Consider the following 72,089-nt stretch of genomic DNA (forward strand, 5'->3'; position numbering starts at 1 on the left):
GGAATGATCCGATAGCGAGTTCCGTAGGCAGCACTGCCCTCACCTTAAAATAAACTTGTGAGGATCTACAATACTTGCTTACAAGTTGTCTTGGCTGCAACGCCATGTGTCGATTGTAATTTTGAAAACAAATAACTTCAGAATGGAAGAGGAAAGATTTTGTTTTATCCACACACCCTAAAATGAAGAGGGAAGCTTTTCATCAACACACAAGTAAGCTTTGTCGAGCCATGAGGCCCACATGTTTCTATAGCGTGAGGCAGCTTATGTGGGCTACAAGTACACCCCCTGGACATGACACTAGTATGTTGCAGGGACTTATTCCCAATACAACCCTTGAGGCTGAGTGCCAAGCATCCACACACACACACACACACACACACACACACACACACACACACACACACACACACACACACACACACACACACACACACACACACACACACACACACACACACACACACACACCCTAAAATGTGACCCTAATAGTGATGTGGGTGTGGTAAAGCATGACATTTGACCCCTGAACACAAGACAGACCATTAGAATAGAGGAATGATGTTTTATTGTTCCTAAATGTTTTGGGTAAAAATGTATGTTTTTGTTCTATTTAGTTTACACTACAGTACATTATGTTCTATTAAACATGATGACATCGCACGTTAGATTCAATTTCAACCTTACCTATAGGCTACATATACCGATATATTCCAAAACTTCTCCCAATTAGCCGTATTCATGGCCCGCCCACTCAGCAAATTTCTCAGCTTCCCCCGGGTGCTGAAGTCAATTTAGAAGGGGAAACTATAACAGAAATAGATGGACTTAAAGCCAACAAATCATTATTTCGAACGGTAAAGTAAATTATAATGCTTTGTGCCTTTTACTATCTTGTGTTCTTGATCATTCTAGCCGTATTTTATACTTTACTATTCGGAAATTGCATTAAATTTGTGATTTCTGTGTTATCTCTATTAGCTTAGCAGGGGTTTACCCCTTCAAAATGTGACTTCAGCACCCGTGGGATGCTGAATGGGCGGGCCGTGAATAGGGCTAATTTAAAAATAATAACAAAGAAAATCAACATTTCTTAAATTTTACTTTTCCCAGCCTCCTTTATTTCCCATCTTCCTCTCCCCTCTCCTACACCACCTTGTGCTCCTCTCCTCCCTGCTATATGTCTCCTCCTTCTCTCCAGGGGCGTCAATTGGGTATGGCTGGGGTATGCAGCTGCCATATCCTGGATCCAGGGGGGAAAATAAAAGTTACTTTTACAATATAAATCCATGAATGTCTCTTTGTCTATCTGTGCTGGTTATTATGTTGTTAAATTACAGTAAAATATTTAAAACTAATGCAAAATTTAACAAAATGTTCACTTTAACAAGGTATTATAATTATATTCTCCACACTTTTATTCTCCCCATCTTGACAAGATGGTATATTCCCAGGTTCCGCAGGTCAGCTGCACAGGTGCAATTCATTATTGTTAATTGTGGCACGTTTACTAACATGCCAAGTTTAGCTGCACTTGAACAACCGTTCCAGGCTGCCATATCCAGCCCAAAAAACTGTAGAAACCTGTGTAAAAAACTTTTTTTTTAGACATTGTGAAAATAGCCGATCTACATGCTGCACAACGCCTCGCAGCGCGAGGTGTTGTGAGCATGTAGATCTGCTATTTTCACAATAGAACTGTGTTTTCCAAAAGGTAATGCCTATTTTCCATGAGGAATCCCATCTTTGCCATACCCTAGCTTTTGCTGAACTGACGCCACTGCTTCTCTCCTAGGCTTCTCTCTCCTCCTCCTTGGCCTGTTGGTTGATGTTCTTGGAGGCCCTGATGGCAGACTTCATGGCGGTCTCTATCCAGGCGTGGGGAAAGGCGGTGTGATCCCCGGCGAAGTGCACCCTGCGCTCGCTGGCAAACATCTCCTTGGCGAATTCGAGGTGCTGGAAGGGATTGAAGAGGGCAAACGCCCCCAGGCTGTAAGGATCTGAGCCCCATTTCTTCACCACCACCCCAGTACACAGGGACCTGAGACCAGAGCAATGTTAGGTTAGCAAGGCAAGGTTATCAACCTTGCCTACTGTTCAGGCAAGGTAGAGAGGTGTGTAATTCTCTCTCTCTCACTTTTCCTCACACACACACACACACGCACGCACACACGCACACACGCATGCGTATGAAATGTAGCTATATTAAAGGAGTAGTTCACCCACAGATTGACTTTTTTTCTATTGATTACTCATGCCATGGAGACTTGAGTTCAATAATATTTTTTTGTTTTTTGTTGCATTCCTAAGACAGTAATTTGATTACAATAAAGTTACCCCCATTGAGCAGTGAAGTCTGATGTCATTTACCCATCCTACCTGGTTCCCGTTTTTTTCCCCCCATTCTGAATTCCCATAGACTTTTTTTCATATGGCGTCATATAAGAACAGTGTTCCAAACACAAACAAATGATCTCCACGGTTTGACTCATATCGATATGAAGAATCAACTGATGATGAGAAAACGCTAATATTATTGTCAACAAATTAGTTAAATTTTCGCTAGAAACAGGCTTTATCAAATATGAGTGACTGACTATCATAAATTATACAGAGCCACCTCCCCGACAATATCGAGGACACCGTTTGTTTATTTTTGGATCGCAGTGCTTATATGAGACGATTTTAAGATGACTCAATGTTATTCTCCATAGAGAAATTACTTCTATGAACCGGGGGATGAGCGAGTGACATCATGACTTCGCTGCTCAATTGATTCCGGATGGGTCAACTACTCAGAGGGTGAACTACTCTTTTAATAAACATCAGTAAAGGTCAGTATTCATTTGATGGATATTATTTCCTCCTACTATTTGTATGAATATAGAAAATATTGATTATATTGGAGGGGGGATCCCTGATCTCCATATATGTCTATAGCTGACCTATGACATTACATTGTTGTGATATCACATCCTCCGTCCTTTTCCCTTGTATGCCCATATGGAGATCCCTGATGTCATCAATATTAAGCCCATACAGTAGCACTATGACATCTACGTCAGACGTAAGTCATATCCATATTTTGGATAAAAAATGTTTTGTTCAACTTAAACAACCAACCACAACTCGAATCACACTTGCAAATGAATTCCGTCCTGTGCAAATTCTGTCCTGCGCAACCTCGCCCTTCAGGTGTCTTACTGGTAATGATAATAAATCACCTGATGCGCTCCCCATGAATCTTCACCAGGTCATTCAGCATGGCCTCCTTCAGGTCCTCGTCACTCATGCCCTGGAGGAGGGTGGAGTCATCAGACCAGGTGTAGGAGGCCAGCAGCACACCTATGTCCTTGTTTGTGAAGTTGTGGCTGCGTGGGAAATTGGCAGGAATTAGTCAACCAACCAAACAGAAACTATTTAGTTAATTGAAATGAAAACATAAAGACAAGGCTTTCCAAATAAACAATAAAAACTAAATAAAATCGAGGAAAATGGCCATTCTTACAGAAAGCTATTATTGTATCCGTAGGAGATGCAAGGGAAAGGAGCGCTTGTTTTTGGTGATAACGACGGAGGAGTGCTGTCTCAAACAGACTAGAGCCACGTGAGACACCTTCAGAGCGAGTTAAAGCGAGCGAGTCGCCGTGTCGAGCGTTGTGAAGCCGACTCAGCGCCGTTAGAAGTTGGCAACCAGGGGGCCAGAATAGTAAACCTCCCCCCGCCCCCCTGACTTTCGGCACCTCTGCGCGTTCCAAGTGAACATAGCGGAGCTCTCCCTACCTCCGGTTCTGCCAGTCACAAGCCGTGGCAAACCACAGATCTCCTACGGACACCATTATCGCTTACAGTAAGGCATTCCGATGTGCATGTTTTAAAGGGTTAGTTCAGATTTTAGGACAGAGGGGTCAAGGTTTAACAAACGTAGTGCTATATGGTAGGAATAGGTCAACAATACAAATACATACAAATGACGCACACCATGCTCCATTATTGTAATAAATAAAACAGATTAACAAACTAAACGATCAAGCCCACTTAAAAATGAATAAAAAATAAACTGATTTTGAAAAAAACTAAACAACGTAAAAAGAATTAGGACATTTCAAAACCTTGGGTAGTAGATGAACCTGGCAGGAAGGTCTGTGACACTCTTCCCTCCCTTAATGCCGTCCTTCTCCCAGAACCTCTCACTGAAGGTGAGGACAACCTGCAATACATCAATAAATACCTTTTCATTATAGATGCAGTGCCATGATTTTTTTCTTCACTAAAACATTATTATGTTTATACTATATATTATACTTTCAAAAAAGAAAAAAAGAAAGAAAGAAAGTGTACAGAAAACTAGACCAGGTCACCTGGTTCTGCCAGACCCGCAATGAAAATCAGAATGCAAGGAAGGGGGGGGGGGGGGGGGGTAGTATGGCACTGAACTAACACATGAACACACAGGATTGTATAGGCTGAGCAGCTGGAAATGTTTCTGAGCTTGTAGATGGGCTGAGGAATTTATAGTGTCAGCAGCTCGTCAGCCAACTCAACTCAGCTGGTCCTGTACAGGTGACGGCACTCAAGGCAATCAGCCGAGCAAGGGAAGGGAGGGGCAGATGAGCAGTCAGAGGCAAACACAGGCACACTGAGGAAAAGAGGGACCGACCGACAGACAGACCGACAGACCGACAAAGCCTTTTGTAGGCCGACCCCCTGGGTCTGGCAAAGATTACTATTTTTTGTTTTTATGTGGCCACACCCACCAGTTCATTAGGTATGCCTGGTTGTCAGGTGGGTGGTAATCTCTCGAGACAGCCTCAGAGTCGCTACGCTTCTGAGTCTGTCACTGACAACGATCACAGAAGGGATTTTGGGCGGAACCCAAAATTTGGAGACAGGCAGCGCTTTTGACCAATCAAACATAGTAGGCGGGATCTAATGTGTGCGTCTGTATGCATTCCCCCTCGCGGATGGAAACAAACTCTTTTAAGTTGTACACATAATCATTGTGTTGCTAAATAAATCCGAATGGATCTACAAGCTCACAATGTGTCGCATTGCGATGTGTTGTGAGCTTGTAGTTTGCTATTTTCAAACATTTTCTACTTTTACTTTTAGTACTCTAAGTACATTTTGATGCCAATACTTGTGTACTTTTACTCAAGTAAAATTACGGAATTTTACTTGGAACAGAGTATTTCTACATACTTTTACTTAAGTAAAATATTTGAGTACTTTTTACACCACTGATTACGAGTGTACAGTTGTACACTCTTATGAGAAGTAAAGCATAACTTTATTAAGTACATGACCAAAAACATGTACACTATCACTCGATTTATTTTAAAGAATCCGCTCGAGTAATATAAGGCAACTGCAAACTTGCTGCAGGCATCTTTTGTTATGTTAAAAAGACGACCTGAATACATGACGGCTGTATGCTAACGCGCTAGCTTACTGCAGTTCGCCAAACAGTTGTACACTATCATAACATCCCATATTGATTTAAAACATTAATCCACTGTATTGCAAGTTGCAACACACCATTACATCCGAGGCTATAAAAACGTTTGCTTATTGTGGGTAAATCCGTCGTTGTTGGTCTTGGTCGCTGGTCAGCAGCAGATGATCCAACTTCATTCAGCGCAGCATATGGGGTAAAAACAATGGGGTCCTTGCTCCTTCTCTCTGGGAAAGCAGGATAACAGGCTTTTTCCAAATCCAGGCGGCAAAACATGCCAAAACATCTCGCCGTCGTCGCCGATCTATTAACATTTAAATACTTCAAAGTAACGCTATAGCCTACCAGAGCTAATCAGCTGTAACACTAGCATCCATGGCATGTTGCGTTGTTGTCTGTTGTGTTCCGTGAGTAGAGTAGCAGTTCCGCGATAGTAGTTTCTTGAGGGAACAGAACCAGGCTTACAGCCGGAAATAGTATGCAAATTTGTTCTCTGGAGCTCCGGGGGTCCTTGGAGGTTGTAGTTTGGCAGGTAAGGAGTGTGTGTGCAAAATTTGGCATGGATGGGGGCAACGGTTGTGGAGATATGAGCAGGGCAAAAGTGTGACGGACTCACTCACTGACTCACTCACTGACGGACAGCCGGTGGAGGTTTTGGTAGTAAATGCGACCTACGGTCGCAATAATACCAGTAAGACTCCCTAATCGGGAGATAAGCGACCGTTGGTCGCTTATCTCCACAATCTGTCGGTAGATAATGCCGGTCTTATATAAGGGTCAATGTGTACGGTGTGATGTCATACTGATGTCAGCAGTGTGATGTCATACTGATGTCAGCAGCTATGTCTCTATATATGGAGTTATATGTTGTTCGTGTCCAAATATGGGGCTTGTGAGGTCAGACTTAGTGAGATTCGTCGGTTATCTCCATATATGGAGGGATGTAGGGTAAAAAACATGGTTGCTATGGTAAACAGTTGGTTGCTAAGGTAAAAAAAACATGGTTGCTATGGTAAACAGTTGGTTGCTAGGGTAAAAAAAATGGTTGCTATGGTAAACAGTTGGTTGCTAGGGTAAAAAAACATGGTTGCTATGGTAAACAGTTGGTTGCTAGGGTAAACAGTTGGTTGCTAGGGTAAAACCATGGTTGCTAAGGTGGTTGCTAACGTACACTAACAGACCAGCAACAACAGACTGTTGCCACAGCATCGTACACAAAGGTTTGTGTACACATGTGGTGTGATGTCATACTGATGCGGAGATATGAGCAGGGCAAAGGTGACGTGTGACCGACCGACCGACCGACGGACGGCCGGTGGAGGTTTTGATACTAAACTGCGACCTACGGTCGCAATTAACATCAAAACAAAGGCCATATTAAGGGAGAAAGGATCGCTTTAGGAGGATCTATGAAGCCTGAGGTAACACATTTTCGGGTTTTGTCCCCCGTCATCAAACGATAAAGTCGACTTCAACTAAAGTTTTTGAGTCATTCCACGAAACCGGTACGATTTGGACATTTTTTTCTGGAAAATGTTATCGAAATTAATTACTTTTCTGAATAGCCCACACCATTAAGGACATATTTAACATGCAGAAAAACATATTTTCCCATCTCAGGCATTACATTAATATTTTTATATGGAATAATCCATTCAACAGGATTGACATTGATAACGGGGTTGAGTAGAACGGGATTGAGATTTTTTACTCAAGATGGCAATTACTCTACCTGTGGTGATTAAGAGTAGCCCACATGGCATGCATGACATTAGGAAATCAGATACATTGTTGAAATAACAAAGATAGATTTCACAAATGATTTTTTTCTATCTTTAATTCATGTAACAGAGTTGAGTTGTTAAGCTTTACGACCACACTATTAAAGTATAAATGACTATAAATAGGTGTAAAAAGTTGGGAAATGTCCTCTTTCTGCAGCATCTTGCTCAGAAGACTTGTAGAATGCCATTGCATGTTGTTGATGTCACTAAAGGAGCAGTTCATACTTTTTATAGAGAGGCGAATGACTTTGTAACGGGGTTGAGTGTGATTTGGGGACAGAGCTATATAATGTGATTTTAATGACAAATCATCTATCTATTAAAATACTAAACATGACCAGCAATAGAGTACATTGCTGGTTTTATGTGAATAGCATAATTTATGGATTATTTTACATTTTTTAGTCATATCTCAAGTCCATTTTCCTTAGCAGCCATCTGGGACATGAGAAAATGGACAAAATAGGTGGTGTCTACTGTCTACTAAAAAAAGGGAAGACAATTTCTGGAATTAGGATCAAATGTATGTAAGTTTTACACAATATTAAAGGGAACATTTCAATCAATGATAAAAAAGCTTTTAAAAATCTATTTTGGTGACCAAATAGATAAAATACAGCTAAAATGATTAGAGGGACCTCAAATCGTACCGGTTTCGTGGAATGACTAAACTGAGTCGAGTTGACTAGCAAAAATCACAAGTCGTCAATGCTCAGCGTGCGTGCGTGTGTGAGCACCTTGGTAGAGCTTGTGTAGTGCACCATCCTCAGAGCGTAGCTCTTCTTCAGGGACAGAGGAGGATGGAACTCAATTAGTTGTGTAGCCTTGGCCGTGGCTGTCACCAACACATAGTCTGCTTTCAACTCAGTCAATCTGCTTGCACCTGCATGATGGATGGATGGATGGATGGATGGATGGATAGATGGATAGATAGATAGATAGATAGATAGATAGATAGATAGATAACATTTCTGACAAAAGACAGTGACCAAAGTCAACCAATCACCAGCTGTGTTTACCTAGCCTGGTTTCAGACTCTGCGCTGGTGCTTGAGTCTGACATTGTCCCATTGACAAGAGCTTTCAAAGGGGAGGGGATTTAAAATTTGAAATTTCCAATCACAAGAGATCTGGTGGGAGGGGTTGTGTTTGACTTGTGTACACAAAACATTCCCCCCAACCCCTCCCCTCTACGACAGGCACCAAACAGGTAATGTCATTGATTAGAGAGAATCACTAACGACTGCAGTTCAGAACCCTTTTGAAGTTCAAAGGGAGCAATTAAGAACACTGGTGAGCCACCCCTCCCTCCACTGTTTCTGTTGATTTTCAAAAGTTAGACCCACCCCTCCTCCGTCTTGCATTGATTTAATTGGTCGGTTCCAGGTCGGTTTGCCAAAAACCGATAGAAAGAGGCGCGTCATATGACAAAACCAGACCAAGAGAAGCAGTCCACTCAGAGAGTGGGCGGGTCTATTGGCTGGAGCCAGGCAAGTGTTTACCTGTTTTCTGGTAGGACACAGTCACGCGGCTCACGCCCTTGCTTGATTGGGTGATTTTCTTGACCTTGGAGTTGAGGCGGATGGTGGCGTTCAGGACTCTGACGAAGGCGTTGGAGATGTGGTCCATCCCTCCTGTCGCCTCATAGTACCTGAAACACACAAAGGTCAAAGGTCAGAACAAAAGACAAGAGTAGAAGGTAGAATCAGGGGCATAGTTCCGCCGATTTAAAGCACTTCTTCGTGTGCTGTATTTCGGGAGGCTCAACACCACATTCTCCCATGTATCCCTGCGGTTCCATGTGACCGTTGGCAGCCAATAGCATTCTTATGATTCCTGGGGTACCATTCAATCAATGATGGCGACACCCATACAAGGGACAAAAAAACGTCATTTTCGCAGCATAGAAACCAATGGCTTCGCTTCGTCCACATTTTTTTTTACAGTCTATGGGTAGAATAGATCAGTGATTCATTTGAATTGATTTGACTCTCATTTTGGATCTCTTTTAGTCCATTGGCTAATCTTCTAAGAGATAGGAGATAAGATAAACCAGTAAGACTCCCTAATCGGGAGTCCACAAATAGGGCAAAAATGTGTTTTTCCAAAATCTTCCTGATCCATGTTGATGACATGAGTGTAGACATACTGTGTAGTGATTTTCGTGATTTTAGGGCAAAATCTGTAGGAGCAGTGTCCAAAAATGTGTTTTTAAAAATCAGCCTGAAGGTGGCGCTATATGGGAGAGATTCATGTTGATGGGATGAGTGTAGACATACTGTGTAGCGATTTGCGTGATTTTAGGGCAAAAACTGTAGGAGCAGTGTCCAAAAATGTGTTTTAAAAATCGGCCTGAAGGTGGCGCTAGAAGAGGGCCATGTGAGAAATGAGGGGTGGGGTGTCCGCGTTGCCTTGGCGGACAAATAGGTACCGGCCCCGGCTCTCCCGGACGCTCCTAGCCCGAGTTACGGCATTTTATGTGAGCTGCAGTGGAGGGGGTCCTCCACTGGGGGCGTCACCACTTTTGCATCCGTTCTGGAGCACCAGGAGTGGGTGGTCCCCGGGAATTCCCCGTGAGCAGCCCCGTTGGGGTGGTCATTTGGTCATTTTTGCACATTTGGTCATTTTTTACACTTGGGGGTCCCCCAGGGACCTGGGGGTCCCTGGAGCTCCGGGGGTCCTTGGAGGTTGTAGTTTGGCAGGTAAGGAGTGTGTGTGCAAAATGTGGCATGGATGGGAGCAACGGTTGTGGAGATATGAGCAGGGCAAAAGTGTGACGTGTGACGTGTGACTCACGGACGGACATTTTTTTAAACCTGGGGGTCCCCCAGGTCCTGGAGCTCCGGGGGTCCTTGGAGGTTGTAGTTTGGCAGGTAAGGAGTGTGTGTGCAACATTTGGCATGGATGGGGGCAACGGTTGTGGAGATATGAGCAGGGCAAAAGTGTGACGTGTGAGGTGTCACTGACGGACGGACGGACGGACAGCCGGTGGAGGTTTTGGTAGTAAATGCGACCTACGGTCGCAATAATACAAATCAGTATATTAAGCATGTATAATCATAAAAATACAACTTACTTAGTGAAGTCGTTAATGTCATTCTTCAAATACAGTGTCTCTGTCAGAGCTGTGGGAAAAGATACATGATACATAATGGGTCTCAGTCTCACTCATTACTTGCGTCATCAGCATGCAAGCAGGCCGGGTGATGATAGTTGTCTGGGTAGGTGGATATGTGGGTAGGTATATGTACTGTATGTGGCCATATCTTGCTCGCAGCATAGCTTGAAAACGCCTATGACGTTCATATTTGGTACATAATAGGTCTACATATGTGTATGGTATTTCACCACCAGAGTGCAGAAAACACAAAGCTCTACTATATTTTGACTTGTCATTGCAGAAAAGTCACAGGTGGAAGTAATAACATTAATGAGGGTTGAATTGCATTTAGGTGAGAATTTGGGTCCCCATCTGGAATCAATGGGGGTACATTTATTGTAGTACATTTGTGTCTTAGGAATGTGACAAAAAACTAAATATATTATTGAACTCAAGTCTCGGCGTGAGTAATCAACAGAAAAAAATCACACCAGTGTGAACTGAGCGGTGGTGTCCATTAATTTCAAGGTGTCTGTGTGTGTTTATATATATATATATATATATATATATATATATATATATATATATATATATATATATATATTGGCCACACATCGGTATCGGCCGATGTTTGCCATTATCGGTCAATATCGGTATCGGCAAATAAAGCTGACATTAACCGATGGCAGTAGCTGATATTTATCAATTGTTGATAAGCATACATTTTGCGCTGGCTATGTATACATATATATATATATATATATATATATATATATATATATATATATATATATATATATATAGTCCATCTGTCTGTCAATCTTTGTTGGGCATACCCTCGTAGAAGATGGAGCTGATACCAAGCAGATCTCCAATCATCTTGATGGCTCCAGTACTGAGATTTCCCTGTTCCAAGTACCCCTGTCATAGACAAACAGCTAAGTATGGAACACAGGGTTCTTCTTTTCCATTTCTTGAAAAGAAACAGTTTTAAGAAAATAAAATGATGTAACAACAGGACTCACCAGTGCAGCTGGGCCGACAGAGCCAGTGTAACATGCTACATATTCTACACAGAATACATGACAGACTGGGATCATTTCTCACTTACAGTATAATTTTGAACAAATGTGTAAATCGTATGTAATGTTAATGTCTGGTTGCATATACTGTAGGCCTATATGGCGGTCAAGAGGTGCACACTAGAGGTCTTCACGGGTCCAATTTTAACTACCCGAACCCAAAAGGACCCGGGGAAAATGGAGCCAGACCCATTTGGCCCCGTCTATAACTTGGAATATCAGAACCGTTACCCGTCTCGCCCCGAAACGTGACGGACCCGGTCCGACGGCCCCATACTATTAATAGGCAAATTAGATCTGATACCCGCGCAGAACGAGAGGTCCGAGACCCGAACCTGTGGCCCCGAAATGACGGAATACCAACGTTATTATTAAGAGTTGTATGAGACTTCTTTCTTACCTAAACGTCGCCATGGTTGCAGCTGCTGCTGTCAGCGGCGCTGCGTCTCTCGAAAAAAACATGATCTTTTCCCAGACCAGTTGGAGACCAAGTCAATCAATGCGGACAGTTTGTAAATACAAATACATCCATGTTGTCTTTATTCCTTCTTCTTTGGCTAGCCAATGATGCTAAGGCTATCATTTTCTGTCGCATGTTGTTGATAATAGTCTGCTTTGAAGTTTCCAGTATGCTTTGCAGAGCATGACAAAACGCGATGACAACTCCATTGTGAACCACAAACCAACTAAACACGTTACGTTAATATCAAATCTAATAATAATATAACTGCCCCAGACACGGCAGACAGTGTCCTCCTCCTGAGTTCTAAACAACTTTATTTCACTATCTAGGCTTAAGATTACATGCTGTATCATTTAGGGCCATCTTGTGGCGAAATCGTTGTAGTGCACCTGTACGCATATTTTTTCAATCTCGGCTGACTCGGTTCCCCTCGGGTATCAGGAACCGGCGATTTCACGATCAAATACCCAGGACCCGGGACATACAGCGGCGGCTCCGACCCGGCCCCGAGGCGGTTCGGACCCCGGGTAATTTCGGATCTCGGGCAGGTTCGAAGACCTCTAGTGCACACACATCCAAAGATTTTGACAGGTGCTGGATCCCAAAAAATAGGCCTAAAAATAAAAAAAAAGTTTTGGCTTCCCCGGAGTATATCTGACAAAGACCAGAGTCCAAAACTTATTTTTTTTACTGCTCTATTAATTCATTATTTTGGCAGCATTCAGATGGTGTGCGGGCCATCTCTTTTTCTTCACTGCACAGTGCATGTTCTTGTGTTTGACGTACATGGGCCAGACATGTCCGTCAAAGAGACCGGGCGGGTCTGGCACCGCGTAGTTTCGTGAGCACCTCCTCTTTTTTGCATTCTTAGTATGGAATGGAAATGAAATAACGTTGGTTCAGCACGTCGATCAAAGGTCCATAGGTTTAAAGCAGGAAACCTTCCACAATCAGGATGTGATCTGATCTCCTCCTCCTCCGCTGATTCGCTCTAATGGCTCATTCACACTGGGAGTGTGTTGCGTGTGTGTTGTCCCATTCATTTCCAATGGAGAATTGCATGCAGCCCGTCTAGCGATACGGAAAAAATGCCCAATTTCACGCTGAGCACACACATCAGACCGACTGAGACATTTGAATGAAGTCCGTCTCGACCAACATTATTCAAATATTGTGCATGCGTGAGCTCTGAAGCCAATGAAAGCAGCGCTGCTCTGCGTGTAGGTGTGTCAACAACAGCCGAGACGGACTGGAGGGCCACAGATTTGCTTTCCTATGCGTTTAGACGGCGTGCATTTTTTTCTCAGTGTGAATGCAGGTTCTCACTCACATGGGACTGTCGCGTGTCGCTGATTGGCCCTCACGTCTGCAATGTGTATGTGTGTGTGTGTGTGTGCATGTGTACGTGTGTGTGTGTGTGTGTGTGTGTACGTGTGTGTGTGTGTGTGTGTGTGTGTGTGTGTGTGTGTGTGTGTGTGTGTGTGTGTGTGTGTGTGTGTGTGTGTGTGTGTGAGAGAGAGAGAGAGAGAGAGAGAGATTTGCGTGGGTGGTATAAAATTAATTAAAAGAACAATGTTAGCTATGTGTTTACCTTGACAGAATATGGATCATACTTCTTGAACATGGCCTCACAACCGTGTTTCTTCACATCCTCATCAATCTGACAAAAGAACATTTTAAAATGATCAACATTTCCTCACTGGAAACACATATTTAGAAGTCAATCTTATCCTGGGTGACTTACAAAGCACTAGAAAGTAACTAGTAATAACTAGTAAAGATCTACAGGCATAAGGTCAAAAGTCAGACCGTAAAAGATGTTTGATGTATCTTATCTTTATCTTATATTGTATTTGTACACAATTGTGTTTAACTCAATTCTTCTCTCCTGGGAAGTGGGTGGGCGGGTGGGTGGGTAGATGTTGTGCTGTTTTGTTTAGTAGGTTGTATTGCTCGTATTGTATTGTTTTGTCTGTGTCCATGTATGTCCTGTAATTAAAAAAAAATGACAAAATTCAATAAAAAGTATGTAAAACAAAAAGATGTCCGGAATGACGAGATGTATATGTGTATCGAGCAGGGACGTGCTGGCCATTGGGAAAAGCGGGACAACTCCCGAATGGCCGGTCCATTCCTGGCCTGTCCAGGCCGGCCATTAAAAAAAATGGCTCTCTTAAATATAACTCAATCTTTGAGTAGCAGCAGCGTTATAGAGAGGGATCTCTCTCTATAGCGCTGAGTAGCAGTGGCCCACAGACAGCCATCACATTGGCCCCACTGGCTTGTCTAATATCTGAATACCAGCCCACTGCTCTCTAGCTTCCTTGACTACTCCTAGATGGTCTACATACTACATCATTAGACTCTTTATACCAGAAAAATGATGAGACCTAAAATCACAGTAACCGCTCATCTGTTGGTATTTGGGGCCTCGCAGCACGCCCGGAAGGCAAAAAAAATCGGGTGCGCACGCAATGAGGGCCTCTCCAACTCCTTTTCCCAGGCTGAATCAGGGGCCCAGCTCGTCCCTGGTATCGAGTTTTCATGACTGTAGGTAAAGTTCAAAGATTTTATCGCTATAGCACCACCCTTTGGCCAATGGTTTTGGGTTCTGTGTCTTGGCAACTTGACATAGTCCACTACCATTTGCAGATCGAGTTCCATAAAAGCTGACTACAAGGTATAGATAATGTGGCAATTATTCGTAAAACGGTGTGAGATTAATAATAAAACATACACTTTCAAGAAGGACCCGCACTACATGATAGGCTGCTAATAATAACTAGAAATACTGTTCCTACGAAACAGTGTGGGCTGTTTCGCATGGAACACCTTGTATGGGCACAAAGATCTATACCCTTTGGCTGCTCCTCATGGCTAAGGGCCCTGCTTCGGTCATTTTTTTGAGGAGAATAACCTTGGTCTATAAAGTTTTGGTATAACATACTGATATAACATACTGGTCTGCAGCCCACATGTTATTTATATCAGGTCGCACTTGTTGGTGGTGATGTCACCAAGAACGCTGCTCCTCATTGGCCAAGGGCCAGCCTTTGTACTGTCGGTCATTTATTTTAGGAGAATAAACTTGACCTATAAAGATTTGGTATAACATACTGGTCTCGCCTCTCAGCGAGCCCACAATAACCTTCTTGATGGCGTCCTTGAAGAGCTCAGAGGCAGACTTCTTCATCTCGTTTGTGTTCAGGTTGTATTTCAGGATGTCTGGCTTGGCCTCCACAGTGGAGGTCTTAGCAGTCACGTTGTTCACCAGGTAGAACGTGTTATTGTCCACCATGAAGAACTCATTTAGCGGAACACCCAACTTTTTCATGTAGAAGAGCAGAATCCTGAATGGCACACACACACACACACACACACACACAAACACACACACACACACACACACACACACACACACACACACACACACACACACACACACACACACACAGAGAGAGAGAGAGAGAGAGAGAGAGAATGAATTATAAATTATATGGGGGCGGATGGATGGATGGATGGATGGTGGATGGATGGATGGATGGATGGATGGATTGTGGATGGATGGATGGATGGATGGATGGTGGATGGATGGATGGATGGATGGATGGGTGGATGGATGGTGGATGGATGGATGGATGGATGGATTGTGGATGGATGGATGGATGGATGGATGGATTGGTGGATGGATGGTGGATGGATGGATGGATGGATGGATGGATTGTGGATGGATGGATGGATTGGTGGATGGATGGATGGATGGATGGATTGTGGATGGATGGATGGATGGTGGATGGATGGATGGATGGATGGATGGATGGATGGATGGATGGATTGATGGATGGTGGATGGATGGATGGATGGATGGTGGATGGTGGATGACAGACAGACAGAAATGTCTCACTTGTGGAGGTCGGGGATCCTCATGGCTCCCAGTTCCACATACCATCCTCCTGATTCATTCCTGTGCGTGAAGATCCTTCCTCCAATACGATCGCTGGCCTCCACGATGGTTACCTGTTACCGGTAAACCATCAAACACCATTACTATATGTTTACCTTTGTAACATCATCACTATGGTTACCATCCGTGATTAAGCAGTATTAAAGCTATACTGTGTAAGTTGCTAAACTAGTGGTCAGTCGCGGTATTGCTTTTTTCGGCCGTTTTTCGCCCGGAGTCGCCGCGGACCACCGCGTCGGTGGTCCGCAAACCACCGCGACCGATACGAATCCGTGGAGGGGGCGTGGAGGCGTAGAACGTAATTTTCTGAGCAGGATTTGGAGAGTGAGAGGTTAAGAATCCTTCACCATGTAAACACCGGTTGCTGAGGGAGGCTTCTTCCTGAAGAAGCGCAGCACACGCTGTGATTGGCCGGTAGTGTATCACGTGTGTATGATCCGCGATGTGATTGGCCAACGTATACACAACGTATACAGATGATGCAGATGACGTAATTTTTTCACTTATAAAGAGAAGGCTTTAGAAGCTGAAAATAACGGAATGGGTGTTCTTAAACTTTAGCGATTTAACAGTTAGGACAATTTTAAGATTTGTTTTATAAAAAAAGTTACAGAGTATAACTTTAAGCATTAAGCCATAAAATGGTGAAACTCAATGTTGCATTTATACAGCGCCTTTATCCAAAGTCATTTACAATCTGCATTACATTCACCCATTCACACGGTCACAGTAGAGGAAACCATGCAAGGCACTGTTGCATGAACATGGGCCGGTTACAGAAAGTTAATTCATAATGTTTTCTGTTCATAAGCAAATGGATACTTTGTGGTGGCCCATGAGAAGCTGTTCCACTGTGTCATGTGAGCTTTATTGTCCAACAAAATCTATTTACAACATAAGACATGAATGGCCCTATTTTGAAGTTCTTAAAGGGACCATGAATTTCACTTTTTTTTTTTTTTGGTCTTCCCAGTGTCTCTTCTAGCCCAAATGATATATGACCCAATCCATTAAAGGAAGGGTAACAGAATGGGCTCTACTTTGTCTCCAATTAATTGTGATATAATTGTGAAAATATTTGCCAATGCAACTATACCCTGAAAGGGTTAATATTCAGAGCTGTAGGGAGAAGGCGGTCTCAACTCCCGAGGCACCGCCCAGCCGCCTCGGAAAGTGACGAGCAGAAACAGCGTGTCACTTGAGGAATGTTGGTCACGTGACCCAATGGAAGTCGGTGGAGAATTGGACGTGGGAATTACGATATATCCTAATAATACAGTAAATACATAACTTTGTCAGCGACGATGACCAACGATATGTATGCTATCACACGTTGTGTCATGTTTTGTAATTGTCCTGACTGATTTCGCTGTATTCATGCTGAAGCACAGCTCGCACGAGTCAAAGACTTTCTACAGTCGCGAGGGGCGGGTCTTGACTTCGCTCCAGGCTTTGTGGACAGCGGCTGCTGTTCGCTGTTCATGCCGCGATGAGAGGTTCATGTGTGGGATGAACAAGTCATTGTGACTCGGTGATTTTTATGGAGCTTTTCTTTCCCGGGCCGTTTCTGGGACAAATCATCATGACAAAATAAGATAAATAGGGGACAGCCGGACAGGGCGACTATTTGTGAGGATAAGTTAATAATAATTAGAAGATAGAGTTAAAATAAAACATTAAACCAAGCACTTTGACCGAGGCTTGCGCTCGCATCTAGGCTCGCATCTACGCTGGTGACTCGTGTGTAAAGTAACTAAGTAGCCAACATTTACTCAAGTACTAAACCAAGCACTTTGACCGAGGCTTGTCATCATTGTGAGTGGATGAGAGCCGCTCGCCCGCTTGCATCTACGTGCAGCCTGCTAGTGAGTCGAGTGTAAAGTAACTAAGTAGCCTACATTTACTCAAGTATTGATGTACTTTGAGGCGGAGATAGCCGCGACCAGCTCTTCTTCTAATCGGCTCGCCTGCAGTCGGTATCTAAGTAGGCTACATTTACTCAGATACTGTACTTAAGTAGGGCCCTACAATTTTGAGGTATTTTTACTTTACTGGAGTGTTTTACATTTTCAGTACTTTTATTTCTACTCCACTTCATCTCAAAATAAATCATTGTAGGCTACTTTTACTCCACTGCAGTTATTTAAAAAAAGTTATTAAAAATACTTTGTTTAATTATTATTACAAACCATTCATTAATCACTATATATACATCGGCCATTTGAAATTAGCCGATCTACAAGCTCACAGTGCGTGACGGACATTTTCTTGTAACGGTTTATTTCTACATTGTAGTATCGATACTTTTACTTGTTGATACTTTTACTTGAGTACAAAATATGAGTACTTCTTCCACCGCTGCGCTGTCAGTCCGTGCAGCCGTGCTGACAAGGAAACGGCAGGGGGGGGGGGGGGGGGGGGGGAGAAATGGGCGTGTCCAGCTTGCATTTCACCGAGACAAGAGGGCAAGAGAGATTCTCTTGTTTTCGTCATTTTCACGCGACAACTTTATTTCCGAAGTTATTTCCCAAAATGGCCACAGTTGGTCTTATTAATTTATAAACCTCAAATGTAACTATGTATTCTCAAACTAATATGACTCAAATATATGTAAAAAATACTTAAGGGGACCTTTAGAGACGTGTCAACAGTTTTACAAGGCAAATTTCATGGTGCCTACACTTTAACTCTAAGCATTGCCTTTCATTTCAGTGATTTTCTGAATGTGCGTGCCTGAATGGTACTCTTGAAATCGGCCCCTTGCTTATGTCACAAAGGGGCTCATTTCCTATTGGGCCCCCTCGAGAAGGGGGCGGTACTTTTTGGGAGGCTATATTCTATTGAGACTATATATATATGAGGTGGAACAATGAGGTAAAGTGGTACTAAAATTGGCTTGAATTGGATTGACTCTACATGGTTCTCATTGTTGGTACCATGCTAATCATCTCTGTATCGTTCACATTTTTGCCCAAAGACAGTGCCAAAAAAGGGCATTTTGGTACTGCATCTAATACGGCTTGGAATAAGAGACAGACAGAACATGACATTTAAATATCCGAGTGGTTGTTTAGGCTAAAACCTGTATAAAACCATATTATGGACCAATATTTATATCAAATGTATACTTTGAAAAGCATGGTGGGGCCCCATTTAGATCTTATCCAAATTTCACGCAACTTGCAACACATGATCTCTAGTCTTGTGATCAAGATACATATCTTTGCTTTTTCAAATTCCATCCTAATTGGCTAAGATTGCCTACCAAAGTTGGCGGGATTGGTCCGTTTTGAACAAAATGCCTCAAATCATGAACGCAGTGTGGAATTTTGTGAGGTTTTGCACACACATTCCCACTAGGTCAAAGAACAAATGCCACCCTTTTCACATTGGTCTGTTATAGCACCACCAGTAGGTCAACTTTTGCAAAACAAAGCCTCAAATCATGTATGCAGCGTCCCATTTGCCATGAAAGGCCGAAGAAAAGATGGCACCCTTTTCACTTTAGCCTATTATAGAGCCACCAGGAGGCCACAATAACCTACCTGGTGTATACCTGCATCAGGTAGGTGCCTGATTCCAGTCGTGTGGATTAGATTTCAATTGGGACAATTTAAATCTGGAATAATTGCAAAAAATATATACAGTGTAGGCCTATCATAAAATACAATAATTCATGAAGGGTATTTGGTTGCATAAATAAGGGGGGTACCCGGTATTAATTAAACCACTTTAAACCTATTTTACACTATATTAGAAAATAGCTGATCTACAAGCTATGAGCTTGATCTATTTTTTTTTTTTTTTTTTTTTTTTTTTTTCAAAAAGTGTAACAATCTGGAATAATCTTGGTCTATGTGGGTCCCTGGCTGGCACAAACTATTTTGAGAAGGGGTTCTGTGACAAATTAGGCCTACATATAAATTCGGGGGCACCCTCCAGAGCCACTGACACCCCAGCATTTGAAGTATTTAAGCAGTATCAGTTTAGTGATGACTACTGTACCGTGTGTCCAGCATTTTCCAGCAGATAAGCAGCAGTCAGGCCAGATATTCCTGCCCCCACTATGGCTATGTGTTTGGGCTGCTTTGCATGCGGAAGCCCCTTCTCAGCGATGTCCAGCAACTCCTGGTAGTCCTTATCTTTCAGACAATCGGTCAGGTGGGTCACTGAAAAGTTGGGAACAATTTACAATTTAGACATTAATGTACTTATTGCAATATTTCTGTGAGCTGCCGTGCTGCCGTGTGCTTCCTAAATTATATATATATATATATATATATAAAATACACTTAAACCAGCTTTTATTCTGGAATTTTCACGTCACGTGCACAAAACTTTTTTTACATGAACTTTGGACCAATATTTAAAGATCTGTCAGATCTGATTTCTTTTTTAAATTGAAACATGTTTTTTTTAATAATTCAATGAATATTGCAGTTTTATGCAAATTATTCTTCTGTCTCTAAATCATACATGCAAAGTAACATGTTCATGGCATTTGGCAAAGATGTAGAGGGTTAGTCCAAATATCACTAAAACCAATCTTACCCTAATTGGCCAAAGGGGGGCGCTATATCATTTTGAGCAGTTTGTGAAATGCTTAAACACATTTTTATTCTGGGATTTTTTAGCAATTTGCATGAAACATTCTACACACAATCTAAGGAGATGGCGGCGTCGTGAGTACACGCTGAGACTGGAGAGCAAACTTTTCTAAAAATCAAAAAAGAGGAGCTATCAAACAGGAAAAGAAAAAAGCAAGCAAATATGACTCTGAAGAAGAACACCGAAGACATTGAGGAGATTAAGAAATCTCTCAATTTTATGTCAAGGGAATTGGCTACAGTGGTCAAGCAGCAAGTGATACTGATGGATCTAATAAAACGCTTCTGAAGACTGCAGTCCAGGAAAAGGACAAGAAGATTGGAGAACTGGAACAAAGAATAAATGATATTGAACAACACACAAGGATGGAGGACGTGATTGTCACCGGAATGAACGTCAAGCCGTGATCCTATGCAAAAGCTGCCGCCTAAGGGAGAAGCGTGGACGCAGAACCCGAAGAACAACAATCACTTGAATCACAGGTGATAGAGTTCTTCAAGGGTAAAAAAAAAAAATCCACCTTGATGCAAAGAACATCGCAGCCTGCCATACCCTCCCTCGGAAGGACCGGAACAACAAACATGCAATGATAGTTCGCTTTGGGAACAGAAGGCACAAGACGGAGCTACTGTCACAGTGGAAGAAATTAAATGGATCCGAAGTGTACATGAACGAACACCTGACCAGGAAAAATGCTGAGATCGCCAGAGAGGCCTGCAACCTGAGGAAGAAAGGCAAAATAAAGTCAACCTGGACGAGAAATTGCAAAATTTAGATACGTCAAAACGGAGCCACGCCAGAAGAAGCTAAAGTCCTGACGGTAAGAGAGCTGTGCGACCTAGATCCGTTCAGATAATGCTTTGGCCAAATGAACACGCTGATGCCGTGATCGTGTCTCTGTCCTCTGAAATGGAACACTTATATTTCTTTACTTTTTATTCTGTTTTTCCTCGTTGGTTTTTTTGTGCATGTTAGTTTTCAAGCCTCAACTCTGCCTGATGACAGACTGCCTCTTTTCCTACTACATATGACTATATTATTTTCATCAATATCTATTTTTGCATGGGAACTGCATGGATTTGCTTGGAATCGGCAGGGATATCTTTATTTTTTACATTTAACTTTGTTCCTGCATGTACATGTCCAAGGCCCTTTTTTTCTTTTGCTACTCCTGCATGGATGCCCTTTGGATTCTCTACTTCAGTTTTGTCCTCTGAAGGATAGTGCATGTCTCAATCTGTCCTTATTTTTTCTTCAGGACTCCTGGATGGGCTATAATCTTCTTTTTTTTTTTTTTTTTGGAAATCATTTATTTCCTGCTATGTGGAAAGATAGTGCTCTGTAGTATTGGATTTAATAACATTTCTATTTCTTTGGACTTATTGACACTTGGACAGCTGAGCTGTGCTTTTTTTTTTTTTTTTTCTACATCTCCAAAGGAATATTAAGCAGTATAAGGACCGCTCATGTGTTTATGTGCAAGTATATCTGGGCTATTTATGTAAAGTGATCCTTATGGAGTGCAAAGATCTTTTCATGAACTCATGACAGATCTTGAGGATAACCTCATATTCCCATTCAGAGATATCGATGACGTAGAATTTTTTGATGATGGTAGAGAAGATACAGTAAAAAATGGACAATATGAAAAATACAATTTTACACATTTTGAACTAACTGAACACAAATTCTATGAAATTGGCCATAATATTGACAACTTTTACAATAATCTAAATAACACGTGAGTATTACACTGAGGAACAGTACAAGCATGTTAAAATGGAAGGTACCTTTTCAATTATACATTTTAATAGTAGGAGTTTAAACAAAAGTTATTGGTAAAATAAAGAAAGTACTCGCTAAGTACAAGAAGTTCAACGTCATCGCAGTCTCAGAGACTTGGCTAAATGAGGGAAATTATCAAAATGTGGAGTTAGTGGGGTATGAATTGTTCACATCACATAGGACCAGCACAACGAGGGGAGGAGTTGCCCTCTATGTGGACAGTGATCTTAGATGCAGCATGGTGCAGAGCATGACAACTAATCTAAATGGTACCTTTTAGGGCTGACCCAAAAAAATCGAATATTCGAAGCTTCGTTCGAAGGCACGGGATTCGAACTTGAAAAATAAATTCGAATAATCGGCCGCAGCCGTTTTGTCCTTTGGGGGGGCCGCGTGCCTTAGCTTGCGCCTCGCTCCACTCCAACGTGATAGCGTCACCTCCTTCTCGCACACGTGTTAACATTAATAACAAGCCGTCAACAACAACAAGAGCAAGCATGAAGCCCAATTAGCCCATCAGAATGGTCACCGATGAAAAGAAAAGACAGCGCGCTGGTCACAGATAAAGCCCCAGACACCAGTGTCTGAGTAACATCACCCAATGCAACTAAGCGATGCAGTCACACATTTCTGTGCCCCACCAATGTCGGTGTAACATCCATACATGCGGTCGGTTGCTGACTCTACACGCTGACAGAGACACAAGCTTGTTCTTCATCAGGAAACAAACAGCGAAAATTGGATTTTACAAAACGGACCCCGTCACCATCGATCCTGTTTTAAAGAGGAAAAAAGAGCTTAAAACCAACTTGCTAGGGTTACGTTGTGGTGTTAATGATGACAGGTTTATATCGGATCTGCATGCTCAAAACTATCGTGCCCGCCTAGTTGTATAAAATCTACTATTACATGTGCGTGTACACATTGGGACTTGGGAGTTCATCTGTTATATAGGGCTCGTGAGTCGCGCTGCTGCTGTTGGCTGTGTTACATTACAGACATGATGTGATTATGTCAATACTGCAAAAACACTCTTTAATATTGAACACATTTGTATCATAGCCTATTCTTCTTCCTTGTTGTAGGCTATTGTTGTTTTTAATGTAATGAAAATAGGGAGCTTTATTGTGAGGAAAAAAACAGGTGTGTTTTCCCTTTTAAAATTGGGTAAAATCGCGCATTTTTAAACACATTTCCTTAACGGTTACCAGTTTTTGCCATTTTTCACAATTTACTCAAACTAGGAGCTAAAACTAAAAACAACACATACATCATAACACGACATAGAACACCAGAAGCTATCACTGCTCTCAAGGAGGACATAGAAAGACAGACCTGGAATGAGGTCTACAATACAGATGACCCAAATAAGTCCTATGACTCCTTCTTGTCAACAATAACTGAACTCTATAATAAACATTGTCCATTAAAAAAAAACAAAAAAAAACAAAGCACGAATATTCACAGAAATGAGAAACCTTGGATAACCAAAGGAATAGAAAATGCTTGTAAAAAAGAAAAATATACTGTATAGATTATTTAAAAAACATAGAACAAAGGAAGCAGAAAATAGATACAAGATATACCAGTAAGACTCCCTAATCGGGAGATAAGCGACCGTTGGTCGCTTATCTCCACAAATAGGCCAAAAGTTTGTTTTACCAATTATCAAGACATACGGGCAGTTGACAGTTTGCCATGGTTACTCATTGAAGTTGAATCTCCATATATGAAGATAACCTACGCATCACACTAAGTCTGACCTCACCAGCCCATATTTGGGCATGAGCAACTTATGTATCCATATATGGAGATATGAGTATAAAGGGGCAATTCTTGCCAGGAAAGAAGCATTTCTTCGACTCAGACCTTATCGCCAGGGTTGGCTTATAGCAGCTGTCGGTAGATAATGCCGGTCTTATATAAGGGTCATTTGTGTACGGTGTGATGTCATACTGATGTCAGCAGTGTGATGTCATACTGATGCGGAGATATGAGCACACAGTCCTCAGCCGATGATGTGGCGTGATGTCATACAAACAGACCAGCAACAACAGACTGTTGCCACAGCAACGTACATAAAGGTTTGTGTACACATCACACTGCTGACATCAGATGTCATACTGATGTCAGCAGTGTGATGTCATACTGATGCGGAGATATGAGCAGGGCAAAGGTGTGACGTGTGACGTGACGGACGTGACGGACGTGACGGACGGCCGGTGGAGGTTTTGATACTAAACTGCGACCTTAAGGTCACAATAAAAATAAATTAGTTAATATAATAAGAGTAAATAAAAATAACTATTACCAAAAATTACTAGAACAGCATAGAGGTAACATCCGTTTGTCGTACAAACTTCTGGGTGGAGTCATTTGACTTAGTGTAATAAGTGTAATAGTGTAATAGTATAATAAGTGTAATAGTGTAATAGTGTAATAGCGCAATAAGTGTAATAGTGTAATAGCGTAATAAGTGTAATAAGTGTAATAACGTAATAAGTGTAATAAGTGTAATAGTGTAAAAGTGTAATAAGTGTAATAGAGTAATAGTGTAATAGCGCAATAAGTGTAATAGTGTAATAGTGTAATAAGTGTAATAGTGTAATAGTGTAATAAGTGTAATAGTGTAATAGCGTAATAAGTGTAATAGTGTAATAAGTATAATAGTGTAATAGTGTAATAAGTGTAATAGTGTAATAGTGTAATAGCGCAATAAGTGTAATAGTGTAATAGTGTAATAAGTGTAATAGTGTAATAGTGTAATAAGTGTAATTGTGTAATAGCGCAATAAGTGTAATAGTGTAATAGCGTAATAAGTGTAATAGTGTAATAGCGTAATAAGTGTAATAGCGCAATAAGTGTAATAGTGTAATAGCGTAATAAGTGTAATAGTGTAATAGCGTAATAAGTGTAATAGTGTAATAAGTGTAATAGTGTAATAGTGTAATAGCGCAATAAGTGTAATAGTGTAATAAGTGTAATAGTGTAATAGTGTAATAAGTTGAATAGTGTAATAGCGTAATAAGTGTAATATAGCGCAATAAGTGTAATAGTGTAATAGTGTAATAAGTGTAATAGTGTAATAGTGTAATAAGTGTAATAGTGTAATAAGTGTAATAGTGTAATAGCACAATAGTGTAATAGTATAATGAGTGTAATAGTGTAATAAGTGTAATAGTGTAAATAGTGTAATAGTGTAATAGTGTAATAAGTGCAATAGTATAATAGTGTAATAAGTGTAATAGTGTAATAGTACAATAAGTGTAACAGTGTAATAAGTATAATAGTGTAATAGTGTAATAAGTGTAATAGTGTAATAGCGTAATACGTTTAATAGTGTCAAAGTGTAATAAGTGTAATAGCGTAATAGTGCAATAAGTGTAATAGTGTAATAGTGTAATAAGTGTAATGGTGTAATAGTTTAATAGCGCAAAAATTGTAATAGTGAAATAAGTGTAATAGGGCAAAAAGTGTAATAGTGTAACCGTTGCCCCTTGTGACGTGGGTAGAGCTGCGAGGGCCCGGTCATCGCTGCTTGCAGCTTTATTAGGGCCCGAGCACACACAGTGTGTGAGGACCCTATTGTATTTGCAAAGATTATTCTTCTTCTTCTTCCGCCGAATGAATCGCGTTTTGAGGTGCCAAACGTACTCCAAAAGTTGCGCAACTTTGCAAGCACATCACAAGTGGCGAAAAATTACATATTTAAAACAAAGTAAATGGGGGCGTGGCCTAATGGCGCAACAGAACCCCCTACAAAATTTCAACGCAACAGCCCCACTATACGGTTTCACTCACACGTACGAAAATCGGTACACAACTATATCATGTCCGGACTCACAAAAAAGTCTCTTGGCGCCATTTCCGAAACCAAACAGGAAGTCAGCCATTTTGACTAATTAGTGGCGTTTTGGCGCATTTTTGGCCGTTTTCACCGGTCGCACTTTAACGAACTCCTCCTAGGGGGTTAATCGGATCAACTTCAAATTCGCCCGGCATACTCAAGACACCTTAGCGATGAAAAGTGATCAAAATCGTGAGTTTTCGTAAAACGGCGTGCCCGTGGCGAAGCCTCAAACTTCCTTGGCCAAACAGGAAGTGCCCCCTCTTCTGATTGGTCGATACTTGATTGTTCCTTATTAGGGCCCGAGCACACACAGTGTGTGAGGACCCTATTGTATTTGCAAAGATTATTAGGGCCCGAGCACACACTGTGTGTGAGGACCCTATTGTATTTGCAAAGATTATTCTTCTTCTTCCACCGAATGAATCGCGTTTTTTTGCGCCAAACGTATACTCCAAAAGTTGCACAACTTTGCACACACATAACAAGTGTCGAAAAATTACGTATTTAAAAAAAATTAAAAGGGGGCGTGGCCTAATGGTGCAACATCGCCCCCTACGCGCCCTTCAACGGTGCAGCCCCACTATACGGTTTCACTTACACGTACAAAAATCGGTAAACACCTGTATCATGTTCGGACTCACATAAAAGTCTCTTGGTGCCACATCCGAAACCAAACAGGAAGTCAGCCATTTTGACTAATTTGTGGCATTTTGGCGCATTTTTAGCCGTTTTCACGTGTCGCACTTTAACGAACTCCTTCTAGGGGGTTAATTGGGTCCACGTCAAATTCGCTCTGCATACTCAAGACCCCTTAACGATAAAAAGTTATCAAAATCGTGAGTTTTCGTAAAACGGCGTGCCCGTGGTGAAGCGTCAAACTTCCTTCACCAAACAGGAAGTGTCCCCTCTTCTGGTTGGTCGATGATAGAATGTTCCTTTTTTTGGCTAGAACTCATAAACCGTTTGTCGCACAAACTTGTGGGTGGTGTCATTTTACTTGATTCAAAGTCCTTGTTCTTAATTGGTTTAAGTTAGCCCAACCCCCTCTTCTGATTGGTCGATTATTGATAGTTCCTATTTGCTATCTTTTCAATGGTTTGTAATAAGTGCTATAGTGTAACTTTGTCTAGGTGTAATAACTGTAATAGTTTAATAGCGCAATAAGTGTAATAGTGTAATAAGTGTAATAGTGTAATAATGTAATAGTGCAATAAGTGTAATAGTGTAATAAGTGTAATAGTGTAATAGTGTAATAGTGTAATAAGTGTAATAGCGCAATAAGTGTAATAGTGTAATAAGTGTAATAGTGTAATAGTGTAATAAGTGTAATAATGTAATAGTGTAATAAGTGTAATAATGTAATAAGTGTAATAGTGTAATAGTGTAATAGCTTAATAAGTGTAATAGTGTAATAGCGCAATAAGTGTAATAGTGTAATAGTGTAATAAGTGTAATAGTGTAATAAGTGTAATAGTGTAATAGTGTAACAGCGCAATAAGTGTAATAGTGTAATAGCGCAATAAGTGTAATAGTGTGATAGCGCAATAAGTGTAATAGTGTAATAGCGTAATAAGTGTAATAGTGTAATAGCATAATAAGTGTAATAGTGTAATAAGTGTAATAGTGTAATAGTGTAATAAGTGTAATAGTGTAATAGTGTAATAAGTGTAATAGTGTAATAAGTGTAACAGCGCAATAAGTGTAATAGTGTAATAGCGCAATAAGTGTAATAGTGTGATAGCGCAATAAGTGTAATAGTGTAATAGCGTAATAAGTGTAATAGTGTAATAAGTGTAATAGTGTAATAGTGTAATAAGTGTAATAGTGTAATAACGTAATAAGTGTAATAGTATAATAAGTGTAATAGTAACCTAAACAGACTGGTGAAGAAAGCAGGCTCTGTAGTTGGGTCCTCTCTGCAGGGGGTGGAGGAAGTAACCAAGGTGCGAACAGCGAGGAAGCTGGATTCCATCTTGGAGAACTCCTCCCATCCCCTCTATCTAGAGATCACCAGTCACTGGAGTAAGAGAGGAAACGACCGATTTGTCTACCCAGGACGGAGATGCGAGAGATTAGGAAAATCTTTTGTACCGGCTGCCCTTAAGCTGTACAACGAGACACATAACGGACGATTGAAAAGGACTTCCTTCCTAACTTAGACTGACAGAACTATTGCTGTATTGACTTTGACCACTAAGGACCTTCCAGGGAGAGTGCTCAAGTGCGTCTTGCGGTGACATGCTTCCTAGTTTCTTCTTCTCTGAGCTGTTTTGTTGTTGTTGTTTTGTTTTTTGTTTTTTTTCTCGCACTGATTTTTTGACATTGGTTTTGTGCATAACGAGGCTTAGAAAAGTGAGTTCATTGGCCCCTCTCCTCTTCTGCCCTACCCTCTGCCCCCTGCCTCGTATAAAATGTATTTAAAGTACAAAAGTAAAAAGTACTCATTATGCAAAAAGTTTTCAATTGTATCAAATGTACACAACTCCTTTGAAAGTAACAGATACATTGTGAGCTTGTAGATTGTCTATTTTCAAAGTGATTAAGGGCTGAAGTGATTAATGCATGATTTGTAATTATCAAAATCTACAAAGTAACTAAAGTTTCAAAATTATTGTCGTGGACAAAAAAGTACTACACTACAATACTCAAGTACAAATACCTCAAAACTTTATTCAAGTACATGGTGGGAGGGCCGGGACTTTGAGGGGGCGGAGCAGAGGCGATGAGAAAGAGGCGATGAAAGTCCCTGTACAACGCAAGTAGTAAGCCTGCAGGAAGGTGCCTGACTAGGAATATTATCTTTGCTACTCAAAAGGCCACAGAACACAGAGAGAAAAAAACCTGCCATGGCTCTCTGGAGTGGGGTTTTCAGTTTTAACATTTTAATACACGTTTTAAGGACCAGGACAAAGACTTTTATGATTGCTAAAAACAGCATGTCATAATTCCTTTGAGATGACAATTTTCAACCAAGTTTGGCCACCATGAATACAAAAGTGGATAGTAACACATAGGTATTGAATTACACATATAATACGGCATGGCACCGAAGGAGCCTGCAGTCTCTAAAAGGGTCGGTCTGTCTGTTCCCCCGTGTCGACTTGTGTCCCTACGAAATCAGACCAGTCACATGAAACTAACACACCTCAACTGAGGCATCTATGCCAATAACGGCATACACTGGAGCCCTGAGTTAACAGTGCTACGCTAATGACAGATAAGCAATATTAAGCACACACAGCTCTTAGCATCTTAGCTCATCATTGGTAATGTTTAGGCCTGGTGCCATGCAAAACAAGAAAATAAGCCTTGTAAAGTGAGGTTTCCTGTGGGCAGCATAACTTGAGAAGCCCCTATTCAAAACCAGCCATGCAGTACAGAATCAGCACGAGAGTTAAGAAATAAGTGAAGCAGGAGAAACGGATGGTGTTCGGGCCACCACAAAATACACTCACACGGTTAAACAGGTGGTGGAGTTGGTGTTGTTGTAGTCAATGCATGTGTAAATCATAAAGATTACACATTTATCTTGAGTCTCCTCAAACCAGAGCATATCACTGATGGAATATGAAATATGATTAAGGTGTAGTTTCACCCACCTGAGACACTGATAATGACACAGCGAAGATCCGACTGATATGTACTCAAGAACCCGATTGGAAAAGATCTGTGGGGGCAGATAGAAAATGGTGAGGTGGCACATCAGTTTGTATAGTATCTCGCTCTCTCTCGCTCTCTCGCTCTCTCACTCTCTCTCTCTCTCTCTCTCTCTCTCTCTCTCTCTCTCTCTCTCTCTCTCTCACTCTCTCACTCTCGCTCTCTATATATTATTATTATTGTAGAATTATTACCCTTATTATTATATTACAGCTGGTATATGATTACAAAAATGAATCTAATTAACTACAGACTTTCTATTTAATTAATTGCAATTAATCACATTTGAATCACATATCAATATTTGATCTTAGAACTGTTTTAATGTATTTTGGTATTTATCATAAAAAAAAGAAATCCTGTTGATTTTGTCATTTTATTAGGACTGGATCTGCGGCTCTGGATCTCTCCTGTAGGCTGTTTCATCGTCGTTTGTGATCAGGCCTATGACTGTGGTGTTGTCCACAAATTTGATCACTTGGTTCGAGCTGAACAGAGCCACAAAGTGGTCTTAACCTTTAAGATGGTTTGGTTTGAACAGGCTTTATGAAAGTAATGACGCTCGTCATCTAGAGATGTACTGCTATGCTTTTATGTACAGTGTGTCTAATGATTCTGGGATAATATATAACAAAAATATGCATTTTAATGAAACATTATAAAAGTAATATACTGTAACGACATGCAGTAATACACTACTCTAACACAATGAACTGGACAGACAGACAGACAGACAGACAGACAGACAGACAGACAGACAGACAGACGGATGCTAACCGGTAACGGGCCTGAGCAACAAAGCAGACAGGGTAATGTCCATCCTCTGATGGCGTCCATCTCAGGATGAACTGTCCCGGTCCAAATTGTGTTACCGATAGTTTAATCAGGGTCATGTTGTGAGGTCCACTGTAGAACAGATCAGACTCAGCGACCCTACAACACCAAAAAGAAGAGAACAGCAAAGGTTTTAAAATATATTTCCAGAGCTTCAGAAATATTGAGGACACCATAGGACAGTGTTTCTCAAATGGGGGTACGTGTACCCCTAGGGGTACGCGGAGGTACTGCAGGGGTTACTCAGAAATTGCCCCCCAAAAAGAGATAAATAGAAGTATAAATCATGCTAATATTGTTCATAGTTAAATAATTGACTACAATTGAATTAGGATGGGGGAAAACATGTACTGTTATGTTTAATTATGACAAATGGAGAAACTTGATAGGAGCCTGAGTTGCTAACCCAAATTACATGGTACACAGGCAACTGGGATGTGTTTTAAAGTTGTTTGAATGTATTGAGGTTATTGACATGAAAACCGTTTTAAATTCTTTCACTCCATTCCTTATTTGTGATTTTATATTCTTGAAATAGCATCATATACCACTATTTATTTATATTTTAATTAAAGTTTTATAAGCAAAATGTTGTTGTCTGGTAAAGGGGGTACTTGGATTCAGAAATCAGGGAGAGGGGGTACTCAAGCCAAAAAAGATTGAGAAACACTGCCATAGGACAGCAAAACAACAACTACATTACTTCATGCGGTACATCAGATGTGCAGAAACCTTTTAGAAGTGGTACGCAGAAGGACAAAACACATTTGAATGAATGAACGTTAACAGACACCACTTACTTTCTATATTACGGAAGGCTGGTTGCCACACATATTGCTACAACAACCGATCCAGGGTTAGGGTCACAAGTTAATTACTAAATTAGGTAAATTTTTGGGAAGGCAAGCTATTCCTGTTGGACTGCAAACTATGCTACAGTAGAAAGAACTCTGGTAGATATGGCTGTCATTATTTAAACTTGCATGTTGTCAGTGGAATGTTGCTGACATGCCCACATCAGGAACACCATGCACACCCACAAAACCAGTCACAGCACTTGGTCATCTCAAACCTGATGTTATTGCCTCTGTGGAATTGAAAACACTACTGTGTATAGTATAGTATAGGCTGAGTGCTCCAGTTCACTCAAACTAGAAGGCCTCAGTCTTGTTGTCTTTTACTCACATGGATACTGTTGTCTCTGTGTTGATGGTGATTTCCAGTGTGTGACCAACACTGGTGTAGAGCTGTGCTCTGTTAGGCGGGGTGGTAGGCAGGAACCTGGGTATATACACTCCCTCTGTACAGCTGGCTGCCTGACTCACTGAACACAAAGAGGAAATATAACCATTGACAGTGCATTAACTGTTTTTTGCAAGCAGGACACGTGCGCACACACACACATACACATTCACAAGCAGCCACAGTTGCGCGCACACACATGCACGCGCGCGCGCACACACACGCACACGCACACGCAAGCTTAAGTTGTCACTTTTTTGCCATCGTCTAATTTGAAATTAAATGTCTGGTTGCCAGGAACCCTACGAACTCTAATTCGGGGTAAATGCTTTTCAGAAGTGACGTATCTTTGTAGTTGAACCTTTCCAACGAAAGGTTTGGTGGTCGGAGACAGTATGGACAGGCATTTAAGTTAAGGCATATTAAGAGCTGGTACTTAAGACAATCAAAATAGATATCTGACTGTACTCAGTTATCCATCAATCAATCAATCAATCAATCAATCAATCAATCAATCAATCAAGCCTGCAAGGTACATGAACTGAGGATTTTGCTGTGTACCTTCGACAACAAATTGTAGAGGTATAATGCTGAGATGGTCCCTGGTACTGAAAATGCGCTGATTTCCTACAGGGTTCTCGACGGTGATATTGTGGTTGGGAAAGTCAGACATAGTCAACTGGACCACGAAGGTACCACCAAGGCTCGAGCTGGTGGATGCAAATGACAAAGTGCAATTCTGAAAGAAGAGAGAAAGAACACAGGACATGAAGAGAAAAAGAAATAAACAATGAGTGACATTTCTAAGAACACATGGCTATGGAAAAACAGTAACATAAATGCAATATTAATTAAAACTGTGTTAATAAATGAAATATGTATAGCAGCAGTATGATGTGATCTATATTCTTATTTACAATTAAACGCATTGAACTCACGGTTGATATGGTGAGAAAATAAGGAAGATTAGCATCAGACGCAGCCCTGCATTCAACCCGGTCTCCATCTGGGTCAAATGCTAACAGGTTGAAGTTTCTCACACAGTTAGAAGGAACTCTGAGAGACAAAGAGAGAAGGAAGAAAAAGAAAAAGATTCAATGAGACAATGAGATTATATCATTTGTTTATTTTCCACCTCTTTATTAATAGAAGTATGTAGTAAATGTATTATATACTATCAATACTATCAATGCATAGGTTATATTATTGTGTGAATGTTAGTACAGAGAACAGAAGAGAAGTGTATTATGTTACCGTAGTGAAGGTATGATGGTGGTCTGAGGAGAACTGTTGGGTTTTCCAGTGTCAGATCTGGTCCCGAGGATCACAGACGCTAGAGCATTAGCGTCCACAATGTTGATATTGTTATGTGTCCAGTTACCAGCACCCTGTAACCTGTGGGAGATGAGATTAATATGATTATTGCTATTATTATTGTTTTGTACAAAGTGCCTATATACTAACACAGTTTATTAGAAGCATTTAAGAAAGAAACATAGAAACATTAAATGTATAACATGAACATTTAATTAAGCAAATGAAATGAATCGATTATTAAATGATTCATATCTTAAGCATTGTGATTACCGACAAAAGGCATTATTCAATTTTAAAAAGCTTGACCAATAATGTTAAGTTCCAGCCCTACATATGATTACAGCTAAGCAGTCAACAAATACATATCATTTGCTAGTTGAAACATCAATGGACAACATTGAAACTGTGATTTATAACCACTTGACTGACCAATCCTCTACTTTAGCTGAGTCGTGGAAAGCAGGAGAATGAAAGTGTAAAACATGAATATTGTATTTAAAGTCTAATTGTTTTTGTTGTGTAATAGTGAATCCCTCTTCACTCACGTCATAGTAAAGTGAGCGTTGAGTGGAACCAGTCGAGTCATGATTCCTTCTTGCTGACACCACTCTGTGGTTTTCTGCACCGTGTACACCTCCTGTTGGATCTGACGGCCACACCATCTCCCCAAACACACCCATTTGGCTGGATCTGTGCATGATGTGAAGGCTGTCTTATAGCTCAGAACCACCTGTAATTATGAGATAATGACACATACATGATTATATGACTTTGATCCTATCTCTGTTTACAATAGGTGGATACAGACTTATTTTTAAATTAACAATGTGTGTCAAATGTAGCCATGAGTAATGATGATGATGATCATGATTATGACCTTGATCATGATAATGATCTTGATTATTATACAAATAGCTAAGAGCAGCGATACAGGGGCCAAGGACTGTAATGTAATATACCAGTAAGACACCTAAGGGAGAAGAACGCACATGGACGGAATTCATTTGCCAGTGCAATTCGAGTTGAGGTTGTTTGTTTAAGTTGGGCAAAATGTGGATACAATATTTAACAGGGCATAATCTGGGAGTGCTATAACAGGTCAGCTATAGACATTGAGGCGTTACTGACTCCCACCCACCCACTGACTGACCAACCCACCCACCCACTCTCTGACGGACAAAATGTGCCAGCTTTCATAGTTAACTGTGACTTACGGTCGCAACAAAACACAATATGCAATACAATAAGCCAAACAAGTACTGAGATCGGCTGGGTATGTACTGTATGTCGGTGTCCTCCCTTGTTTAAGCCCCGTAGCCCAATCAGGGACCAGCATTTCCGGCAATGTAGTCATTAACAGCCAATGAACGACCAGCATTACTGGTGATGCCAGTGGTGATGTCACTGGCATCGCCAGTGGTGCTGCCAGTGGTGAACGCACCTCATGGCATGCTGTGCTGGCCATAGATAGCCTACTTGTGCACAAGACGCAAGTTGGCACCTCGACAGAGTGCAGTTCTATAGTTATTGACTCCGCCAGACCGAAAGGCATGGCCTCATTCACATACAGAAAAGCCAAGCTAATGGTTGGCTTGGTGGTGGTTCAATGTAATCTCTATTAGTGACCGACCGATAGAATTTTTTTGTGAACCAATACGATACGATACAAGAGAGGGGGCCCATCACCAATACCGTATATATATATATATATATATATATATATATATATATATATATATATATGTTGACCTGTACCTACCTTCATTAATTCCTCATCCCAGATTGTGACCTTTGGGTAAAAGCTCAGGACAGTTCCATAAAAGTTGTTCTGTGGGGCGCCTGCATGTTGTATAATAAATACAAATAAAAACAACACATCAACACAGTACAACAGTGTATTCCATTTGAACTAATCCTTCTTCAAACTTGCATTTGACCACTGAATTATGTTTAACCATGACAGTAATGTAATGTAATTCTTCATATTCTGCAGCATTAAGCATGCATACTAGTGGTTGTCGATCCGGTCGTTGTCTGTTCGGTGGTTGTCTGTTCGGTGGTTGTCGGTTCGGTGGTTGTCTGTTCGGTGGTTGTCGGTTCGGTGGTTGTCGGTTCGGTGGTTGTCTGTTCGGTGGTTGTCGGTTCGGTGGTTGTCTGTTCGGTGGTTGTCTGTTCGGTGGTTGTCGCTCCTGTGGTTGTCAGATTAGTGGTTGTCAGTTCAGTGGTTGTCAGGGAGATCTGGCCAAGTTACATGTTTGTATAGGAAGGGGGCATGTCTGATAAAATGAATATCAAATATCCAAATACTGAATCAAGCAACTTAGAATCTGTCCAGGGTGTTCACAAAAGCCTGATTAGACTATAAAATGACCAAAAGTGTTTTTTAAAGTGAAATTTCCGTTTAACGTCATTTAATGCGATTAGATAGGACTTTTCCCGCATAACTTCCGGGTATGATGATGATGATGTCACACACATACCCTCTATAGCAGTGAGCGTGGTTTACTGGTGCCAACAACACATATTTATAACAAGTATCTAGAAACAAGCCATCCAGGATGTCAGTGAGTCATGACCATAAAACGTTATTAATATATATATATATATATATATATATATATATATATATATATATATATATGACCCCTGGTGGTCCCCAGACCACTGGCGAATGGATTTAAACTGGAGTGGGGATTCCTATCCATGCATGCATTGTGGCCATCACCGGCCAATGTTTCATTTTTGCTTGATATCTTATGTACTCACTGCTGGTAGAGAACATGAACGTAGACTTCCCAAGTAATTTGGGGATTTTTTTTTTTATTGAAAAAAGGTTCGGAATTGACCAAGATGTGGGTCATGATGTTCCAGTGCTCTCGGCATGGATGTGTGTGCTCCGTACGTGCACGTGTTATCTCGTTTAATAGGGAGACAATTACAGTCACAGCTGGTACAGATAACGAAAACAGACTTCCCAAGGATTATGTCAAATTAAAAATTGGACCACAATTGACTGAGAAGTGGCCAAGTCAATCTGCTGTGTCCTTATACAACCAAATGGACCCGTGTTGGCTCTCAAAACCTCGTCTGACCACCTCTTGCAGTATGCCTTAAGTTTTTTTTTCTTTTTCTTTTTTTTTAACGTTCCTGAATGGGGACTTGTGTCCCTTCTAAATCAGACCAGTCACATGAAGGAGCGTGCAAGGAGATGGGCGTAACCAACAAGGACAGGAGGATATCTGACTGACAAATTGCACGCACAGTTGGCAGAAAATGGTCATGCATTTTGACTTTGTCCACACACTAACATTTTCGTTTAGTCTCGTCTAGTCAACGACGAGACTAAACGAAAATGTTAGTGTGCCACCTAGGCGGGGGGGAGGAAGAAAGATTGAGGGGAAAGAAAAAGAGAGAGAAAAGGAGAGAAAGAGAGAGGAAAAAGAGGAAAAGAGAGAGTGAAAAGAAACATACAGCTATTTACAGCTATTCTAATGTCTGTAAGATTTAGTCACTTTTGGTATTTTGGATGTGCGACAACATGTAGATGCAATGGGGATGTCAAAAACAAAAGCCTTTCATTCATTCAAATAAAAACTTGCCATTAATCTATTCAAGTGAAGACGTATTTGCCAACTACATCTTATTTGACAAATACATCGATACAGGACATATTACGCCATATTAACTTGTTTTGCTGTTTGCTGCTGTGAATGCAGGAGGAGAGCGATAACAAGCACTTAATAACAATCTATAAATCAATTGATCTGACAGAAACTGCAATGCTAGCCTACAGCAGGTTTAGCTATGTTTTAAAACTGTACAAATGGCTATCGTCTACTGTTTTAAAAGAAACCAGAATTACCAGTGGTGTTTAATGTGTGCTGGTTGGCTATTTTTTCCTTTCTGAATAACAATGGCTTGGTTTGCTAATAGGCCTATCGGTGTAATCACTGCTCATTAGTGCAGATAGCCTACCCATAATTTTACATATTTAGGTCAAAACACCTATTGTTTAAACCATGAATGTAATGGAACAGTTAGCCAGTCATTTAACACCGTCCTGAATAGCAACCCACATGCATATAGCTATCCATTTAGTATGTTATAAATGCTTATATGTCCGCTAAAATGCCATACAGGTGAATTTAATAAGCATTTAATTGACTGTGTTGTCCCTTATTATATTATATTTGAACACAAATAAAAGTTATGCACTCTTTAATCATTACCACCACCATTATGATGATGATCGCTATTAATTGCACAGTATCTCTGACATAGCCTGCTTCCCCCTCCCCTTTTACTGTAAATAGCCTACCATTTATTTGTATTTAGTACTTTTATTTAGTTTTCCGACTGTCTTATGACGATATTGTTAGCATAGTAGGCCTATTGTTTTTTTTTTGTATTATTGTTTTGTCTGTCATTTAATGTTGTATGGGTATGCGTTGTAAAAACAAGCCCAAAATCTTTCTTGTGGTGTTTATCCTTTTAGTTGACCATCTATCACTGTACAGTACAGTACCGTGAATATGTAGAGAACGTAATTTCCCCTGCTGAGCCTGAGGACAACACGCAGCATGCACCTACAGTACGTGGACTTTCTCTTTCTCTCTCTCTCGCTCTATCTCCCCCTCCCTCCCGCTCTCGTTTGTATCACGCTAACCGGTGCGCGGATAGTTGCGGTGTCACTCACTATTTAACCTAAATAACAACTATTTATTGCGACCGTCAGGTCGCATTTACTACCAAAACCTCCACCGGCTGTCTGTCAGTCTGTACCGTCATGTCACACTTTTCCCCAACTCATATCTCCGCCACCGTTGCCCCAAGACATGCCAAACTTTGCACACACACTCCTTGCCTGCCAATCCACAACCTCCACCTCTCACGTCATACGGGCAGCCATAGTTACACCTGGAATGTTGAATCTCCATATATGGAGATACGATGACATCACAGAGTCCACAGCTGATGATGTGGCGTGATGTCATACAATACACAAACAAGCCCTATATAAAGGGGCAATTCTCACCAGGGAAGAGAGCATTCCTCGACTCAGACCTTATCGCCAGGATCAACTAAGCTTATAGCTCATCATCACATCCAACCATCTTAACTCATTTAGTGCCCGAACCGAATAATTTCGGTTCTTTTTTCCATTCCCATACTAATTTTTTAATCTATTTCGCTTACCCTGAGCTGCTAGTAGCGACGTGGGTGGTCCTGGCTCGTCCACCGCTTCACAACGAGCCATTCTACTTGTCCCGATGATTTATTCCATTGAAAATGGTTTAGAAAAAAGTTTAGAGCCCCCCCAAAAAAACGCTGTTTCAGCAAGACGTATTAAGGATTACAAGAACCGTCATTTTTCGGTTCCTTTAGTAAAATGAATTAAATAATCGGAGGCCTCAACGAAGCCCCGGTCGAATTTTCCATCCAAGCACAAGGCCGCGATTCTGTTTACATGGCCCGTAATGGGAAAAAAAGGCCGCGCCACGCCACCCACTCCAATAGAAAAACACATCTTTACAGCGGATTTTCTCCGGATTGTGTTCCGAGGCCAGCAGAAAAGTTTTTTGACGGCTGAATAACTTTAGATCGGTCTTCTAAAAAATTACAGAGCCGATTGCTAACTGAAAGCTAACTTCCTCCGGCTCGCTAGCATAGCACTCATTCCAGTGTAAAGCCAAGCCAGCTCAGGCTGGGGACCCGGATGTGATAGTGAATGTCTACGGGAGAATGGCTGGCACTCTAGCGGCACCTTGCGGCGCCCGGCAGTAATTGAGTTAAGATACTCAGCTAGTGGGGAATGCTCTCTTCCCTGGTGAGAATTGCCCCATTATATAGGCTTGTTTGTGTATTGTATGACATCACGCCACATCATCAGCTGTGGACTCTGTGATGTCATCGTATCTCCATATATGGCCATCTCCGTATATGGAGATATAAGTCGTCCATGCCCAAGTATGGGCTGGTGAGGTCAGACTTTGTGTGATGCGTAGGTTATCTCCATATATGGAGATTCAACATTCCAGGTGTAACTATGGCTGCCCGTATGACGTGAGAGGTGGAGGTTGTGATATTTGTCCCGATTAGGGAGTCTTACTGGTTATAATATAGTCCCTATAGTATGAGATCCAGTGGTTGTCGGTTCGGTGGTTTGTTTATCCTGTTGTTGTCGGTTCACACACACACACAGACACACACACACACACACACACACACACACACACACGCACACGCACATGCACACGCACACGCACACGCACAAACAAACGCACACACACATACACACACACACACACACACACACACACACACACACACACACACACACACACACACACACACACACACACACACACAAGATAAGATATTGGACTTTCACACAGGGGACCTGGTTTTGAATCCCGGGCGTTACACTTGCACCATGCTGAACCAATTAAGACCACTCTCTCTCTCTTTCTCTGACAAAATGTAACCATAAATAATGATGATGTTGTTAAAACCTTCCTTCTATTTGTCATGTCGCATTTTTTTTTTTACCTCAATTACACACACAAAAAAAACGAAAAAAAAACTGAGCTTTCAACATTCATATCAATGGTTTCTCTGTGGTCTGGGGTTTTGTGCAACGAGGCTTAGAAAAGTGAGTTCATTGGTCCCTCTCCTCTTCTGCCCTAACCTCTGCCCCCTGCCTCGTATAAAATGTACTTAAAGTACAAAAGTAGTCATTATGCAAAAAGTTTGTACACAACTCCTTTGAAAGTAACAGATATACATTGTGAGCTTGTAGATTGTCTATTTTCAAAGTGATTAAGGGCTGAAGTGATTAATGCATGATTTGTAATAATCAAAATCTACAAAGTAACTAAAGTTTCAAAATGATTGTCGTGGACAAAAAAGTACTACACTACAATACTCAAGTAGAGTACAAATACCTCAAAACTTTATTCAAGTACATGGTGGGAGGGCCGGGACTTTGAGGGGGCGGGGCAGAGGCGATGAGAAAGAGGCGATGAAAGTCCCTGTACAACGCAAGTAGTAAGCCTGCAGGAAGGTGCCTGACTAGGAATATTATCTTTGCTACTCAAAAGGCCACAGAACACAGAGAGAAAAAAACCTGCCATGGCTCTCTGGAGTGGGGTTTTCAGTTTTAACATTTTAATACACGTTTTAAGGACCAGGACAAAGACTTTTATGATTGGTAAAAACAGCATGTCATAATTCCTTTGAGATGACAATTTTCAACCAAGTTTGGCCACCATGAATACAAAAGTGGATAGTAACACATGTCCCTACGAAATCAGACCAGTCACATGAAACTAACACACCTCAACTGAGGCATCTACTCCAATAACGGCATACACTGGAGCCCTGAGTTAACAGTGCTACGCTAATGACAGATCAGCAATATTAAGCACACACAGCTCTTAGCATCTTAGCTCATCATTGGTAATGTTTAGGCCTGGTGCCATGCAAAACAAGAAAATAAGCCTTGTAAGGAGAGGTTTTCTGTGGGCAGCATAACTTGAAGCCCTTATTCAAAACCAGCCATGCTGTACAGAATCAGCACAAGATTTAAGAAATAAGTGAAGCAGGAGAAACAGATGATGTTCGGGCCACCACAAAATAGACTCACACCGTTAAACAGGTGGTGGAGGTGGTGTTGTAGGCACTGCATGTGGAAATCATGAAGATGACACATTTATCTTGAGTCTCCTCAAACCAGAGCATACCAGTAAGACTCCCTAATCGGGAGATAAGCGACCGTCAGGTCGCAGCATGATTTTAGGGCAAAATGTGTAAGAGCAGTGTCCAAAAATGTGTTTGAAAAAATCGATCTGATGGTGGCGCTATATGGGACAGATCCATGTTGATGACATGAGTGTAGACATACTGTGTACCGATTTGCGTGATTTTAGGGCAAAATCTATAGGAGCAGTGTCCAAAAATGTGTTTGAAAAAATGGGCCTGATGGTGGCGCTATATGGGACAGATTCATGTTGACGGCTCTCTTGGCGCCGCCGAGGCGGACGCGTGGGTACCGGCCCCGGCTCTCCCGGTCGCTCCTAGCCCGAGTTACAGCATTTTATGTGCGCTGCAGTGGCAGGGGTCCCTGGGGGTCCCTGGAGCTCTGGGGGTCCCTGGAGGGGTGGAGGTTGTGGATTGGCAGGCAAAGAGTGTGTGTGCAAAGTTTGGCTTGGATTGGGGCAACGGTGTCGGAGATATGAGTTGGGGAAAAGTGTGACGTGACGGACAGACGGACAGACTGACTGACAGACGGACTGACAGAGAGCCGGTGGAGGTTTTGGTAGTAACTGCGACCTGACGGTCGCAATCACTGATGGAATGTGAAATATGGTGCAGGTGTAGTTTCACCTACCTGAGACACTGATAATGACACAGCGAAGATCCGACTGATATGTACTCAAGAACCCGATTGGAAAAATTCTGTGGGGGCAGATAGAAAATGGTGAGGTGGCACATCAGTTTGTATAGTATCACACTCTCTCTCTCTCTCTCTCTCTCTCTCTCTCTCTCTCTCTCTCTCTGTATATATATATATATATATATATATATATATATATATATATATATATATATATATTTATCATAAAAAGAGAAATCCTGTTGATTTTGTCATTTTATTAGGACTGGATCTGCGGCTCTGGATCTCTCCTGTAGGCTGTTTCATCGTCGTTTGTGATCAGGCCTATGACTGTGGTGTCGTCCGCAAACTTGATCACTTGGTTCGAGCAGAACAGAGCCACAAAGTGGTCTTAACCTTTAAGATGGTTTGGTTTGAACAGGCTTTATGAAAATAATGACGCTCGTCATCTAGAGATGTACTGCTATGCTTTTATGCACAGTGTGTCTAATGATTCTGGGATAATATATAACAAAAATATGCATTTTAATGAAACATTATAAAAGTAATATACTGTAAAGATATGCAGTAATACACTACTCTAACACAATGAACTGGACAGACAGACAGACAGACAGACAGACAGACAGACAGACAGACAGACAGACAGACAGACAGACAGACAGACAGACAGACGGATGCTAACCGGTAACGGGCCTGAGCAACAAAGCAGACAGGGTAATGTCCATCCTCTGATGGCGTCCATCTCAGGATGAACTGTCCCGGTCCAAATTGTGCTACCGGTACTTTAATCAGGGTCATGGTGTGAGGTCCACTGTAGAACAGATCAGACTCAGCGACCCTACAACACCAAAAAGAAGAGAACAGCAAAGGTTTTAAAATATATTTCCAGAGCTTCAGAAATATTGAGGACACCATAGGACAGCAAAACAACGACTACATTACTTCATGCGGTACATCAGATGTGCAGAAACCTTTTAGAAGTGGTACGCAGAAGGACAAAACACATTTGAATGAATGAACGTTAACAGACACCACTTACTTTCTATATTACGGAAGGCTGGTTGCCACACATATTGCTACAACAACCGATCCAGGGTTAGGGTCACAAGTTAATTACTAAATTAGGTACATTTTTGGGAAGGCAAGCTATTCCTGTTGGACTGCAAACTATGCTACAGTAGAAAGAACTCGGGTAGATATGGCTGTCATTATTTAAACTTGCATGTTGTCAGTGGAATGTTGCTGACATGCCCACATCAGGAACACCATGCACACCCACAAAACCAGCACTTGGTCATCTCAAACCTGATGTTATTGCCTCTGTGGAATTGAAAACACTACTGTGTGTAGTATAGTATAGGCTGAGTACTCCAGTTCACTCAAACTAGAAGGCCTCAGTCTTGTTGTCTTTTACTCACATGGATGCTGTCTCTGTGTTGATGAGGATTTCCAGTGGGTAACCACCACTGGTGTTGAGCTGTGCTCTGTTAGCCGGGGTGGTAGGCAGGAACCTGGGTATATACACTCCCTCTGTACAGCTGGCTGCCTGACTCACTGAACACAAAGAGGAAATATAACCATTGACAGTGCATTAACTGTTTTTTGCAAGCAGGACACGTGCGCACACACACACATACACATTCACAAGCAGCCACAGTTGCGCGCACACACATGCACGCGCGCGCGCACACACACGCACACGCACACGCAAGCTTAAGTTGTCACTTTTTTGCCATCGTCTAATTTGAAATTAAATGTCTGGTTGCCAGGAACCCTACAAACTCTAATTCGGGGTAAATGCTTTTCAGAAGTGACGTATCTTTGTAGTTGAACCTTTCCAACGAAAGGTTTGGTGGTCGGAGACAGTATGGACAGGCATTTAAGTTAAGGCATATTAAGAGCTGGTACTTAAGACAATCAAAATAGATATCTGACTGTACTCAGTTATCCATCAATCAATCAATCAATCAATCAATCAATCAATCAATCAATCAATCAAGCCTGCAAGGTACATGAACTGAGGATTTTGCTGTGTACCTTCGACAACAAATTGTAGAGGTATAATGCTGAGATGGTCCCTGGTACTGAAAATGCGCTGATTTCCTACAGGGTTCTCGACGGTGATATTGTGGTTGGGAAAGTCAGACATAGTCAACTGGACCACGAAGGTACCACCAAGGCTCGAGCTGGTGGATGCAAATGACAAAGTGCAATTCTGAAAGAAGAGAGAAAGAACACAGGACATGAAGAGAAAAAGAAATAAACAATGAGTGACATTTCTAAGAACACATGGCTATGGAAAAACAGTAACATAAATGCAATATTAATTAAAACTGTGTTAATAAATGAAATATGTATAGCAGCAGTATGATGTGATCTATATTCTTATTTACAATTAAACGCATTGAACTCACGGTTGATATGGTGAGAAAATAAGGAAGATTAGCATCAGACGCAGCCCTGCATTCAACCCGGTCTCCATCTGGGTCAAATGCTAACAGGTTGAAGTTTCTCACACAGTTAGAAGGAACTCTGAGAGACAAAGAGAGAAGGAAGAAAAAGAAAAAGATTCAATGAGACAATGAGATTATATCATTTGTTTATTTTCCACCTCTTTATTAATAGAAGTATGTAGTAAATGTATTATATACTATCAATACTATCAATGCATAGGTTATATTATTGTGTGAATGTTAGTACAGAGAACAGAAGAGAAGTGTATTATGTTACCGTAGTGAAGGTATGATGGTGGTCTGAGGAGAACTGTTGGGTTTTCCAGTGTCAGATCTGGTCCCGAGGATCACAGACGCTAGAGCATTAGCGTCCACAATGTTGATATTGTTATGTGTCCAGTTACCAGCACCCTGTAACCTGTGGGAGATGAGATTAATATGATTATTGCTATTATTATTGTTTTGTACAAAGTGCCTATATACTAACACAGTTTATTAGAAGCATTTAAGAAAGAAACATAGAAACATTAAATGTATAACATGAACATTTAATTAAGCAAATGAAATGAATCGATTATTAAATGATTGATATCTTAAGCATTGTGATTACCGACAAAAGGCATTATTCAATTTTAAAAAGCTTGACCAATAATGTTAAGTTCCAGCCCTACATATGATTACAGCTAAGCAGTCAACAAATACATATCATTTGCTAGTTGAAACATCAATGGACAACATTGAAACTGTGATTTATAACCACTTGACTGACCAATCCTCTACTTTAGCTGAGTCGTGGAAAGCAGGAGAATGAAAGTGTAAAACATGAATATTGTATTTAAAGTCTAATTGTTTTTGTTGTGTAATAGTGAATCCCTCTTCACTCACATCATAGTAAAGTGAGCGTTGAGTGGAACCAGTCGAGTCATGATTCCTTCTTGCTGACACCACTCTGTGGTTTTCTGCACCGTGTACACCTCCTGTTGGATCTGACGGCCACACCATCTCCCCAAACACACCCATTTGGCTGGATCTGTGCATGATGTGAAGGCTGTCTTATAGCTCAGAACCACCTGTAATTATGAGATAATGACACATACATGATTATATGACTTTGATCCTATCTCTGTTTACAATAGGTGGATACAGACTTATTTTTAAATTAACAATGTGTGTCAAATGTAGCCATGAGTAATGATGATGATGATCATGATTATGACCTTGATCATGATAATGATCTTGATTATTATACAAATAGCTAAGAGCAGCGATACAGGGGCCAAGGACTGTAATGTAATATACCAGTAAGACACCTAAGGGAGAAGAACGCACATGGACGGAATTCATTTGCCAGTGCAATTCGAGTTGAGGTTGTTTGTTTAAGTTGGGCAAAATGTGGATACAATATTTAACAGGGCATAATCTGGGAGTGCTATAACAGGTCAGCTATAGACATTGAGGCGTTACTGACTCCCACCCACCCACTGACTGACCAACCCACCCACCCACTCTCTGACGGACAAAATGTGCCAGCTTTCATAGTTAACTGTGACTTACGGTCGCAACAAAACACAATATGCAATACAATAAGCCAAACAAGTACTGAGATCGGCTGGGTATACACTGTATGTCGGTGTCCTCCCTTGTTTAAGCCCCGTAGCCCAATCAGGGACCAGCATTTCCGGCAATGTAGTCATTAACAGCCAATGAACGACCAGCATTACTGGTGATGCCAGTGGTGATGTCACTGGCATCGCCAGTGGTGCTGCCAGTGGTGAACGCACCTCATGGCATGCTGTGCTGGCCATAGATAGCCTACTTGTATATATATATATATATATATATATATATATATATATATATATATATATGTTGACCTGTACCTACCTTCATTAATTCCTCATCCCAGATTGTGACCTTTGGGTAAAAGCTCAGGACAGTTCCATAAAAGTTGTTCTGTGGGGCGCCTGCATGTTGTATAATAAATACAAATAAAAACAACACATCAACACAGTACAACAGTGTATTCCATTTGAACTAATCCTTCTTCAAACTTGCATTTGACCACTGAATTATGTTTAACCATGACAGTAATGTAATGTAATTCTTCATATTCTGCAGCATTAAGCATGCATACTAGTGGTTGTCGATCCGGTCGTTGTCTGTTCGGTGGTTGTCTGTTCGGTGGTTGTCGGTTCGGTGGTTGTCTGTTCGGTGGTTGTCGGTTCGGTGGTTGTCGGTTCGGTGGTTGTCTGTTCGGTGGTTGTCGGTTCGGTGGTTGTCTGTTCGGTGGTTGTCGGTTCGGTGGTTGTCGCTCCTGTGGTTGTCAGATTAGTGGTTGTCAGTTCAGTGGTTGTCAGGGAGATCTGGCCAAGTTACATGTTTGTATAGGAAGGGGGCATGTCTGATAAAATGAATATCAAATATCCAAATACTGAATCAAGCAACTTAGAATCTGTCCAGGGTGTTCACAAAAGCCTGATTAGACTATAAAATGACCAAAAGTGTTTTTTAAAGTGAAATTTCCGTTTAACGTCATTTAATGCGATTAGATAGGACTTTTCCCGCATAACTTCCGGGTATGATGATGATGATGTCACACACATACCCTCTATAGCAGTGAGCGTGGTTTACTGGTGCCAACAACACATATTTATAACAAGTATCTAGAAACAAGCCATCCAGGATGTCAGTGAGTCATGACCATAAAACGTTATTAATATATATATATATATATATATATATATATATATATATATATATGACCCCTGGTGGTCCCCAGACCACTGGCGAATGGATTTAAACTGGAGTGGGGATTCCTATCCATGCATGCATTGTGGCCATCACCGGCCAATGTTTCATTTTTGCTTGATATCTTATGTACTCACTGCTGGTAGAGAACATGAACGTAGACTTCCCAAGTAATTTGGGGATTTTTTTTTTTTATTGAAAAAAGGTTCGGAATTGACCAAGATGTGGGTCATGATGTTCCAGTGCTCTCGGCATGGATGTGTGTGCTCCGTACGTGCACGTGTTATCTCGTTTAATAGGGAGACAATTACAGTCACAGCTGGTACAGATAACGAAAACAGACTTCCCAAGGATTATGTCAAATTAAAAATTGGACCACAATTGACTGAGAAGTGGCCAAGTCAATCTGCTGTGTCCTTATACAACCAAATGGACCCGTGTTGGCTCTCAAAACCTCGTCTGACCACCTCTTGCAGTATGCCTTAAGTTTTTTTTTTCTTTTTCTTTTTTTTTAACGTTCCTGAATGGGGACTTGTGTCCCTTCTAAATCAGACCAGTCACATGAAGGAGCGTGCAAGGAGATGGGCGTAACCAACAAGGACAGGAGGATATCTGACTGACAAATTGCACGCACAGTTGGCAGAAAATGGTCATGCATTTTGACTTTGTCCACACACTAACATTTTCGTTTAGTCTCGTCTAGTCAACGACGAGACTAAACGAAAATGTTAGTGTGCCACCTAGGCGGGGGGGAGGAAGAAAGATTGAGGGGAAAGAAAAAGAGAGAGAAAAGGAGAGAAAGAGAGAGGAAAAAGAGGAAAAGAGAGAGTGAAAAGAAACATACAGCTATTTACAGCTATTCTAATGTCTGTAAGATTTAGTCACTTTTGGTATTTTGGATGTGCGACAACATGTAGATGCAATGGGGATGTCAAAAACAAAAGCCTTTCATTCATTCAAATAAAAACTTGCCATTAATCTATTCAAGTGAAGACGTATTTGCCAACTACATCTTATTTGACAAATACATCGATACAGGACATATTACGCCATATTAACTTGTTTTGCTGTTTGCTGCTGTGAATGCAGGAGGAGAGCGATAACAAGCACTTAATAACAATCTATAAATCAATTGATCTGACAGAAACTGCAATGCTAGCCTACAGCAGGTTTAGCTATGTTTTAAAACTGTACAAATGGCTATCGTCTACTGTTTTAAAAGAAACCAGAATTACCAGTGGTGTTTAATGTGTGCTGGTTGGCTATTTTTTCCTTTCTGAATAACAATGGCTTGGTTTGCTAATAGGCCTATCGGTGTAATCACTGCTCATTAGTGCAGATAGCCTACCCATAATTTTACATATTTAGGTCAAAACACCTATTGTTTAAACCATGAATGTAATGGAACAGTTAGCCAGTCATTTAACACCGTCCTGAATAGCAACCCACATGCATATAGCTATCCATTTAGTATGTTATAAATGCTTATATGTCCGCTAAAATGCCATACAGGTGAATTTAATAAGCATTTAATTGACTGTGTTGTCCCTTATTATATTATATTTGAACACAAATAAAAGTTATGCACTCTTTAATCATTACCACCACCATTATGATGATGATCGCTATTAATTGCACAGTATCTCTGACATAGCCTGCTTCCCCCTCCCCTTTTACTGTAAATAGCCTACCATTTATTTGTATTTAGTACTTTTATTTAGTTTTCCGACTGTCTTATGACGATATTGTTAGCATAGTAGGCCTATTGTTTTTTTTTTGTATTATTGTTTTGTCTGTCATTTAATGTTGTATGGGTATGCGTTGTAAAAACAAGCCCAAAATCTTTCTTGTGGTGTTTATCCTTTTAGTTGACCATCTATCACTGTACAGTACAGTACCGTGAATATGTAGAGAACGTAATTTCCCCTGCTGAGCCTGAGGACAACACGCAGCATGCACCTACAGTACGTGGACTTTCTCTTTCTCTCTCTCTCGCTCTATCTCCCCCTCCCTCCCGCTCTCGTTTGTATCACGCTAACCGGTGCGCGGATAGTTGCGGTGTCACTCACTATTTAACCTAAATAACAACTATTTATTGCGACCGTCAGGTCGCATTTACTACCAAAACCTCCACCGGCTGTCTGTCAGTCTGTACCGTCATGTCACACTTTTCCCCAACTCATATCTCCGCCACCGTTGCCCCAAGACATGCCAAACTTTGCACACACACTCCTTGCCTGCCAATCCACAACCTCCACCTCTCACGTCATACGGGCAGCCATAGTTACACCTGGAATGTTGAATCTCCATATATGGAGATACGATGACATCACAGAGTCCACAGCTGATGATGTGGCGTGATGTCATACAATACACAAACAAGCCCTATATAAAGGGGCAATTCTCACCAGGGAAGAGAGCATTCCTCGACTCAGACCTTATCGCCAGGATCAACTAAGCTTATAGCTCATCATCACATCCAACCATCTTAACTCATTTAGTGCCCGAACCGAATAATTTCGGTTCTTTTTTCCATTCCCATACTAATTTTTTAATCTATTTCGCTTACCCTGAGCTGCTAGTAGCGACGTGGGTGGTCCTGGCTCGTCCACCGCTTCACAACGAGCCATTCTACTTGTCCCGATGATTTATTCCATTGAAAATGGTTTAGAAAAAAGTTTAGAGCCCCCCCAAAAAAACGCTGTTTCAGCAAGACGTATTAAGGATTACAAGAACCGTCATTTTTCGGTTCCTTTAGTAAAATGAATTAAATAATCGGAGGCCTCAACGAAGCCCCGGTCGAATTTTCCATCCAAGCACAAGGCCGCGATTCTGTTTACATGGCCCGTAATGGGAAAAAAAGGCCGCGCCACGCCGCCCACTCCAATAGAAAAACACATCTTTACAGCGGATTTTCTCCGGATTGTGTTCCGAGGCCAGCAGAAAAGTTTTTTGACGGCTGAATAACTTTAGATCGGTCTTCTAAAAAATTACAGAGCCGATTGCTAACTGAAAGCTAACTTCCTCCGGCTCGCTAGCATAGCACTCATTCCAGTGTAAAGCCAAGCCAGCTCAGGCTGGGGACCCGGATGTGATAGTGAATGTCTACGGGAGAATGGCTGGCACTCTAGCGGCACCTTGCGGCGCCCGGCAGTAATTGAGTTAAGATACTCAGCTAGTGGGGAATGCTCTCTTCCCTGGTGAGAATTGCCCCATTATATAGGCTTGTTTGTGTATTGTATGACATCACGCCACATCATCAGCTGTGGACTCTGTGATGTCATCGTATCTCCATATATGGCCATCTCCGTATATGGAGATATAAGTCGTCCATGCCCAAGTATGGGCTGGTGAGGTCAGACTTTGTGTGATGCGTAGGTTATCTCCATATATGGAGATTCAACATTCCAGGTGTAACTATGGCTGCCCGTATGACGTGAGAGGTGGAGGTTGTGATATTTGTGGAGATAAGCGATTTGTGGACACACACATACACACACACACACACACACACACACACACACACACACACACACACACACACACACACACACACACACACACACACACACACACACACAAGATAAGATATTGGACTTTCACACAGGGGACCTGGTTTTGAATCCCGGGCGTTACACTTGCACCATGCTGAACCAATTAAGACCACTCTCTCTCTCTTTCTCTGACAAAATGTAACCATAAATAATGATGATGTTGTTAAAACCTTCCTTCTATTTGTCATGTCGCATTTTTTTTTTTACCTCAATTACACACACAAAAAAAAAGAAAAAAAAACTGAGCTTTCAACATTCATATCAATGGTTTCTCTGTGGTCTGGGGTTTTGTGCAACGAGGCTTAGAAAAGTGAGTTCATTGGTCCCTCTCCTCTTCTGCCCTAACCTCTGCCCCCTGCCTCGTATAAAATGTACTTAAAGTACAAAAGTAGTCATTATGCAAAAAGTTTGTACACAACTCCTTTGAAAGTAACAGATATACATTGTGAGCTTGTAGATTGTCTATTTTCAAAGTGATTAAGGGCTGAAGTGATTAATGCATGATTTGTAATAATCAAAATCTACAAAGTAACTAAAGTTTCAAAATGATTGTCGTGCACAAAAAAGTACTACACTACAATACTCAAGTAGAGTACAAATACCTCAAAACTTTATTCAAGTACATGGTGGGAGGGCCGGGACTTTGAGGGGGCGGGGCAGAGGCGATGAGAAAGAGGCGATGAAAGTCCCTGTACAACGCAAGTAGTAAGCCTGCAGGAAGGTGCCTGACTAGGAATATTATCTTTGCTACTCAAAAGGCCACAGAACACAGAGAGAAAAAAACCTGCCATGGCTCTCTGGAGTGGGGTTTTCAGTTTTAACATTTTAATACACGTTTTAAGGACCAGGACAAAGACTTTTATGATTGGTAAAAACAGCATGTCATAATTCCTTTGAGATGACAATTTTCAACCAAGTTTGGCCACCATGAATACAAAAGTGGATAGTAACACATGTCCCTACGAAATCAGACCAGTCACATGAAACTAACACACCTCAACTGAGGCATCTACTCCAATAACGGCATACACTGGAGCCCTGAGTTAACAGTGCTACGCTAATGACAGATCAGCAATATTAAGCACACACAGCTCTTAGCATCTTAGCTCATCATTGGTAATGTTTAGGCCTGGTGCCATGCAAAACAAGAAAATAAGCCTTGTAAGGAGAGGTTTTCTGTGGGCAGCATAACTTGAAGCCCTTATTCAAAACCAGCCATGCTGTACAGAATCAGCACAAGATTTAAGAAATAAGTGAAGCAGGAGAAACAGATGATGTTCGGGCCACCACAAAATAGACTCACACCGTTAAACAGGTGGTGGAGGTGGTGTTGTAGGCACTGCATGTGGAAATCATGAAGATGACACATTTATCTTGAGTCTCCTCAAACCAGAGCATACCAGTAAGACTCCCTAATCGGGAGATAAGCGACCGTCAGGTCGCAGCATGATTTTAGGGCAAAATGTGTAAGAGCAGTGTCCAAAAATGTGTTTGAAAAAATCGATCTGATGGTGGCGCTATATGGGACAGATCCATGTTGATGACATGAGTGTAGACATACTGTGTACCGATTTGCGTGATTTTAGGGCAAAATCTATAGGAGCAGTGTCCAAAAATGTGTTTGAAAAAATGGGCCTGATGGTGGCGCTATATGGGACAGATTCATGTTGACGGCTCTCTTGGCGCCGCCGAGGCGGACGCGTGGGTACCGGCCCCGGCTCTCCCGGTCGCTCCTAGCCCGAGTTACAGCATTTTATGTGCGCTGCAGTGGCAGGGGTCCCTGGGGGTCCCTGGAGCTCTGGGGGTCCCTGGAGGGTGGGGGTTGTGGATTGGCAGGCAAAGAGTGTGTGTGCAAAGTTTGGCTTGGATTGGGGCAACGGTGTCGGAGATATGAGTTGGGGAAAAGTGTGACGTGACGGACAGACTGACTGACAGACGGACTGACAGACAGCCGGTGGAGGTTTTGGTAGTAACTGCGACCTGACGGTCGCAATCACTGATGGAATGTGAAATATGGTGCAGGTGTAGTTTCACCTACCTGAGACACTGATAATGACACAGCGAAGATCCGACTGATATGTACTCAAGAACCCGATTGGAAAAATTCTGTGGGGGCAGATAGAAAATGGTGAGGTGGCACATCAGTCTGTATAGTATATCACTCTCTCTCTCTCTCTCTCTCTCTCTCTCTCTCTCTCTCTCTCTCTCTCTCTCTCTGTATATATATATATATATATATTTATCATAAAAAAAGAAATCCTGTTGATTTTGTCATTTTATTAGGACTGGATCTGCGGCTCTGGATCTCTCCTGTAGGCTGTTTCATCGTCGTTTGTGATCAGGCCTATGACTGTGGTGTCGTCCGCAAACTTGATCACTTGGTTCGAGCAGAACAGAGCCACAAAGTGGTCTTAACCTTTAAGATGGTTTGGTTTGAACAGGCTTTATGAAAATAATGACGCTCGTCATCTAGAGATGTACTGCTATGCTTTTATGCACAGTGTGTCTAATGATTCTGGGATAATATATAACAAAAATATGCATTTTAATGAAACATTATAAAAGTAATATACTGTAAAGATATGCAGTAATACACTACTCTAACACAATGAACTGGACAGACAGACAGACAGACAGACAGACAGACAGACAGACAGACAGACGGATGCTAACCGGTAACGGGCCTGAGCAACAAAGCAGACAGGGTAATGTCCATCCTCTGATGGCGTCCATCTCAGGATGAACTGTCCCGGTCCAAATTGTGCTACCGGTAGTTTAATCAGGGTCATGGTGTGAGGTCCACTGTAGAACAGATCAGACTCAGCGACCCTACAACACCAAAAAGAAGAGAACAGCAAAGGTTTTAAAATATATTTCCAGAGCTTCAGAAATATTGAGGACACCATAGGACAGCAAAACAACGACTACATTACTTCATGCGGTACATCAGATGTGCAGAAACCTTTTAGAAGTGGTACGCAGAAGGACAAAACACATTTGAATGAATGAACGTTAACAGACACCACTTACTTTCTATATTACGGAAGGCTGGTTGCCACACATATTGCTACAACAACCGATCCAGGGTTAGGGTCACAAGTTAATTACTAAATTAGGTACATTTTTGGGAAGGCAAGCTATTCCTGTTGGACTGCAAACTATGCTACAGTAGAAAGAACTCTGGTAGATATGGCTGTCATTATTTAAACTTGCATGTTGTCAGTGGAATGTTGCTGACATGCCCACATCAGGAACACCATGCACACCCACAAAACCAGCACTTGGTCATCTCAAACCTGATGTTATTGCCTCTGTGGAATTGAAAACACTACTGTGTGTAGTATAGTATAGGCTGAGTACTCCAGTTCACTCAAACTAGAAGGCCTCAGTCTTGTTGTCTTTTACTCACATGGATGCTGTCTCTGTGTTGATGAGGATTTCCAGTGGGTAACCACCACTGGTGTTGAGCTGTGCTCTGTTAGCCGGGGTGGTAGGCAGGAACCTGGGTATATACACTCCCTCTGTACAGCTGGCTGCTGGTCCACTCACTGAACACAAAGAGGAAATATAACCATTGACAGTGCATTAACTGGTTGAGTTTGTTGCAAGCAGGATATGTGCACGCACACACACATACAGTACACATTCACATGCATCCACAGTCGCGCACACACACACACACACACGCACGCACGCACGCACGCACGCACGCACACGCACACACACGCACACACACGCGCACACACACACACACACGAGCAAGCTTAAGTTGTCACTTTTTTGCCATCGTCTAATTTGAAATTAAATGTTTGGTTGCCAGGAACCCTAGGAACATTAATTCGGGGTGGTAACATGTCATTAGGTCGAACACCCTTTACATCGACCACCAAACTCTAACCCCAACCCTAAACCTAACCTCAGTAAAACTATGCCTAACTCTAACCCCAACCCTAAACCTAACCTCAGTAACCGTGACGCGGGTGATTATCTAACCTGCCGACACTGTTCGACCCAACGGGGGTTCGACCTATGGGGCAGTCCCCATTCGGGTAAATGCTTTTCAGAAGTGACGTATCTTTGTAGTTGAACCTTTCCAACGAAAGGTTTGGTGGTCGGAGACAGTATGGACAGGCATTTAAGTTAAGGCATATTAAGAGCTGGTACTTAAGACAATCAAAATAGATATCTGACTGTACTCAGTTATCCATCAATCAATCAATCAATCAATCAATCAATCAATCAATCAATCAATCAAGCCTGCAAGGTACATGAACTGAGGATTTTGCTGTGTACCTTCGACAACAAATTGTAGAGGTATAATGCTGAGATGGTCCCTGGTACTGAAAATGCGCTGATTTCCTACAGGGTTCTCGACGGTGATATTGTGGTTGGGAAAGTCAGACATAGTCAACTGGACCACGAAGGTACCACCAAGGCTCGAGCTGGTGGATGCAAATGACAAAGTGCAATTCTGAAAGAAGAGAGAAAGAACACAGGACATGAAGAGAAAAATAAATAAACAATGAGTGACATTTCTAAGAACACATGGATATGGAAAAACAGTAACATAAATGCAATATTAATTAAAACTGTGTTAATAAATGAAATATGTATAGCAGCAGTATGATGTGATCTATATTCTTATTTACAATTAAACGCATTGAACTCACGGTTGATATGGTGAGAAAATAAGGAAGATTAGCATCAGACGCAGCCCTGCATTCAACCCGGTCTCCATCTGGGTCAAATGCTAACAGGTTGAAGTTTCTCACACAGTTAGAAGGAACTCTGAGAGACAAAGAGAGAAGGAAGAAAAAGAAAAAGATTCAATGAGACAATGAGATTATATCATTTGTTTATTTTCCACCTCTTTATTAATAGAAGTATGTAGTAAATGTATTATATACTATCAATACTATCAATGCATAGGTTATATTATTGTGTGAATGTTAGTACAGAGAACAGAAGAGAAGTGTATTATGTTACCGTAGTGAAGGTATGATGGTGGTCTGAGGAGAACTGTTGGGTTTTCCAGTGTCAGATCTGGTCCCGAGGATCACAGACGCTAGAGCATTAGCGTCCACAATGTTGATATTGTTATGTGTCCAGTTACCAGCACCCTGTAACCTGTGGGAGATGAGATTAATATGATTATTGCTATTATTATTGTTTTGTACAAAGTGCCTATATACTAACACAGTTTATTAGAAGCATTTAAGAAAGAAACATAGAAACATTAAATGTATAACATGAACATTTAATTAAGCAAATGAAATGAATCGATTATTAAATGATTGATATCTTAAGCATTGTGATTACCGACAAAAGGCATTATTCAATTTTAAAAAGCTTGACCAATAATGTTAAGTTCCAGCCCTACATATGATTACAGCTAAGCAGTCAACAAATACATATCATTTGCTAGTTGAAACATCAATGGACAACATTGAAACTGTGATTTATAACCACTTGACTGACCAATCCTCTACTTTAGCTGAGTCGTGGAAAGCAGGAGAATGAAAGTGTAAAACATGAATATTGTATTTAAAGTCTAATTGTTTTTGTTGTGTAATAGTGAATCCCTCTTCACTCACGTCATAGTAAAGTGAGCGTTGAGTGGAACCAGTCGAGTCATGATTCCTTCTTGCTGACACCACTCTGTGGTTTTCTGCACCGTGTACACCTCCTGTTGGATCTGACGGCCACACCATCTCCCCAAACACACCCATTTGGCTGGATCTGTGCATGATGTGAAGGCTGTCTTATAGCTCAGAACCACCTGTAATTATGAGATAATGACACATACATGATTATATGACTTTGATCCTATCTCTGTTTACAATAGGTGGATACAGACTTATTTTTAAATTAACAATGTGTGTCAAATGTAGCCATGAGTAATGATGATGATGATCATGATTATGACCTTGATCATGATAATGATCTTGATTATTATACAAATAGCTAAGAGCAGCGATACAGGGGCCAAGCACTGTAATGTAATATACCAGTAAGACACCTAAGGGAGAAGAACGCACATGGACGGAATTCATTTGCCAGTGCAATTCGAGTTGAGGTTGTTTGTTTAAGTTGGGCAAAATGTGGATACAATATTTAACAGGGCATAATCTGGGAGTGCTATAACAGGTCAGCTATAGACATTGAGGCGTTACTGACTCCCACCCACCCACTGACTGACCAACCCACCCACCCACTCTCTGACGGACAAAATGTGCCAGCTTTCATAGTTAACTGTGACTTACGGTCGCAACAAAACACAATATGCAATACAATAAGCCAAACAAGTACTGAGATCGGCTGGGTATGTACTGTATGTCGGTGTCCTCCCTTGTTTAAGCCCCGTAGCCCAATCAGGGACCAGCATTTCCGGCAATGTAGTCATTAACAGCCAATGAACGACCAGCATTACTGGTGATGCCAGTGGTGATGTCACTGGCATCGCCAGTGGTGCTGCCAGTGGTGAACGCACCTCATGACATGCTGTGCTGGCCATAGATAGCCTACTTGTGCACAAGACGCAAGTTGGCACCTCGACAGAGTGCAGTTCTAGTTATTGACTCCGCCAGACCGAAAGGCATGGCCTCATTCACATACAGAAAAGCCAAGCTAATGGTTGGCTTGGTGGTGGTTCAATGTAATCTCTATTAGTGACCGACCGATAGAATTTTGTTGTGAACCAATACGATACGATACAAGAGAGGGGGCCCATCACCAATACCGTATATATATATATATATATATATATATATATATATATATATATATATATGTTGACCTGTACCTACCTTCATTAATTCCTCATCCCAGATTGTGACCTTTGGGTAAAAGCTCAGGACAGTTCCATAAAAGTTGTTCTGTGGGGCGCCTGCATGTTGTATAATAAATACAAATAAAAACAACACATCAACACAGTACAACAGTGTATTCCATTTGAACTAATCCTTCTTCAAACTTGCAGTGGTTGTCAGTTCAGTGGTTGTCAGGGAGATCTGGCCAAGTTACATGTTTGTATAGGAAGGGGGCATGTCTGATAAAATGAATATCAAATATCCAAATACTGAATCAAGCAACTTAGAATCTGTCCAGGGTGTTCACAAAAGCCTGATTAGACTATAAAATGACCAAAAGTGTTTTTTAAAGTGAAATTTCCGTTTAACGTCATTTAATGCGATTAGATAGGACTTTTCCCGCATAACTTCCGGGTATGATGATGATGATGTCACACACATACCCTCTATAGCAGTGAGCGTGGTTTACTGGTGCCAACAACACATATTTATAACAAGTATCTAGAAACAAGCCATCCAGGATGTCAGTGAGTCATGACCATAAAACGTTATTAATATATATATATATATATATATATATATATATATATATATATATATATGACCCCTGGTGGTCCCCAGACCACTGGCGAATGGATTTAAACTGGAGTGGGGATTCCTATCCATGCATGCATTGTGGCCATCACCGGCCAATGTTTCATTTTTGCTTGATATCTTATGTACTCACTGCTGGTAGAGAACATGAACGTAGACTTCCCAAGTAATTTGGGGATTTTTTTTTTTATTGAAAAAAGGTTCGGAATTGACCAAGATGTGGGTCATGATGTTCCAGTGCTCTCGGCATGGATGTGTGTGCTCCGTACGTGCACGTGTTATCTCGTTTAATAGGGAGACAATTACAGTCACAGCTGGTACAGATAACGAAAACAGACTTCCCAAGGATTATGTCAAATTAAAAATTGGACCACAATTGACTGAGAAGTGGCCAAGTCAATCTGCTGTGTCCTTATACAACCAAATGGACCCGTGTTGGCTCTCAAAACCTCGTCTGACCACCTCTTGCAGTATGCCTTAAGTTTTTTTTTTCTTTTTCTTTTTTTTTAACGTTCCTGAATGGGGACTTGTGTCCCTTCTAAATCAGACCAGTCACATGAAGGAGCGTGCAAGGAGATGGGCGTAACCAACAAGGACAGGAGGATATCTGACTGACAAATTGCACGCACAGTTGGCAGAAAATGGTCATGCATTTTGACTTTGTCCACACACTAACATTTTCGTTTAGTCTCGTCTAGTCAACGACGAGACTAAACGAAAATGTTAGTGTGCCACCTAGGCGGGGGGGAGGAAGAAAGATTGAGGGGAAAGAAAAAGAGAGAGAAAAGGAGAGAAAGAGAGAGGAAAAAGAGGAAAAGAGAGAGTGAAAAGAAACATACAGCTATTTACAGCTATTCTAATGTCTGTAAGATTTAGTCACTTTTGGTATTTTGGATGTGCGACAACATGTAGATGCAATGGGGATGTCAAAAACAAAAGCCTTTCATTCATTCAAATAAAAACTTGCCATTAATCTATTCAAGTGAAGACGTATTTGCCAACTACATCTTATTTGACAAATACATCGATACAGGACATATTACGCCATATTAACTTGTTTTGCTGTTTGCTGCTGTGAATGCAGGAGGAGAGCGATAACAAGCACTTAATAACAATCTATAAATCAATTGATCTGACAGAAACTGCAATGCTAGCCTACAGCAGGTTTAGCTATGTTTTAAAACTGTACAAATGGCTATCGTCTACTGTTTTAAAAGAAACCAGAATTACCAGTGGTGTTTAATGTGTGCTGGTTGGCTATTTTTTCCTTTCTGAATAACAATGGCTTGGTTTGCTAATAGGCCTATCGGTGTAATCACTGCTCATTAGTGCAGATAGCCTACCCATAATTTTACATATTTAGGTCAAAACACCTATTGTTTAAACCATGAATGTAATGGAACAGTTAGCCAGTCATTTAACACCGTCCTGAATAGCAACCCACATGCATATAGCTATCCATTTAGTATGTTATAAATGCTTATATGTCCGCTAAAATGCCATACAGGTGAATTTAATAAGCATTTAATTGACTGTGTTGTCCCTTATTATATTATATTTGAACACAAATAAAAGTTATGCACTCTTTAATCATTACCACCACCATTATGATGATGATCGCTATTAATTGCACAGTATCTCTGACATAGCCTGCTTCCCCCTCCCCTTTTACTGTAAATAGCCTACCATTTATTTGTATTTAGTACTTTTATTTAGTTTTCCGACTGTCTTATGACGATATTGTTAGCATAGTAGGCCTATTGTTTTTTTTTTTGTATTATTGTTTTGTCTGTCATTTAATGTTGTATGGGTATGCGTTGTAAAAACAAGCCCAAAATCTTTCTTGTGGTGTTTATCCTTTTAGTTGACCATCTATCACTGTACAGTACAGTACCGTGAATATGTAGAGAACGTAATTTCCCCTGCTGAGCCTGAGGACAACACGCAGCATGCACCTACAGTACGTGGACTTTCTCTTTCTCTCTCTCTCGCTCTATCTCCCCCTCCCTCCCGCTCTCGTTTGTATCACGCTAACCGGTGCGCGGATAGTTGCGGTGTCACTCACTATTTAACCTAAATAACAACTATTTATTGCGACCGTCAGGTCGCATTTACTACCAAAACCTCCACCGGCTGTCTGTCAGTCTGTACCGTCATGTCACACTTTTCCCCAACTCATATCTCCGCCACCGTTGCCCCAAGACATGCCAAACTTTGCACACACACTCCTTGCCTGCCAATCCACAACCTCCACCTCTCACGTCATACGGGCAGCCATAGTTACACCTGGAATGTTGAATCTCCATATATGGAGATACGATGACATCACAGAGTCCACAGCTGATGATGTGGCGTGATGTCATACAATACACAAACAAGCCCTATATAAAGGGGCAATTCTCACCAGGGAAGAGAGCATTCCTCGACTCAGACCTTATCGCCAGGATCAACTAAGCTTATAGCTCATCATCACATCCAACCATCTTAACTCATTTAGTGCCCGAACCGAATAATTTCGGTTCTTTTTTCCATTCCCATACTAATTTTTTAATCTATTTCGCTTACCCTGAGCTGCTAGTAGCGACGTGGGTGGTCCTGGCTCGTCCACCGCTTCACAACGAGCCATTCTACTTGTCCCGATGATTTATTCCATTGAAAATGGTTTAGAAAAAAGTTTAGAGCCCCCCCAAAAAAACGCTGTTTCAGCAAGACGTATTAAGGATTACAAGAACCGTCATTTTTCGGTTCCTTTAGTAAAATGAATTAAATAATCGGAGGCCTCAACGAAGCCCCGGTCGAATTTTCCATCCAAGCACAAGGCCGCGATTCTGTTTACATGGCCCGTAATGGGAAAAAAAGGCCGCGCCACGCCGCCCACTCCAATAGAAAAACACATCTTTACAGCGGATTTTCTCCGGATTGTGTTCCGAGGCCAGCAGAAAAGTTTTTTGACGGCTGAATAACTTTAGATCGGTCTTCTAAAAAATTACAGAGCCGATTGCTAACTGAAAGCTAACTTCCTCCGGCTCGCTAGCATAGCACTCATTCCAGTGTAAAGCCAAGCCAGCTCAGGCTGGGGACCCGGATGTGATAGTGAATGTCTACGGGAGAATGGCTGGCACTCTAGCGGCACCTTGCGGCGCCCGGCAGTAATTGAGTTAAGATACTCAGCTAGTGGGGAATGCTCTCTTCCCTGGTGAGAATTGCCCCATTATATAGGCTTGTTTGTGTATTGTATGACATCACGCCACATCATCAGCTGTGGACTCTGTGATGTCATCGTATCTCCATATATGGCCATCTCCGTATATGGAGATATAAGTCGTCCATGCCCAAGTATGGGCTGGTGAGGTCAGACTTTGTGTGATGCGTAGGTTATCTCCATATATGGAGATTCAACATTCCAGGTGTAACTATGGCTGCCCGTATGACGTGAGAGGTGGAGGTTGTGATATTTGTGGAGATAAGCGACCAACGGTCGCTTATCTCCCGATTAGGGAGTCTTACTGGTTATAATATAGTCCCTATAGTATGAGATCCAGTGGTTGTCGGTTCGGTGGTTTGTTTATCCTGTTGTTGTCGGTTCACACACACACACAGACACACACACACACACACACACACACACACGCACACGCACACGCACACGCACACGCACACACACACGCACAAACAAACGCGCACACACACACACACACACACACACACACACACACACACACACACACACACACAAGATAAGATATTGGACTTTCACACAGGGGACCTGGTTTTGAATCCCGGGCGTTACACTTGCACCATGCTGAACCAATTAAGACCACTCTCTCTCTCTTTCTCTGACAAAATGTAACCATAAATAATGATGATGTTGTTAAAACCTTCCTTCTATTTGTCATGTCGCATTTTTTTTTTTACCTCAATTACACACACAAAAAAAAGAAAAAAAAACTGAGCTTTCAACATTCATATCAATGGTTTCTCTGTGGTCTGGGGTTTTGTGCAACGAGGCTTAGAAAAGTGAGTTCATTGGTCCCTCTCCTCTTCTGCCCTAACCTCTGCCCCCTGCCTCGTATAAAATGTACTTAAAGTACAAAAGTAGTCATTATGCAAAAAGTTTGTACACAACTCCTTTGAAAGTAACAGATATACATTGTGAGCTTGTAGATTGTCTATTTTCAAAGTGATTAAGGGCTGAAGTGATTAATGCATGATTTGTAATAATCAAAATCTACAAAGTAACTAAAGTTTCAAAATGATTGTCGTGGACAAAAAAGTACTACACTACAATACTCAAGTAGAGTACAAATACCTCAAAACTTTATTCAAGTACATGGTGGGAGGGTGGGAGGGCCGGGACTTTGAGGGGGCGGGGCAGAGGCGATGAGAAAGAGGCGATGAAAGTCCCTGTACAACGCAAGTAGTAAGCCTGCAGGAAGGTGCCTGACTAGGAATATTATCTTTGCTACTCAAAAGGCCACAGAACACAGAGAGAAAAAAACCTGCCATGGCTCTCTGGAGTGGGGTTTTCAGTTTTAACATTTTAATACACGTTTTAAGGACCAGGACAAAGACTTTTATGATTGGTAAAAACAGCATGTCATAATTCCTTTGAGATGACAATTTTCAACCAAGTTTGGCCACCATGAATACAAAAGTGGATAGTAACACATGTCCCTACGAAATCAGACCAGTCACATGAAACTAACACACCTCAACTGAGGCATCTACTCCAATAACGGCATACACTGGAGCCCTGAGTTAACAGTGCTACGCTAATGACAGATCAGCAATATTAAGCACACACAGCTCTTAGCATCTTAGCTCATCATTGGTAATGTTTAGGCCTGGTGCCATGCAAAACAAGAAAATAAGCCTTGTAAGGAGAGGTTTTCTGTGGGCAGCATAACTTGAAGCCCTTATTCAAAACCAGCCATGCTGTACAGAATCAGCACAAGATTTAAGAAATAAGTGAAGCAGGAGAAACAGATGATGTTCGGGCCACCACAAAATAGACTCACACCGTTAAACAGGTGGTGGAGGTGGTGTTGTAGGCACTGCATGTGGAAATCATGAAGATGACACATTTATCTTGAGTCTCCTCAAACCAGAGCATACCAGTAAGACTCCCTAATCGGGAGATAAGCGACCGTCAGGTCGCAGCATGATTTTAGGGCAAAATGTGTAAGAGCAGTGTCCAAAAATGTGTTTGAAAAAATCGATCTGATGGTGGCGCTATATGGGACAGATCCATGTTGATGACATGAGTGTAGACATACTGTGTACCGATTTGCGTGATTTTAGGGCAAAATCTATAGGAGCAGTGTCCAAAAATGTGTTTGAAAAAATGGGCCTGATGGTGGCGCTATATGGGACAGATTCATGTTGACGGCTCTCTTGGCGCCGCCGAGGCGGACGCGTGGGTACCGGCCCCGGCTCTCCCGGTCGCTCCTAGCCCGAGTTACAGCATTTTATGTGCGCTGCAGTGGCAGGGGTCCCTGGGGGTCCCTGGAGCTCTGGGGGTCCCTGGAGGGGTGGAGGTTGTGGATTGGCAGGCAAAGAGTGTGTGTGCAAAGTTTGGCTTGGATTGGGGCAACGGTGTCGGAGATATGAGTTGGGGAAAAGTGTGACGTGACGGACAGACTGACTGACAGACGGACTGACAGACAGCCGGTGGAGGTTTTGGTAGTAACTGCGACCTGACGGTCGCAATCACTGATGGAATGTGAAATATGGTGCAGGTGTAGTTTCACCTACCTGAGACACTGATAATGACACAGCGAAGATCCGACTGATATGTACTCAAGAACCCGATTGGAAAAATTCTGTGGGGGCAGATAGAAAATGGTGAGGTGGCACATCAGTTTGTATAGTATCACACTCTCTCTCTCTCTCTCTCTCTCTCTCTCTCTCTCTCTCTCTCTCTCTCTCTCTCTCTCTGTATATATATATATATATATATATATATATATATATATATATATATATATATATATATATATTTATCATAAAAAAAGAAATCCTGTTGATTTTGTCATTTTATTAGGACTGGATCTGCGGCTCTGGATCTCTCCTGTAGGCTGTTTCATCGTCGTTTGTGATCAGGCCTATGACTGTGGTGTCGTCCGCAAACTTGATCACTTGGTTCGAGCAGAACAGAGCCACAAAGTGGTCTTAACCTTTAAGATGGTTTGGTTTGAACAGGCTTTATGAAAATAATGACGCTCGTCATCTAGAGATGTACTGCTATGCTTTTATGCACAGTGTGTCTAATGATTCTGGGATAATATATAAAAAAAATATGCATTTTAATGAAACATTATAAAAGTAATATACTGTAAAGATATGCAGTAATACACTACTCTAACACAATGAACTGGACAGACAGACAGACAGACAGACAGACAGACAGACAGACAGACAGACAGACAGACGGATGCTAACCGGTAACGGGCCTGAGCAACAAAGCAGACAGGGTAATGTCCATCCTCTGATGGCGTCCATCTCAGGATGAACTGTCCCGGTCCAAATTGTGCTACCGGTAGTTTAATCAGGGTCATGGTGTGAGGTCCACTGTAGAACAGATCAGACTCAGCGACCCTACAACACCAAAAAGAAGAGAACAGCAAAGGTTTTAAAATATATTTCCAGAGCTTCAGAAATATTGAGGACACCATAGGACAGCAAAACAACGACTACATTACTTCATGCGGTACATCAGATGTGCAGAAACCTTTTAGAAGTGGTACGCAGAAGGACAAAACACATTTGAATGAATGAACGTTAACAGACACCACTTACTTTCTATATTACGGAAGGCTGGTTGCCACACATATTGCTACAACAACCGATCCAGGGTTAGGGTCACAAGTTAATTACTAAATTAGGTACATTTTTGGGAAGGCAAGCTATTCCTGTTGGACTGCAAACTATGCTACAGTAGAAAGAACTCTGGTAGATATGGCTGTCATTATTTAAACTTGCATGTTGTCAGTGGAATGTTGCTGACATGCCCACATCAGGAACACCATGCACACCCACAAAACCAGCACTTGGTCATCTCAAACCTGATGTTATTGCCTCTGTGGAATTGAAAACACTACTGTGTGTAGTATAGTATAGGCTGAGTACTCCAGTTCACTCAAACTAGAAGGCCTCAGTCTTGTTGTCTTTTACTCACATGGATGCTGTCTCTGTGTTGATGAGGATTTCCAGTGGGTAACCACCACTGGTGTTGAGCTGTGCTCTGTTAGCCGGGGTGGTAGGCAGGAACCTGGGTATATACACTCCCTCTGTACAGCTGGCTGCTGGTCCACTCACTGAACACAAAGAGGAAATATAACCATTGACAGTGCATTAACTGGTTGAGTTTGTTGCAAGCAGGACATGTGCACGCACACACACATACAGTACACATTCACATGCATCCACAGTCGCGCACACACACACACGCACGCACGCACGCACGCACGCACGCACGCACGCACGCACGCGCGCACACACACGCGCACACACGCGCACACACACACACACACACACACACACACACACACACACACACACACACACACACACACACACACACACACACACACGCACACGAGCAAGCTTAAGTTGTCACTTTTTTGCCATCGTCTAATTTGAAATTAAATGTTTGGTTGCCAGGAACCCTAGGAACATTAATTCGGGGTGGTAACATGTCATTAGGTCGAATACCCTTTACATCGACCACCAAACTCTAACCCCAACCCTAAACCTAACCTCAGTAAAACTATGCCTAACTCTAACCCCAACCCTAAACCTAACCTCAGTAACCGTGACGCGGGTGATTATCTAACCTGCCGACACTGTTCGACCCAACGGGGGTTCGACCTATGGGGCATGCAGTCCCCATTCGGGTAAATGCTTTTCAGAAGTGACGTATCTTTGTAGTTGAACCAGACCTTTCCAACAAAAGGTTTGGTGGTCGGAGACAGTATGGACAGGACAGGCCCTTAAGTTAAGCCATGAGAGCTGGTACTTAAGTGTTAGTTCAGCTATTTTTGACATAAAGCTGTGTGAAATACTTGCCAGTAAAATAGTGGTTACAAATGTATTTGTAGAAGCCGTATGACTGATTTAGCGTATTATTTTGTATTATTATTAATAGTTTAAAGTTACTTCAATTATTGGCCAATTTGGGCACTAATTAAGGGCACGCCTCTCCCAGGCTGGATTTGATTACAACAGAGGGCATAATTATGGACAGGTGAGGGGGAAAGGGCAGTCACCGTATGGGAGCAAATGGTTTTTTACCAGTTCAACAGGACAATATGCCTATGCCATGGAGATCTGTTTCTTGTTTTACACCTGCACTTTAAGCAAGTAAAAAGCCAACTCAAGTCAAGGTTGTGGACATTGTTTTATTTTGCCTGCGTACGAACCTAATATCTGCGGTGAACTCAGTGATGTTTTGTTTAGTGTTTGAACTTGCAAACAGCACTTTCAAAGTAAAAACCTGTCCCATGGAACTAGAAGTTGCCTACAGGAAGGAAGAAAGGAACCTGATGACATTTCGGGACTAGACACGGCAGGAGTGTCAAGGTTTTTGACTGGATGGATGAAGACCAAGTTGAATAAAAGGATTGGATGGGCAAACAAAACCGGATCGCTTTTGCAGAATTTGCACAACAAGGCCAGAGCTCGGTATGTAACAAAACAAGCTGTAAAGGAAAACAGCATTTAACCATTGGAGTTGTTTTTGTTTTACCGCACTGAGCTTTTATTGGTGATCGTTTGCTGCATCAATCGCCATCCTTTTTCATTTGTCACTGTCAGACTTTTAAAGGTGACATGTTTTCTACAGTCCGTTTATATTAGTTTTTTGTATTGTCACTGTTGGACTTTTATTTGTGACATACATTTGCACTGTACGTGAGCTGCAGCACTTTATTGTGTGGTTAAAAGAAAAAGCTCACACTATATCGGACGTCACGCAGCAAGTGCAACAAGAAAAACTGAACCTAAATTGTGAAGAGGAGAGCATGGCTTTGTACACAGAAGACTGGTGGTCAGATGATCCTCCAGAACTTAGTCCGGAGGTTATTGCAAAAATGTCAGAACACTGGTGTTCAGACGACGACCCTCCAGAGCTAAGTCTGGAGGTCATTGACAAAATTGTGAAAAGCTATTTTGATGACACGCAGGACACTAAACTTGTTTCCTCAAATAGGAGTGAAGCTCCCAGTCAGATACAGGGTCTGAGGGAGAACAATGGAAGCAGTTTGGCCACTGATGTTGCTGTGGTGGAGAAAGGACACTCCTCCCCTTCCAGCCAAGGCAAGAAGAGCAATCACACATTGGAAAATCAGGATGAAGGAAAATCCTCAGAACAGATGGAGCCATCCAAGGAACCAGCAGACGGCAAAGCAACTGCTACCCCACCAACATCACGTGGTCATATTGGGGCCGGTGGTGGGGACACCTTTATGTTTTCAGTTGTGCCAGTTAACAGTCAGGGAGATGGGCCCCATGTAGTGAGAACCAAAGTGGGCTGGGTTCTTAGTGGGGGTCCACGACGTAGAGGTGGAACTAACAGTAGGAGCAAGAGGGGCTGCTCCAGTGTTGCCACCAATGCTATCTCCATCATGCACACAGAGAGAATGGATCAGGAACATCATGCCTTCATGGAGATCCCAGAACCGACAACAAAACGACAACTCAACCTGAAGAGAAGCTGTCATCTGCCAGAGGGAAGGGACCTGGACTTCCTGTGGTGGTGTGATGGCTACATTGAGCCCTCTCCAGTCAACCAAGAGGGAGAGAAGTGAACCAACCTGTCAACAAGCGCTGATGGCAATGGGAGGCCGCAGAGTTGCAGACTATAACCAAAGTTCTCTTCTCAATCTTTCTCTTTTTTCTTTCTTTACAGTGACATCAGAAGACTCAGTCAAGCTTAATTACATCACACATACCACATACCCTTGATTTATGATTTTCTTGTGTTAACGGCTTCTATAAATGTATTTTTGTAATTGTGCATATTATGCCCAATTAGGGGCCGGTGTTGTAGAAGCTGTATGACTGATTTAGCGTATTATTTTGTATTATTATTAATAGTTTAAAGTTACTTCAATTATTGGCCAATTTGGGCACTAATTAAGGGCACGCCTCTCCCAGGCTGGATTTGATTACAACAGAGGGCATAATTATGGACAGGTGAGGGGGAAAGGGCAGTCACCGTATGGGAGCAAATGGTTTTTTACCAGTTCAACAGGACAATATGCCTATGCCATGGAGATCTGTTTCTTGTTTTACACCTGCACTTTAAGCAAGTAAAAAGCCAACTCAAGTCAAGGTTGTGGACATTGTTTTATTTTGCCTGCGTACAAACCTAATATCTGCGGTGAACTCAGTGATGTTTTGTTTAGTGTTTGAACTTGCAAACAGCACTTTCAGTATTAATTGATTACCAGAGTCCAGTGGTCAGAGTTCTGCCCAGTTTTAGATGAATATTAAGTAGTTCCAATAGGGTGGGGGCCATTTGGCGTGTCCCAATCATTGAAAATAGATTAATCCACAAAACTAGCGTAATTTGTATTGTTGGCCTATTTCTACCATATAGAGCGAGGTTTCGTTCTGATCAGCTGACTGCAAAGCACCTTGTTTTGGGGTAATACGTTGCAGCGGCGTAGTGATACGACACAAAAAATAGTACCATGTGACAGAGGGGTCAAAGTTGAACGAAAGTTGGTCTATTTGGTAGAAATAGGTCAACAATACAAATTACGCTAGTTTTGTGGATTCATCTATTTTTAATGATGGGCCATGAGCCCCTGCCAAATTACCGGAACTATTTTATATTCATCTAAAACTGACCAGAACTCTGACCACGGGACTCCACCACTATTTTAATGGCAAGTATTTCACACAGCTTTATGTCAAAAATAGCTATCAAAATAGATATCTGACTGTACTCATTCAGCCATCATCAATCAATCAATCAATCAATCAATCAATCAAACCTGCAAGGTACATGAACTGAGGATTTTGCTGTGTACCTTCGACAACAAACTGTAGAGGTATAACGCTGAGATGATCGCTGGTACTGAAAACGCGCTGATTTCCTCCAGGGTACTCGACGATGATATCGTGGTTGGGAAAGTCAGACATAGTCAACTGGATCACGAAGGTACCACCACCTCCGTAGCTGGTGTTTGCAAATGACAAAGTGCAATTCTGAAAGAAGAGAGAAAGAACACAGGACATGAAGAGAAAAAGAAATAAACAATGAGTGACAATTCTAAGAACACATGCGGCTATGGAAAAACAGCAACATTAATGCAATATTAATTAAAACTGTGTTAATAAATGAAATGTGTATTATAGCAGCAGTATGATGTGATCTATATTCTTATTTACAATTAAACACATTGAACTCACGGTTGATATGGTGAGAAAATAAGGAAGATTAGCATCAGACGCAGCCCTGCATTCAACCCGGTCTCCATCTGGGTCAAATTCTAACAGGTTGAAGTTTCTCCCACAGTTAGAAGTAACTCTGAGAGACAAAGAGAGAAGGAAGAAAAAGAAAAAGATTCACAATGAGATTATATAATGTGTTTATTTTCCACCTCTTTATTAATAGAAATTTGTAGTAAATGTATTATATACATGTAAAATGCACTAAAATAACAAAATCAATAATTATGTATGGGGTATATTATTGTGTGAATGTTAGTAATGAGTTTAAGAACAGAAGAGAAGTGTATTATGTTACCGTAGTGAAGGTATGATGGTGGTCTGAGGAGAACTGTTGGGTTTTCCAGTGTCAGATCTGGTCCCGAGGATCATAGACGCTAGAGCATTAGCGCCCACGATGTTGTTATCATTATGTGTCCAGTTACCAGCACCTGCTAACCTGTGGGAGATGAGATTAATATTAGTATTGCTATTATTATTGTTTTGTAAAAAGTGACTATATACTAACACAGTTTATTAGAAGCATTTGAGAAAGAAACATAGAAACATTAAATGTATAACATGAACATTTAATTAAGCAAATTAAATTAATTGATTATTAAATGATCCATATCTGATTACCGACAAAAGGCATTATTCAATTTTAAAAAGCTTGATCAATAGCATTAATGTTAAGTTCCAGCCCTACATATGATTACAGCTAAGCAGTCAACAAATACATATCATTTGCTAGTTGAAACATCAATGGACAACATTGAAATTGTGATTTATAACCACTTGACTGACCAATCCTCTACTTTAGCTGAGTCGTGGAAAGCAGGAGAATGAAAGTGTAAAACATGAATATTGTATTTAAAGTCTAATTGTTTTTGTTGTGTAATAGTGAATCCCTCTTCACTCACGTCATAGTAAAGTGAGCGTTGAGTGGAACCAGTCGAGTCATGATTCCTTCTTGCTGACACCACTCTGTGGTTTTCTGCACCGTGTACACCTCCTGTTGGATCTGACGGCCACACCATCTCCCCAAACACACCCATTTGGCTGGATCTGTGCATGATGTGAAGGCTGTCTTATAGCTCAGAACCACCTGTAATTATGAGATAATGACACACATGATTATATGACTTTGATCCTATCTCTGTTTACAATAGGTGGATACAGACTTATTTTTAAATTAACAATGTGTGTCAAATGTAGCCATGAGTAATGATGATGATGATCATGATTATGACCTTGATCATGATAATGATCTTGATTATTATACAAATAGCTAAGAGCAGCGATACAGGGGCCAAGGACTGTAATGTAATATACCAGTAAGACACCTAAGGGAGAAGAACGCACATGGACGGAATTCATTTGCCAGTGCAATTCGAGTTGAGGTTGTTTGTTTAAGTTGGGCAAAATGTGGATACAATATTTAACAGGGCATAATCTGGGAGTGCTATAACAGGTCAGCTATAGACATTGAGGCGTTACTGACTCCCACCCACCCACTGACTGACCAACCCACCCACCCACTCTCTGACGGACAAAATGTGCCAGCTTTCATAGTTAACTGTGACTTACGGTCGCAACAAAACACAATATGCAATACAATAAGCCAAACAAGTACTGAGATCGGCTGGGTATGTACTGTATGTCGGTGTCCTCCCTTGTTTAAGCCCCGTAGCCCAATCAGGGACCAGCATTTCCGGCAATGTAGTCATTAACAGCCAATGAACGACCAGCATTACTGGTGATGCCAGTGGTGATGTCACTGGCATCGCCAGTGGTGCTGCCAGTGGTGAACGCACCTCATGGCATGCTGTGCTGGCCATAGATAGCCTACTTGTGCACAAGACGCAAGTTGGCACCTCGACAGAGTGCAGTTCTAGTTATTGACTCCGCCAGACCGAAAGGCATGGCCTCATTCACATACAGAAAAGCCAAGCTAATGGTTGGCTTGGTGGTGGTTCAATGTAATCTCTATTAGTGACCGACCGATAGAATTTTTTTGTGAACCAATACGATACGATACAAGAGAGGGGGCCCATCACCAATACCGTATATATATATATATATATATATATATATATATATATATATATATATATATATGTTGACCTGTACCTACCTTCATTAATTCCTCATCCCAGATTGTGACCTTTGGGTAAAAGCTCAGGACAGTTCCATAAAAGTTGTTCTGTGGGGCGCCTGCATGTTGTATAATAAATACAAATAAAAACAACACATCAACACAGTACAACAGTGTATTCCATTTGAACTAATCCTTCTTCAAACTTGCATTTGACCACTCAATTATGTTTAACCATGACAGTAATGTAATGTAATTCTTCATATTCTGCAGCATTAAGCATGCATACTAGTGGTTGTCGATCTGGTCGTTGTCTGTTCGGTGGTTGTCTGTTCGGTGGTTGTCGGTTCGGTGGTTGTCTGTTCGGTGGTTGTCGGTTCGGTGGTTGTCTGTTCGGTGGTTGTCGGTTCGGTGGTTGTCTGTTCGGTGGTTGTCGGTTCGGTGGTTGTCTGTTCGGTGGTTGTCGGTTCGGTGGTTGTCGCTCCTGTGGTTGTCAGATTAGTGGTTGTCAGTTCAGTGGTTGTCAGGGAGATCTGGCCAAGTTACATGTTTGTATAGGAAGGGGGCATGTCTGATAAAATGAATATCAAATATCCAAATACTGAATCAAGCAACTTAGAATCTGTCCAGGGTGTTCACAAAAGCCTGATTAGACTATAAAATGACCAAAAGTGTTTTTTAAAGTGAAATTTCCGTTTAACGTCATTTAATGCGATTAGATAGGACTTTTCCCGCATAACTTCCGGGTATGATGATGTCACACACATACCCTCTATAGCAGTGAGCGTGGTTTACTGGTGCCAACAACACATATTTATAACAAGTATCTAGAAACAAGCCATCCAGGATGTCAGTGAGT

Source organism: Nannobrachium achirus (assembly GCF_963921795.1).
Source record: "Nannobrachium achirus genome assembly, chromosome: 3".
Classification (NCBI taxonomy): Eukaryota; Metazoa; Chordata; class Actinopteri; order Myctophiformes; family Myctophidae; genus Nannobrachium; species Nannobrachium achirus.